We start from the raw sequence: 72,089 nt of genomic DNA, 5'->3' as shown, positions 1-72,089 counted from the left end.
TGCTTTCAGATATTCTGCATCATGTTAATATGTCTAAAGTGTAGCTTCAAAAAGTACCTACACAGGTATTTTTATTAATCTAATGCTACAACGTTAACAAAGTCTAATCTGTAGCCTCTTAAAGCAGAGACAGATTTGAAAATGTTTGCAGCTGTAGCTCGAACTCGCTAATTTTTTACTTAATAACTAAAAAAGTCTTTAAGTTTGACATTTCACAGTTGGACCAAAGTGACTCATGTTTACATTGCTATATTTTATATTACAATGTGTTAATATACTTTCAAAGACAATCTAAAAAAGTGGCTAAAAATAAACCAGAACTGTCTGCACCAATTTTATGCTTCTCTGTGTCTTCTCAGTGTTCTTTATTACTGTCATTAGTGTGTGCCAATCAACCAGTTCTTCTATTGTGTTGTTCATTTTTTGTATTTGGTATTTGTAATTTTTGTCATTATAATGTTATTTCTTCTGACCTGCCGGGGACTGCAGATGGAAAGTACAGCCTTGGCTAATTCTGCCATATTTACATGTTAATTAACATGGACTCTCCCTTTAAATAAATAAATACAATTTTGTATGCATTTCTAGAAATTCAAATTGTTGCATTGTCTGATGTGGAGGTTTACCTGTTGTTTTTATTCAGCTAGCAAGATTTTTAGGGCTGGAAACCACCTGTGATTAGGTAGCATACAGCCTTTGAACATTAATGCTAGTGACTCACAACTTACTTTGTTTCGGTAGTGTATTTGACACAAAATGACACTCTCTCTTCTGGCTCCTCAAACACAGATCAAGTAAAAAATAATATTAATAAACTGTCATACTGTATAATATGCTGCCAGTTATGCACAACATTCACTTCTGCAAGTCTAATACATTTAATATGAATATAATCCAGCTATTTTCAATATTTTGAGGGTTTAGATTACTCATCTGTTTGTGTCACTGCAGGTGTGTGTCCCATGAAATAAACAAGTGTAACAGGAATACAGTTTCACATAATAAAAGCTCTATTAAGCAATGATTTGTTTTTCAGCCTACCGAAAAACTACAGGGCTTTTATTTTGAAAAAGGAAATGAAGCTTTGCTTTTGGTAAGAGGTGCATCATAGTACTTTTAAAAATGCAAACAGGAATGGATCATAAGGACGTTTCTTTCTATGTAGTACCATTGCAACTTATTAAACAGGGGAAATTAGAAGCAAAGGCCTTTTCTCTAAGGCAAATAAAGGCCTGGTACTGGGCTGTTAAATAGACTGATTTCAAACACATTTTGGCAGTTCATACAAAGAAAATGGTTGTAATGGGATAAAAACCTAAAACAACACAAATAATCACAACACAAAAAGTCTAACTGTTTATCGTTACCTCATAATCTTTTCATTTTGATATACATCTTAAGTATTAAAAGATGAGTGTCTTTGTTTAATCACTAATGATGTTTTTCATCCATATCCCTAAAAAATTATATTCATGTATAATCAATGGATTATTTATTAGTATAGATAGACAGACAGACAGACAGACAGACAGACAGACAGATAGATAGATAGATAGATAGATAGATAGATAGATAGATAGATAGATAGATAGATAGATAGATAGATAGATAGATAGATAGATAGATAGATAAGTCTGGACAATTAAACAGAAAGGTGCAAAAATAAACTGTAAAGTAAGAGTGACAATTCTTTCCAGGGTAAGTTTTAGCCACTGACACCACTATTTTAGGGTTAGAGAAGGATGACCGGGACTGATTTTGTACAGAAAAGGTCTGCAAAGATATGAAAAAAAAAAAATTACTTACTATATTAAACTAAACACACTCTTTTCCTAACTCAAACTAAATCCCTTTTATCACCTAAACCTAAAATATTTGGTAGTTGGGGTTTTGTAATGTTTATCAAGCCCCTGCCTACCTAGGAAAGCCAAAAAGCAATGCTGTTATGATACTTTTATATTTATCTAGAATTATGTTATGCATGTTTTGACAATTATATTTAGTTTACAAACAAACAATAACTACATTTTTCTGACAAACAGGTTGATTCTTAGAAATGAAAATCTTCTAATGGGATAAAAACATTGAATATGTCATTGTCACCTCATAACCTCTTAATATTAAAATACATCCTACATATTAAAAGATCTGTGTCTTTGTTTGCTATATTGAAGCTTTTTTTTTTTTTTTTTTTAACTATACTGTTATTGTAATTCAGTTTATTATGATAGTGAGTGTTAAAATAGTGCAATGGGATAAACATGAATCTGGATAGAAATGGGGGCAGGTTTTGAACAGTAAACATATAGCAATATTAACTGAAATATTCTGCAAATAAAGGTTTTAGAAGCATTATATGATTTAAAATATGTCATACTGTTGAGTAATTGCAGGATGCTAAGATAGTGTGTAACACTGATGTGTGTCTAATAGGTTTTGGACACCAGTAGAGCTCTGTGGCACAGATAAAGACAGTTAGTAGATAGCAGAACATTTTATTATCCATTCGGATTTTTATGTGTTTTGTGGAACAGTGTATCATCAGCCTTGTCCTCTAAAGTTCGAAAGTTTGCAATAATTCAAGTGTTTGAGCTGTGTCCTTGCAGTCACTAGGAATGCAGACAATGAAAAAAAAAAAAGTAAAAATCTGACTTTACGTGAATCAGGACTAAAGCGTGACTGTTGAATAATATGCATGATAATACAATATTTTGATGCTGTTTATCTAAAGTGCATGCAATAATATTTTTTAACCTTTGCTGCTCTAGTATAAACTGAAACAGCTGAACAAAGGCTGCCTGGGGTTCATCAGTGTATGGAGATGTAAATATAAAAGCTGAATCACCAAAAACACCAGCTGCGAATGATTGTGAATTGTATTTATATGGATATGTGATTAAAAGTGAGTGGAAGGAGATCTGCACAGAGGGAATGGCAGCAGAGGCATCAGAGAAATGTGAGGGAACAAGGTTATCCCCCTCTGGATGTGTGTCAGTTGGCGAGGGGTGAGGAATGGCGGGGCTGTCATGCTGTTATCAGCGTCTAGGTCTCAGTGTGTCAGGGTCAAGGGGAACGAGATGAGAGGGAGAGGAGAGGGAGAGGGGAGGGAGGGGGGTCGGAAGGAGCGGGGGTGGACGGCGGGAGGAGGACCACACCTGGTGAAGGCACGCTTCAGGAGCGTGGAGGAGCGCACGCTTTCCAAACGCCAGCCAAGACCAGCCAGAATGGGAGAGTTTAGGCAGAGCTGCACAACCAGTTCTAGCCTTGACATGTGTTCTGAATGACGTAAATACAGTAGGCCTAAATGGTGTGACGGGACGGGAGGGGGCCTCAGGACACTCTCCCCTGAATGCTTCATCTAAACGTCTGCAAACCAGAATTATTGTGACATTAAGTTTGAAGGCATATTAATATTTAGCAAATATATATATGCTGCGAACTACATAGCCTGGCTAAAAAACATTCTGCACCTGAATGTAACTGTGCAAATATGTGAAAACTTATTTATTACATAATTACTGCAGCTGTAACAATTTCTTTAACCTTATCTGATGCACTGAGTAGCTGCTCATTTCTTAAATAATCATCTAAGAGGAAAAAGAAAAGATGTTGCACTCCTCCAGACGGGTCGAATTATTGCATCAAGCAAAGAAAGCAGCTAAGGAGATGTTGAAACTACAAAGTTTGGGTTAAAAACAGACCAGTGGTGGCTGCTGGTCTTTAAAACAGGGGAAGCTCATCTTACGGCTCCATCATAAAACTTGTCGTATTATAGCAAAGCAATTAAAAATAAAAAGAATGTGTAATTGTGGCTGTTCTGCTTCACCTATACTATAAACCCACAGCAACACACACTTGCAGGTGTATGACTTGACCCTTTTTCTCTTCAGCTGATGTAGTCACTGTAAACCACCTTCCACTGATATCCCATGGGGCTCAGCTCCAACTTGCTCCGATGCTTGTATGTTTCAAAATTACTGTCAGCCCAAACAGGTTCAGCCGTTCAGACCAATACCTACTCTTTCGAACAGTTCATCCAATCCAACGTCCAAAGTCCAGCATCCTGGCCCTGTCTACTGACCAATTCACCCCCAGAAACGCTGAATGTCCATGGGAGGGTTTTGGGTGGGATGATTTGATGCCAATGACCACCAGGCGACCCTGCAGTGATAAAAGCAGCTGGGTGCTGCCTCACAGACAACTGTAAATGTTATGTTTGGAGATTCAAAGATTTAAAGATTCAAAAATTTGATTTGCCATTTGTGCATACATATACACATAGGAAGTTTTGTGCAGTCATTCAGAGAACAGATAAAAGATACTACAAAAACACATAATTCTGTAAAAAAAAAAAAAAAAAAAGTACAACACACACACATGTGTGCGTGTGTGTGTGTGTGTGTGTGTGTGTGTGTGTGTGTGCGTGTGTGTGTGTGTGTGTGTGTGTGAACTTCAACCCAGGAGACAATAAAATGAAATAAATAAATAAATACACCACTGAAATGTTTGTTGAAATTGGATCATACAAAAAACTGTTTCAACAAACACAATGTGAAGACAATTCAAGGAACTGGGACTAAACAGGTGCAGTTTCAGTTTGATAGAAAACATAAAGATTGGCCTGTGTTTTAATGGAAAAATGGTCATGTGGCCTGATGAGTCCAGATCAACCCTTCTCCAGAGTGATGATGCATCAGGGTGAGAAGTGAGGCAGATGAAGGGATTACCCATCATGCCTAGTGCCTACAGTACATCTGCAGGTTGATTCAGTTGGTCAAGTCAAGGTTGAGCAACATTATATGCAAAAAATGACAGAAATAAATGCTGTTACATTGCAAAAACTGCTCACAAATGCATGCTGTACTCAAAACTAAAAGTGGTCCAACAAATTATTGTATGTGGGACTTTTTTTTTTATCCCAGCTGTGTATATGTGATGTTGACTTTGTATTACAGACAACTGAAAATGATCAACAATTTGTTTATTCAAGAGCAGTGGTGGAAAAAGTACTCCAATTATTTACTGAAGTAAAAGCCTTACTGTGAAAATACTCCACTGCAAACTAAAGTTCAACATTTGCTTATCAAACAATGCATGCACTATCAACATCAATGCAAATATTGCTTCACTGAATGTCTTCCATAATCATAGAAAATAGAGAACATAAGCTTTTGCTCAGTATGTGCGCAGCTGAAGACCATAGAAAAAGGAATATGATCAAGACATACACAGATATAGATTCTTCAACAAAACTGAACTGTTAGCATTTTTTTTACAGAAATTGTAAAGAAAAAAAAGAGCACACAGAGTAATGTGAAAGACTGGAGAAGAGCAAGTGATGATGCAAAATGTGTGAAAACATTTTTTTCTTTATCTCCTTTCTTTTTGTTATGTTCTGTAAATAAATGCTATAAACTTTAATTGGGAATTGGATTGTTGTGTCTGTGGCCTCTCACATTTTTCAAGACATATAAATACACTACATAAAAAGTGTGATATTCATGTTATATTCATTTTCATATTTTTGCTAGATTCAGAGACAGTTTCTTCCCAAGAGTCAAAAGTCACTACGCTTCCCTCAATGTATCCTCATGCAATCACTCCCAGTAATGTGCACAACCCTACATAATGTGAATTATGTGCTTTAAGTCGTGCAATAATCCTCTGAAGTTTATGCAAGATTCTCTGTTCTTGTAATAACAACGTAATATTTATTCAATATTTATCAAACCTAAATGCACTCTTTTTATGGACCCGATTCACAGATGTACATACTGTTAATATTCTTGATATTGTGTCTATTCATATTTTGTCTATTTTAGTTCTACTCTTATTTTGGTCTTTGTAAAAATAAATGAACAACTAAATACACTCTATTTTATTGTTTTAATTTTTAGTTTTTGTAATTTTATCTTTGCTCTATTTTTATTTTCTAACGTATTGTTTGTTTGTTTTTTTCGTATTGTTGCACTGCACTATTCTATTCTATTCTATTCTATTCTATTCTATATGATCTATATTTATAGCTTAAGTCCCACCCATGGAGTCCTTCAACATCACATATCAGTCAAGCCAAAGTAAACATGATGATGGTGCATTTTTGAGCTGTACATTCTGTCGTAGTTTCATCACTTGGTACAAAATCTTCTTCAAACAGCTCTTGGAAGTGGAGCACTGAAAGAATAAACAAATGCCCTTATAATCAAGCTCTTCTGTTTTTGGTCAGTACAAGGGCTTGATGTCACTAATGTTCCACCACCAAGACAAGTGACGCGATACATCCGCTGAAACTGCACAAGGTCATCTGCTGAAATAATAAGCAGAGTACTGACACAGCTCATGTTTAGTGTGAACAGCAGACAACAAAAATGGAAACTACACTATGAGCTTCAATGCCCTTATGAGCACTGAACCGCCGTAATGGAAGACGATGGGTACAATTTACTATCACAGTTTATTTTTACTTTTTCTACCCAATATATTTCATACTATTTAGCAAAATTAATGACTGAATTTGTTTGATAATGCATACAAAGATTTTCTAGGAGCTAAAACTCCCTTTCTATAGGTGTTGTAGTTCATACTTTCTATTTCTTTCTAAATAAAATTAGTATCACAGTAAACCTGTTTTGAAAGTCATCTCAGGAGGTATGAATCAACTTCATTGCTGTAGAAGATGAATAGTGCTTAACTGTGGCTTGCTATGATGAATAAAACAGATTCTTTTCGAATAGGTGGGTGTTTCAGCCTGCAAACCGTCAGGTCAACCGAGAAAACCATGGTGTTATTGAAAGCATCACTAATGACTATTTTTGTGCCTGAGCACACTCTGTTAGCTCCATATGTCCGATAACCTTGAACACACAATCAGTTTTCAGAAGAATTTTTGTCACAGCTGCATTACTGCACAACAATGTGTCTCAACAACAATACTGACTCTGATTGATCTGAATGTGAGTTACGCAGATGAAAAGTCGATATCAAAGTGCAGATGAAGAGCTCCATACATTTATATATTAACAAGAGCGATCCACACCAGATGATGATGATATAACTTGAGGTCAAATATAAATGTAAATTCACTACATCCATATATAAAAGCTGATACTATGTAAATCCTGATGCATTTCTTGATGTTGCATTCTTTTTTTTCTTTCCCTTCTCTATGGGGTAGGGAATGACGCTGTAAACACAATATTAGGTGGGTTTCCATCCAAAATGTATGTATGCAAATTTTAACCCAATTTCCAAAACAACAGTTGGAAGATCTGTTACAGTATAATTTGTCTGTTAGTGATACAAGCATCATTTTTATTTTTGCAATATTCAGATTGTTTCCCATGTTACTCCCATATATTTCTGCTTTCAAATATTTAAAAATAACCTAAAATTATCATCTGAGTGTTTAGAATAAAGAGCTCTGAAATTCTATCAAAGATGACGATGTATTGTAGAGAGATGAAGTAAAATTATTTTTAGTAATGGTCTGGGTAGTTATGTGACCACTAGAAGGAGCAGTGAGTCACTCTGTCGGTCCCTCATGGTAAGGAAAACTGACACCATGGGTTCTTTGACCAAAGTGTTAGAAAGTGACCAGATGGGATGAGAACCACTAAGAAACAACTTTTAGAGTCAACAAAAGGGACAGAGGGATAAAATTGAAATTCAATCTAAATGAAAATAATGAAGTTTGATGCTGAAATAGCAGCGTTTCTTCTACATGGGTGAGTTTGATTATGAGGCTAATGAAGGTATAAAGTTATTTTGTGACAGTGGCGGATCCAGAAAAAATGGAAGGGGGGGTAAATCTGGACTTTTAAAATGATCATACACTAACAAAATAAATACAGTTTAAGCTCACTAATGTGATCACTTTTGGAACCAAAGCAAAGAGTTCACTTTAATAAGGTTGTCCTCAGTTATGGCATTGAATTCCATTCCATTACAAATTATTTAAAATTAGAAACAACAGGATGCAGTAGAGGTATAGGTCTATGTTTGACAACTTTGTGTGATTCACTCAATCACTGACTGTGTTCCACAGCCACTCTGATATATTTCATATTCAGTCCATGCAGTTCTATAGTTCCAGCTGTGTAATACCATCCATACTTTCTGTAGCTGCCTGTTTTTCAAGCAGACCCAAATGCTGCTTGAAGAGACAGTTGTCTCTTGATGATTAGACTTTAGTCTAGTTTAGATTTAACTCCCTTTACCATAATAGATTCTCATTATAAATGGTGCATGCTCAGTAGACCCCCCCACCTCCAATACAAGAGATAGGAGAGCCTTGGGGTGCGTACATTTTCAAAGTACATGTGGCAAATAGTTCAGTAAGTGACTCTGTTGCCCATATTATGTGGGAGACCAAGTTTTGAATCCTGGCAAGAATGGTTGCAAAATTAATTTCAACATTTTCAAAGGGGGGGGGCACGGCACCAAGGGGGCCAGTGGATAAAGCCGCCATTGTGTGATGTTATTATCTTTGCTAAGTTGCTATTTGTTGATCCACAATTCAGACTAAACTATGACAGTTCTGACCTTGTTTGTTCAATTTCAGACAGATCTTTAGTTCAGCTATTTGTAACACAATCCACACGGAAAACGGAGGTGATTTGTGCTTTTACTGTGGCTGTTTTCTGTCTAAAAACAGAGCTAAGCTAACAGAGCTTCAACGTAAACTATCAGCTGACGCAACATGTGACGATTATGAAACACTGTTATCTGTAGTGACAATCAAAATAAGTGGCAATGAGTTTTAGTTTGAAGAAGAAAACCTGATGGTACCATGGTGGTTTGGGTCTTACATGTGTTCTGGTACATGATTTCCCCGTAATGATGAGTTTCGAATATTAATACTACATAGAACAACTTTGACCTGTAAGTTGTCTTCTAATTTTAATTGCTAGCTTTCTATGAACCAAGCAAATACTGATATTTTCCCATTTTTACTGTATTTTTAGATTGATTTGTGAACCCAAGTGAGTCCTTAAAACCATGACAAAGGACATTTTTGTGGATTAAAAGTTAAAAGTTCTACTGTTTCCTGTCAGATATTCTAATGGCAATAAAGAAGAGCAGCTGATGTTTGGTCAGATCATTGATGGTCCGGTGCATCAAAGCAATGATCCAACAGTGAGTCTGAGGTCCAGCTCGTGTCTTATCATTTTGTGTGAAACATCTATGTGTTTAATCAAAGAGAAAAGGGATGTTGGACTTTTGGTACAGATAACACAATCGCTGTGGTTGGCAGTTGTGAAGGGCAGCGTCTGATGCTCAGCGCCAAGGTGAGACCAAACACCAACACAGCAGGCAAATAAACACCCTTCACACTGGTAATAACATGTCCGTCCTGCTGCTTGATGGCTATCTCTTGGCAGATAGTGAGGCTCGGGTCCTGCTCTCTTACATAATCATGAACCAAATCCATCCACCACGAACAACCCCCCCAGCCTGTCACTGGTGTTGTTGTGCCCAGGGGGATCCGTAGCCTTGACTAGCTGTGATCTGATTAGAGGCTTGTTGGGGGGTTTTAGGGAGGCGGGGGATGGGGGTGGTGGTGGTTAGCCACTCTGTCAGCCTTGAGGAGATAAAGTAATACCTCCTGGACCTCCAACCTGCTCCACAGTCGTGATGCAATCAACAGCCTGACAACTATCACTCACTGCCAACATGACCAGTGTTTGTGTTTATGGGGAGGGGTTGACCAGGGTTATACTGTAATTAGAATAAAAATACACCACAGTTTGAGGAAATACCAGTTTTTTCTGCCAAAGCTAAAATGAAACAATTAAAATTTCCCTCTCAAATGGATTTGTTTTAGGATGAATTGATGATACCTGTTAAGAAAATAAGGAGTAAGAAAGCTTGAAAAAATATAGTTCACATAAATACAATACCAGAAATACCAAAGGATGATTTATTTCTACCAAAGGATTATTATTTCTGTGCACGTGGTCATTTTTGTTGATCACAACAGATATGAAGACATTTTTCCTGCATCCACTTAATACTTCAGACACACAAATGATCATCACAGATATGATATCAAATATGCTTTTATCAGGTGCTTCATGTTTCCTTTACCAAAACCAGTACTATGTAGTAATAAAGTACACAATAAATAAAGTACAAAATATGAAGTACACTTCATATTTTTATTCTGTTTACTTTCAATTTTACTTCACTACATTTCCTAACTCAGTTGCATACTTCTAAATTTTTAATGCACAGTACAGTTACTTGTCACAAAAAATAAATTCAAGGAAATTTGGTGTTTCATCGCTGAGTTTACTGCAACAAAGTCAGGAAGCTGATTTCTCATTCGGCCTAACTGCATAATGCACAAGTGCAAAACACGGTCCACACTCAACCTGCCCATAATCTGTTGATGTGAGGGAGGGTGAATGAAGCTATGAAGCTTTGGATTTCTTGTTTACAAAGTGTCATGTTAGACAATGTCCATGTTTTGAGGTGTCACATAATAAGCTTCATAGTTTTCCTTTCTTTCTTTTTTTTTTTTTTTTTTTGTCAAAATCCTGGCATTTATAATAACAGCAGCGGCCTACTCCTGTTTAGGGTTTGGAAACCTTGTTTTGAAGTGTGTGATGTATAGACATCATTTTCATTATTTGACAGCTTGTCTTTTACTTTACCATGTTTTAGATCCTGGAGAACCTTTATAATATTCAACATTCTGACTGCCTTTGGTTGTTATTAACATTAACATGTACTTTTGCTTTCATTAATTGAGTACATTTACTTGTAGATTACTTGATAAATTTAAGTACAGTAATTACTAGATACTTAAAGGCCCAATCCCAGTTCATCCCTTGGCCCTCCCCCTTCCCCCTACCTCTATTGGGATTACTGTAACAGTCAACCATGTGTTAATTTTATTTATCTGGTTGACATCATCTTTGTCAAATAAAAGTGAATTGATGTATGATTATTAGTTTGCATGCTGACTTACAGTCTTACAGTTAGACAGTCAGTAATTGTTCCAAATTCCATTCCATATACATGATATAAGATATAAGATTGTGATCAACTTGAGATGAGGTGCTGCATACTAGTATTTGCATTTCTGCAGTTGAGAAGATCTATTACTATTACATGCTGAATTTACAATCTAGCTGCACTCAATTTACCCCCCTGTGCTAATACCCCATAACAATAACACTGTTACATATATCTAGAAAAAAACAACATTTTTTATACATCTGCATAAAAAAAAACATACCCCTTCAAGCTGTACTGAAGTTTTTCTTGACAGTCCTGTCGTTTATTTATCATTTACTATAATAAATTTCACTTTATTTGGATATTCAAAACTACATCGTTAATGCAGGGAAAAAATAATGGGGGGGAGCTCATCCCCTACACTTTTCAAATGCTTGATATACCCCTGTACTCAAGAATGACTTAACAGTACTTTATACAACACTGACCAAAACTGTAGTGTATAGGAACAATCTACCAGAATATTTAACTGAAATTATCAGCGAGAGTAGCTACAAAAAGAAATTAAGAACATTAGAAAGAAATCAGTTCAGGTACATATGAGTGATTTTTATCAAGTAAACACTGTAAACTAGAATCACTTTCCAAACATCAGTGACTTATTTTAACATTGCTGTTGTTATGCTTGTTTTAATGTGATACTATACTATGTATGAACAAATAATCCACTCTTATTTTTTTTTTTATTTATTTACTGGTTATTGTCAATAATGAAATGTTAAACCATTTTGTTTTGTTGATTTTCGTGATATTAACTGGTATATGATCTAAATATTACAATTATGTTTTTGTTTTATTGGTGGTTGTGATTAATCACATGTGAATGGTGTGTAAGTCTTTTTGTTTATAAAGTACCATAGTAAATGCAATAAAAATACATAATGAATTTTCAGACATTTGTTTTCACTTCATGGAGGAGGTTGCAGAACCAGGGCTGTGGCGAGGGGGCGTGTGGACAGGAACCCCCCGGCCATCCAGGCAGACAGGTCACATTGACACGCCGCTTGTGGGTGCAGAGACCACTGGTCTGAGGCTCCATCTGCAGCCACTGAAAAATGTAAAACACAGAGCATAGTATGTCAATAAATGATGATAAATCAGTAAGAAGACGTTAAATATATAGAAAAATTCATCTGAAAGTGGACAGAAAAGTAGTTCTAGGTCTTTAAGGATAAATTTGTCTTCATAACAGAGAAATCATGGCTATAATAAATAGCTTCCAGAGTCAGCTGGATAAATAACTTGTAAGCAAAGATAGAGATATTAATCAAATTTGATTTATTACCTCCGCCAAGGAGGTTATGTTTTTGCCAGGGTTTGTTTGTCTGTCTGTTTGTTTGTCTGTCCGTTAGTGTGCAACATAACTCAAAAAGTTATGGACAGATTTTGATGAAATTTTCAGGGTTTGTTGGAAATGGGATAAGGAAGAAATGATTAAATTTTGGTGGGGTGAGGGGGCCCACGGGGGGGGCCACTGATCAGCCTTGGCGGAGGTCTGCGCTCTCCGAGTGCTTCTAGTTTATCAAGTGTTAGTGTCCGCCAAGGAAATATATGACAGCCTTGATCCTGAACTGTAAGTGAAAACTATCTGATTCACCGCCTCACTAGTCGACTTTAGAGAATAACCAGCCAGTATTTTTTTTTTAATGTCTGTAAATATTCATGGTGTTTCTACAGCCATTTATAAGTTGTAGATATGATGTTAACTGTTACAGACAATGATATACTAGATCCTATCAATTTTTCCTCTTCCCTCATCTGATGTACCATCATACAGAAGGAAAAACATACATTCTGAGATCATTTAGCATGACGTGTGTCATACCGTGTGTATTCAATTGTGTACTCTTTATGTCAGATTCAACCAGTCTCACTGACTGATGAACATCTCTATTTGGTGGTGATGTAATTTCTTACTTAATGGAGAAGGAGGATGGAGAGATGGACGAGATGATATAATTCACAGATGTTCATTTGTGCAGGACAGAAAAAGAACAAATCAATACAGCCACAGAAACATAAAAACAAAGTTCTAGGTCATACACAAAGGATTAAACAGAAATAAGTTGTTGATCCATTATTTCCAGCAGATATGGCAGCTGTTTAGTGTTTAGTCATGGTAATAAAATTCTGCAGATGGGCTACATATTCACCAACTGGGCATAAGATTATGACCACTGACAGATGAGATGGAATTAATGTTCAGTATTTTTTTGCAATGGCAGCTTTCACTGGGTTGGATATACACTCCTGACCAGTTGAAAAATTGCATGAATGTACATTTTGCACTGTTGGATCTTAAGAAGGTTCTAAGTAGAGTTTCAAAATACAACCAGGAGAAATGGGAGTGAGCCAAAAAAAATTGTGTAAGCAATTTATTGAAAACGAGAGTTAAACTGAAATAGGCTGTTCATCAGCCAGTCAAAAGTTTAAGACCACAGCCTTTAAAAGACAAAATCTGTGCAAAAATGTGGATTCAATGTCGTTGCCTGTCTGGCATTCACACTGTCATGACCTACAGATGGCAAAGGCAAAAAAGCTTTGTCTCTTTGAACGTGGTTAGATTGTTGAGCTGCATAAGCAAGGCCTCTGGCAACGTGTCATCGCTGCTGAGGTTGGACACAGTAAGACAGTCATTTTGAATTCACTGTCTGGAACTGATGTCCATTTTTGTTAACTTGTCTTGCCATCCATCCCCAAACGTTCTCAATTAGATTTAGATCAGGGGAACATGCAGGATGGTCCAACAGAGTGATGTATTCCTCTCTTCTCAGTCCTTTGTCAGGTGGGCATTGTGAACTGCAGTGTTGTCCTGTTTTTAAACCCAGTTATTACCACACAGACCAGGGCCCTCAGTCATGACGCATGCCCCCTATAACGTCTGTACATAGCCAGCTGCCCTGCACAACCTGAAGCTCCACTGTTCCACTGAAGGAAAAAGCACCTCAGATCATGATGGCCATGCCCCCTCCACTGGGCTGTGTAGAAACATCACCAGTGGGCTCTCCTTGTCATGCCAGTAATGTTGGAAGCCATCAGGACCGTTAAGGTTAAATTTGTTCTCATCAGAGAATAAAACTTCTTTCCACCTTTCAGTGTCTCATGTTTGGTGTCTCTGTCAAAGTCCAAACGGGCAATTTAGTGGCGTTGAAGGAGACGAGGCCTTTGAAGACGTTTTTTGTTCTTAAAGTCCTTCTCTGGCAGATGAAGGATACTGGGCTGCAGTCGGCAGCAGTAACCGCCTTAACTTGGGTCCAGGATCATCCTGTGTCTTGACGGACAGCTAATTGATTCCTCTGGCTCAGCACTGATGAAATTTGTGTGGGTCTACCACTGGACTTTTTTGTTCCAAAACACTCAGAATCTTTTAAGGAATTCCAAATAACTCTTACTGCGTCCAGCCTCAGCAGCGATAGCGTGTTCTGAGAGGCCTTGCTTATGTATGTATGTATGTATGTATGTATGTATGTATGTATGTATGTGTTTGCTCCTGGAGGATTCTGTTGGGTTTCTGTAAATTGGCTTAGAGTCTGGTTTTGACCAACTCTATATGTAAAGTGTCATGAGATAACTTTTGTTATGATTTGGCGCTATATAAATAAAATTTGATTTGATTTATGTAGCTCAACAATCTGACCATGGTCAAAGAGAGAAAGCTTTTTAGCCTTTGCCATCAGGAGGTCATGACAGTGTGAATACCAGACTGAAAATAACATTGAATCCACATTTTGGCTTTTAAAGGCTATGGTCTTAAACTTTTGATGAATGGCCGATTTCAGTTTAATTATTGTTTTCAATAAATTGCTTACTTAATTTTTTTTGGTCTCACTTCCATTTCTCCTTTTTGAATTTCAAAATCTACTTAGAACTTTCTTAAGATCCAACAGCACAAAATGTAAATCTATGCAATTTTTCAACTGGTCTCAAAATTTTGATCAAGAGTGTATTAAGTGGCAAGTGAACAATTAGTTGCTGAAAACAGAAAAATGGGCAAAGATAATCTGAGTGACGTTAATAAGGGTCAAAGTGTCCAATATCTGGGTCAGCATATCTCCAAAACTGTAGGTCTTGTTGAAGGTTTCCGATCTACAGTGGTTAACACCATAACACAAGGGGTCTAATGAAGAACAACCAGACCTTGGTTCCAACTGGCTACCTGTGGGATGTACTGGACAAACCAATCCAATCCATGGATGCCCTACAGTGCAAATTACTGGGTTTAAATGATCTGCTGGTGAAACCTTGATACCAGGTCATGTGGAGTTCAGGCCTCCTGTTTTTTGCAGCAAAAGCAAAGCTGACACAATATTAGGCAGATGGTGATACTATATATTTGTATACATTTCTTTTTTTTTCTCTATATTTTATGTTTCACTCGTGTAAATGTTCTTCTATATTTCTGGCACTTTATTTTTGTATTTGCTGCTGTCAACTGTGGATGTCCCAATGGTGGAATCAGTGAAATCTGATCTGATCTGTTACCACAGATGCTTGGCTGGGTCGAGATCTGGTTCTCTTTCCTTAAGGTACTGCCCACTGCAGACCAGGAACACCAAAGAAATCTGTAGTCTTCGAGATGCTCCGACCCAGTCGTCACCGTTACAGTTCAGCTCCTGTCAAGATCCTTCACTGTTCATTTTGCTTATTCTAATATTGGAACTCTGAGGACGAAATGTTCACTTCCTACTTAATACACTGAACAAAAATATAAATGCAACACTTTTGTTTTTGCTCCCATTTTTCATGAGCTGAACTTAAAGATCTAAAACTTTTTCTGTGTACACACAAGGTTTATTTCTCTCAAATATTGTTCACAAATCTGTCAAATTTGTGTTAGTGAACACTTGTCCTTTGCTGAGACAATCCATCCACCTCACAGGTGTGGCAGATCAAGATGCTGTGCCTAGGCTGGTCACAATAAAAGGCCACTCTAAAATGTGCAGTTTTATCACACAGCACAATACCACAGATGTCACAAGTTTTGAGGGAATATGCAATTGGCATGCTGACTTCAGGAATGTCCACCAGAGATTTTGCCTGTGAATTGAATGTACATTTCTCTACCATAAGCCATCTCCAAAGGTGTTTCAGAGAATTCATGAAGAAGACTGTGCGAGGAAAATGGTGGTCACACCAAATACTGACTGGTTTTCTGACCCCCTGGACCACCCAATACAGTAAAAGTGCACATTTTCGAGTGGCCTTTTATTGTGGCCAGCCTAAGGCACACCTGTGCAATAATCCTGCTGTCTAATCAGCATCTTGATCTGCCACACCTGTGAGGTGGATGGATTATCTCAGCAAAGGACAAAGGAGAAGTGCTCACTAACACAGATTTAGATATATTTATGAACAATATTTGAGAGAAATAGACCTTTTGTGTACATAGAAAAGTTTTGGATTGTTGAGTTCAGCTCATGAAAAATGGGAGCAAAAACAAAAGTGTTGCATTTATATTTTTGTTCAGTGTGTATATTGTATCCCACCCAGTTAAACAAGATAATAAACATTACCATTTCAACTATTGGTGGTCATAACTTTATGACTGACTGTGTGTGTAGCCTACCTGTTTTACTCATCAGTTGCTTCCTCTAGTAGAAGAAAATTACATATGAGATGCTGTGTATTTAACGATAATTATTGCAATTGCATAGGGATATATCAAACAAAATATAGAAGCACTGATGTTTGAGTGATGTGTGTAGTGATTTATGGATGGATGTTGTTGGTCATTGTTCCAGGTGTTTTAGAATATTTCATTCCTCCTGGTAGTGAGAACAAATGTGTTTCACATAGTTATACTTGTAAATGAAGTTAAAAACAAACCCTGCTCTAAATATTTTATGTTTCTCTGCTTGGTGTTTTAGGTTATTTCGTGGGAAATAATGGAATGCAATCATTTAGACCCAAACCCATTTTCACTTGATGATGCCCCTTTGAAACAAGTGCTTCCTGTCTTTTTTTAAACGAAGACTAAATATGACAAATGTAAAACTCAAATAAAATCTATGTCAAAAGATCTAACATTTGGATAACAGATAAAAGTCTAATGGCTAAGTTGCATAAAGATGAATGCTTTCTCCTCTGCTGCCTTAATGAACTCATATTTAAAACAGATCGCCGCCCGACAGGCTGAAGCACACTTTTTATGTCTCTTTCAATGATCGTATCTTACTGCAAAAACACATTGAAGAGTGCTGAGCAACAGGTCAGGGACAAACACGTCCCAATTCTGTGCCTTACAGCTTTCAGCTCTTTACCCTCTGCCTCATCAAACCTCAATGAGCTCCATAACACCCACTGAATAGAATATCAGCTCATCCATTTCTATTATCCCCTCTCCCTGTGTAACTTCAACTCAAACTTGGACATAAAATACAAAACTGAGCACAATATGTGTACACTTGCATAACGTTCACATTTATTTGGTTTCAAGTCCTAACACATTCTAAACATGCTTTTAACACGTAATGGATCACATTCTTCACAGGTAGTTAAAGTAACAAGAGCAGACAAGAGATTTCTGAAAAGAAAAACAAAAAAGGCGTTTCAGGTGTCTGTTCAAAGATGTGTGTAAATCTATTTTTCCCTGAGATATATCATGGTTTTTTCTATTCTTTTACTCTCCCCCAACCCCCATGCGCATCTTGTGCTCCTGTACAACAGGGTTCCAACAGTACGACAGCACAAAGGTTGGACAGATACGAGTCTGAAACTGCAACAACCTAGGTCTTACTTTTATTTTGCAGTTCATCCACAAAAGTCGATGATGAGTTTCAACGTAAAGTAACAGTATGCAAAACAAAACAAAAAAAAAAAAACAAGACCCAGGGCGTGAATTTACGTTGTTTCTGGGTTTTGTCGTCATCTGGTGTCATGATGTTCTGCATCAGTAAATAAGGCTTTAAGAGCAGCTTTAATCTCATATGAGTCCAACCCCAGTGATAACACAGCAATCCTGTCTGTAGTCGCGTGCCACGCATCAGGGTCACGCGAGCGAGTAAAAGCATGTAAACACAAGGAGATGTCATTCTGACCACAGCTCCGTTTTCTGATTGATAAATGATCATAAGCAGCATCAGCAGATATGATACCAGTGGCTTTGTTAGCGCTCCAGGTTACCTTGAACCAGATCACCAAACGAACAAGAACTGTGGCGCACAATGGAAAAATAAACCATTCATATCCTGATGTTTTGTGCAGTGAACACAGCAAACAGTCATTCACAAGATCACAAGACATATTCAGAAACATCAAAACGGCAGCAAGAATGCATCACATGAACGCTTAATCAGGATACCAACATTGTCATTGACATTCCTCCATCTTTGGTAATTAATTCATGATAACAGGGCAGAAGCAAAATAAAATGGATGATACTACTTTAATAGAAATTATGCAAAAAAAAAAAGGGAGGAAGAGGATCCCTGAAATGAGAGATTTAGGAATCTAAAATACTTAAATGTGGAGAGATGAATTAGTCTGAGGTAGAATATGAGGCAAAAATAGAAGAAAACATGAATCAGATTACAGACAAAATAACAGAACATTGGTGCAATGAAACCAATAAATAAGACAAAAAAAAAATCACCTATTTGAAAGTAAGCAACATGATGACAAATAAAGAGGTAGTTTCAGTACAGAAATTGCAAATGACATATCCCTTGTCTGCAAAAAAGTACAAATACAGAAAACAAAAAAAAGAACACTTTCTTCAGCACATGTGTATCAAAACGTGACAGGAAGTCATAACAGTGGCAGTAAGGTAGCGGTGGTTAAGTTTTTTAGTTTGCAGAGAGCCTGACTGATATTATTTGCTACCAAGGGTCCCTACTTTAAAGGAAAAATCCCCCTTCAGATCCTCTTCCACTGTCAGATCTCAGCAGTCTGTGATGTTCAGTGCATTCCAGGAGCTACTTTGATTCTTTGTTGGTGGCCGCCCTGAACCATCTACAGTTAGCGGTATCCTATGCTCACTTTGGCTTTTACAGAAAGGTGGGGGGATGGTTAACCATCAGTGCAAACAAAAAGCGCTCACCTTCAAAATCTGACACAGAAACCTGACAGCCGTTTTACATACATTCAATAGTTCTGCTATGAAACACCAGTATGTTTCTTAGAGATGGTGAAGAGTTTAAGGGGGATTTTTTTCTCTAAAAAAAATACATCACATCACTTAGACTTTTGTTACGTAAAATTACCTATCCCCAAGATTAAGTAGTTTAAAGGGTCACTTCAGCCAAATTATTTTTTGCCATTAAAATGTTTAATTCTTTGAAAACTTACCAACTTATCTTTCCAATTTGTATGTAGCACGTGGTAACAACAAGGTTGATGTAAAATGACATAAACCTCTTTCTGGAAAGACAAACTAATGTTAAATTCCTTCAACAGTTTTTTTTAATCATACAAACACCACAAACTTGTACTCAGTCTAGAGAAATTCTAAGCATAAAAAATGTCTGTGGTGGGATGTAAGAAAATACATTTAGTAAAATGACTCTTTAGCCTAGTGATCAATGATATACCTTTTGCACAATATTCTCTGAGTGAAATTGTCAGCGGAGTGTTATTTCACCCAGGTTTGGAACCAACACATAAAATGCAAAAAAATCTAAATGATTCCAGTGATACAATAAAGGCTTCAAGATGCCAGTATTGTCCTTATAAAATGTGTCTGGCATTGCATGAATAAAACGTTCTTCGTAAACCACTGTGAACAAGAGAATGAGTTTTTAAAAATAATGTTAAAAAAAATAGAATTAGAAAATGATAAGGGATACCTTCACTCCCCCCCCCTCCCCAAAAAAAAAGACAATGAATATGTGAAAAACAACAAAAACCCCAAAACATTCACAATAACTACAAAGGTACATGAAAATGTATAAAAATTAAAGATGAAAAGAGGCTAACAGAAACATTGTAAAGTGGAACACTGCTTTTAACTGGTGGTGTTTGTTAAGGCTGCAGACAGAGAGCGAGAGTTGATGCCATCTCGCTTCATCCATTCTGATTAACAGTGAAAAATCAGTCCTGCATGTCTCACCTTCAAACTATATCCACTTTCACTGAATGAGGGGGGGGGGGGGGGTAGGGAAAATAAAGTGAAAAACAAAACACTTGTCTACAAAGGACCTACAATGTCCTGGAACCTACATCTACTAATACTACAAGTACATCAGCGTGGTCGCCGAGGAACTCCTGAATGCAATACATAACACTCACTTTACCCTGTTTAGATCCAGGTCGGCAGGGACCTGAGAGAGAGGAACACACTGGGTGGGCAGTGGCCAAGGTCAAGGGTCAAGGTCTCTGAACCTCACCGTCGTGTGCAAAAAAGAGAGTCATTGCGAGGACTGCATTTTGTCTGCATTTCAAATTGTTCGCCTAACGTTATGAAATGGCTTTGGGAATCAAGAGGACACTTCGAGTGGTCTGAAATGATCAACTCATACTTAAAAATAAAGCCCATTTACTATGGCTTTTAAAACTATGTGCATATCTGTCACAGAGGGTAAGCAAGCCGGGGGTAAGTCTTCTAAATTCTGTAAACCAAGACTGGTTTCCTGAATCTATTCTGGTACAAAACTGGTTAAAGAGATAATCCAGACGACTTTGGTTTGAAAACACAAAGATGTAGCAGGTTGGTAAATAAAACAGCAGGTTTCCTTTAGCTGACAGAGGTCCTTAACCCACTCAGAACCTGACATCCTGGCCTGAACAGAGTCACTTTCTAGCATCTCTTTGGTTTAGGTCTGATTTCAACAGCAACAAACTTTGGATCTGTGCAAAAGCTAGACTAAACCTGACAAGACCTGAGAAATGGCATGCTGCCACATTGATCAGCCAATCAGAAAACAACAAACGAGAGCTGCGTCGGATGAGAAACATCACATTCCACCAAATCTAGTATGAACTGCCCTGGTGAACTTTGTTGCTTGGTTTTAGTTTTTTGTGTGAATGCCAACAGTGAACAGCAAAGAATGCTGAAGTGTTAACCATGTATTCTTACTTATGGTTTTGCTTTTGAAGACCCATCCAGAATCAGGAAGACGGTGGGTCAGGGTTATGTTTTGTCAACTTTTTTATGACCACTAGACATTTCCTAGAAATGTCATGGATTATCACTTTAACCAGGTAGAGCCAGCAACGTGGATCTTAGTTGACCTTATACAAGAACCAGTACAATACCTGGGTTCCTGGCACTAAAGGCAGCAGCAGCAGAGTGAAAAACAAAGGAGTCATGTCTGCTCTCTCTCTCTACATATATATATATGAGTGTGTGTGTGTGTATGTGTGTGTGCACGAGTGTGTGCATGTTTAGCAGCATTTAGAATGAAATCCGGCAACATACTCATCTGTCCAGCAGAGGGTGTCCCCTCTGATTAATTTCTTATTCTGATCCTTCATTGATAAGAAATCTTTTTTGTTGAGCTATCAGCTCCCAACCCATCAATGGGTGTTGGAGAAGCATTGCATAACACTTTGGTCAAAAAAAACAAACAAAAAACCCCCAATAAAACTAACAGAAAAACCTAGCTATCCTCCCTTCCCCTGCAATAAAGCCTTAGATCCCCAGTCTATGATTGTAAAAAATACCCGTATGCTCCTTTTTCAATGAAGATCCCACAGATCCAGCTGTCACCTTAACTCATGGAATGTTAAATTGACAAGACCGCCTCTCATTGGCAGGATGCCTGAGAGCCCATGCAAATAAAGCAGCAAAATTTTGCTAAATTAATTTGCAATTTCATTGTAACAAAACACTGTTCTCAAATCTTTGATTTACGCAGCTCCTTTCAACATTCAGTCATTCAGTGATTGAGGTACCAAAGCATCCACAGGGATTTGGTTTTAGACTGGGCAACTCTTCATTTAACGGCAAGAAAAGGTACCTGAAAATAGCAACAACATCTTCCTGAGGTAGTCTCAAAACACTCGTCACATGTGTCTGTCCGCCTCCCGTCTGAATAAAATAAACTCTTTTAAAGTCTAGCTCTAACAATGGCAACACTGACACATTGAGCAAACTGGATACACACTTGTAAACTCCAAAGACCAATGCATCTATGCGCATTTGTTTTGTACAGAAGCATGTGCACAGTGTAAATCAGCATACATTCAGCTCTGTCGTGTAATAAATATATAAAGAAAAAAGTTACAAAAAACAAACTAGCTGCTTGTCACATTCACAAGAGGGGAGACCATTCCCTCGACTCGCGAGGTCGGGGGAGTCTAGTTTGCGGAGGCGGTGGTCACACAGGGCGACGGGCCGATCCTGTAGCTGGTCAGGCTGGATTTGCAGGAGTGCAAGACTGCTTTGAACATTAGGGGGAGCTGCTCCAGAGGGATATTCACCAGCTTTCCTGCAATTGAATGCAACACAGCATTAGCATAGTGTAGTTTAGTACATACGGACACAAATCACAATTTATTTTAAATGACATTCTTGACTGGAGCGTGTCAAGGCATAGTTTCTCAAAATAAAATTCCTGCTGGAAAGCCTTTTACCAGCTTGGGCTTGGAAATATTTTCTTTCACTCTGGTAAAAAAAAAAAAAGCTGCATTTGAAGGCCACGTGTTGACAACTGCAGAGATTTGATTTGCTGAAGAGGCTGTTAGAAGAATCTCATCCATTGTTAAATGTTTCGTATTTGTCCTGTGTTGTGTTTAGGATGATATGTGAATTCTTGGGCTTGTTTATTGAAGTCTTCTGTATTTGAGTCCATGTAAGTTTGTAGAGTCACGTCAGGCATCTTGGGTGGGTTTGGTTAAAACCTCCAACAGTGAAGCAGAATATCTGCTGTTTATCTACCTTCACAACGTGCAACACTGAAGCATATTTGTCTTACAGAGGTTCTTGTGAGATAAATGCGTTTATCATAGAAGAGTAAAGATCTATCATCATGTTCTAAATGCAGCTACTGAGCCATACCTGACCTCCAGCTGCATTAATAAACCTCCATCAGTGGTGGATCCAGAAAAAAATGGAGGGGGGGCCAGGAGAATGGCAGGGTCCAGGGTTGGAGCCCCGGTGGAGGTTCAAGGAGGCAAAGCGAAGGAAAATTAACAGTATAAATGCTTCAAATCACATAAAACTGTGCTTTGTTTTTTTATCATCATACACTAATACAATGAATACAATTTAAGCTCACTAATGTGACCACTTTTGGAACAAGAGCAAAGAGTTCACTTTAATAAGATTGTCCTCAGTTATGGCACTGAATTCCATTGTATTCATAATAATTTAAAATTAGAAACAACAGGATACAGTAGAGCAGTGGTTTCCAACCTTTTTTGGCTCGTGACCCCATTTTAACGTCACAAATTTCTGGCGACCCCAGACATTAAAAATGGAGACATTTTTTCCTAAAATTAATTTGCCTTTGATCATGTAATAGTTTTCTATACTATGTTGCAAGTAAGCGATAATTTTATAAAACATTTAGTCTATATAATGTATATTATTATGGACGGAGGCAGAAAAGCCAGGTGTAGATTACTGCACAAAGTGAGAATTTTATTTTCCTTGGTCAGGATATGTGCAGTCAGTCCAGCTTGGATTTACAAAGCTGACAATTAATGCTGAACAAACAATAACTCAAACTATGAATTATGAAAGAGCTGCAGCATCTGAAACCGATCACAATGAACATTTGAAAGATAAACAGTACCACAGTGCTCCAGTTTCGGCTTCAGAGTTTGTCATGTCTTTTATGTATTATGATTGTCTCTCTCAACTCACTATATATTTTTTATAAGTAAGATTTTATTTTCATCAATAACTAGAAATTTCAGATGACTCCATTTGAATTCCAGGCAACCCCACGTGGGGTCCCGACCTCAAGGTCGAAAAACACTGCAGTAGAGGCATAGGCCTATTTTTGACAATTTTGTGTGATTCAGTCAATCACTGGCTGTGTTCCACAGCAACTCAGATATTCAGTTCCTGCAGTTCTATAGTTCCTACTGTATAATACATTCCACACCTTCTGTGGCTGCCCGTTTTTCATGCAGATCCAAATGCTGCTTGAATAGACAGTTGTCTCTTCAAGATTTGACTTTAGTCTAATTTAGATTTAACTCCCTTTACCATATAGACTTGTCATAAATGGCGTGTGTGCGCTGGAGACCCCCCCCACACCCAATATAAGCGATAGTAGAGTGCATTGGGGCTCATAAATTAAAGTGCCCAGGACTCTGGTAGGTAAAGCTGCCATTGTCCATCTATACAGAGATAATGATGTACATAGAACCTCACTACCACAACTCTACAAGCTTTTCTCAGTCATAGTTATGTTTGTTCTCTTTCATCATCCTTAATAAGTTTTATTGAAAGCCAGGGTTTCCAAACCCCCTCCAGCTGGTGGTGAACATTATCTTATGTCATATTCTGACTGATCAGTTTGTAGACAAGACTTGTAGCAACTGTTGAATTAAAGATTGTCTGGTTTTCACTGCAGGTTGTCTTCTGTTGTAACACATCTAAATCAGTTGTCACTGGACATGAGTGAGATGCAAAACATCACTACATCTCTAGGTTTACTGCATCTTACATCACACACAGCACAAAACCTGTGTTTCCACAAAACATCAAAGGATTTAAAGCAAACATGAAACTGGAAAAGTTTTGAAAAGAAAAATATAGATTATACAGTCGTGGAAAAAATTATTAGATCATCCAAAGTCATCAAAAACAATGGTAATGCAATAAAGTACTAACGGCTGTGTGTATCATGTGACTGAAAAAAGCAAAAAAGAAAAGATGGAATGCCTAGAAGCACTGTTCTTGGCAGTACAATGCCATAGCTGTTGATGTAAGAACTTAAGTGATTTTGGTTATTATCAAGAAAACCATGGAAAATGGCTAGATATCAGCTCTGAAATTAAACTCTTATGAGCTACTCTTGTTGTTATCATTATATTTGTCCAAACAAATGCATCTTTAGTTGTACCAGGTATTAAAATAAACAAGAAACTGAAGAAAACAAGGGTGGTCTAATGCATTTTTCTGCACCTGTATGCATTTCCCTTAACATATTTTGGAACAAGTAGGCCACGCAGTGTTGTCAGCAGGTGGTGCTGTAGGCTACGTTACACATGACACGAAAGAGAAGAAGCAGAGGATTCTGTTTTTGTTTTCCATCTAAAATGGCTATAATGTGATGGTTTCATACTTCCAGACATGTTTACATACATTAGGACTATCAGGAAAAATGCAGTCAGCTGATCAAATGCGTTTCTGCTTCATCTTATTATTCTGTGACATATGGAAAAACCACCACAAGTAAAACGTTACCCATTTTTTCTCACGAATTTTACTGTTTCAATAAAGAATTTCTAGCATGAAATATCCAAATATGCATTATATACATTTGTGCACCTAGTGTAAAGTCCAATCCAATATAATCAGATATAAAGATCCATTTAGGCCTGAAAGACAAAATCAATTCTGTTTGGAGCCACAAAAAATTAATAACCTCCTCTGTGTTTACCAAGAGGTGGCTCCTCTCTGGCAGCATATTGATGATTATTTGGTACTTAAAGTTTGTAACTAACAACAATGCGATATTTCGTATATTAATTAATTAATAACAATGAAAACAGTTGAGATTTTTGACACTCACTGATGTAAATAGGGTTACTAAGAAACAAAGTATTAAAAAATGCAAATTGAGTTTGATAAAATAGGCGCCAGGCCTTAATGTAGCATATGCATCATGATGAAATATTTCAGAAATGTATTCTGTGCACCTGTTGCACTTTTTTTTTTTACTTTTTACAACTGAACACAGGCCTGCAACAATGGCAAAAAAATTAATGCTACTTATTTGTATATGCATGTCTGTGTGGGTTCTCTCCAGGTACTCTTGTTTCCTCCCACGGACCAAAGACATGCATTAAGGTTATCTGGTCAGTCTAAATTGCCCGTAGGTGGGAATGATGAGTGTGGATGGTTGTTTGTCTGTGCACATCAGCCCTGTGATGAAAAGGTAACATGTCCAGGGTGTACCCTGCCTTCACCCGAGGGTACCTGGAATAGCCTTCGACACCCCTGCAGCCCTAACAAGGACTAAGCAGTTCATGGATGGATAGATGTTCATAGGTAGCTTATGTCATTTGATAATGCCACTGGGAGGCTTGTCTGGCTCAGGAGCTGTGGGTAGCAGATCCCTGGTGTCCAATCTGAAAAACTACTACTGCTGGACAGGAGCAGAGTCCTCTCTAAGGCGGGGTACACGCCTAAGGATTTTCTCAATCTGAAGAGATTTTTTATCTGGTACAGACCCCACATATGAAGCCAAAAAAATCAGGCATTGAACAGTTTTGATCATACTGTGTGGTGTGTTCTGATTATCTCAACACAGCACACCACACACAACAATTTTGTCCCACCACCTATCTAGAATCTAGTCCACCAAGCCAGAAATTTCATATGATCAAATGTGATCTAACAAAAACGAAGAAAAAGAAACATAGCATGACTTGGGAGCAGAGTCCTGAATCAGGTCAGGTAACCCGTGGCTGATCCACATTTGGTTTTACTCTGAAATGAGCTTCGCGTCTGTTTTCATCCACAGATGTCACTGAGCAGCACATATTAGAGATTTAATGATGACGTGTGTTTTAGGCAAAAATGAAGCCCTTAAACGTGAGTTATGTGTAGACAATGTGTTTAATAACGGGTCGGATCAGGTTGCGGGTCTAATGTACACGGGTACGGGTGGGTGTGGGTTTGGAAAAGCAGAGTTGTCTGCTTTCACCACACACGTGAAGATTTGTTGTTGTAAATTTTGAACAAGTTTAATATTTACGATTGTTGGCCCAGACCCGTTTCAGAGTCGATTATTGGGACAAATTCACTCTTAACACACCTCAGACCACAGGATAATCTTATAGGACAATCTTATTAGACATAAGATAATCTGGCGTTTGCCATCCTTTGTCGGGAAGGGGGAAAATTGGGACAAGAACAGCTGATTATCTTTAAGTGTGTACCCCGCCCAACTCACACACTTACACATTTCTGTTCATCAACACCATATGTTGTTGTGTTTCACCATAAAACACAGATACACTATATGGACAAAAGTATTGGGACCCATTGAATTCAGGTGTGTCTTTTCTAACAGGGGTCTGGGATACAAAACAATAATGACAGATGTCATAATATAGTTTTATATTGGGATAAAAATCATTGCATTGGTTAGTTTAGTTTCAATTGTTATCTTTGCTTCCAAAATGCCTCAGATGTTTTTTACTTTCTCTCAACATGACCACCTCCACCAAGGAGGTTATGTTTTTGCCAGCGTTGGTTTGTCTGTCTGTCTGTCCATGTGCAAGATAACTCAAAAAGTTATGGATGGATTTGGATGAAAATTTCAGGAACTGTTGATACTGGCACAAGGAACAAATGATGAAATTTTGGTGGTGATGGGGGGGGCACTGTTCTGCCTTGGCGGAGGTCTGCGCTCTCCGAGTGCTTTTCTAGTTACCTCCGCCAAGGAGGTTATGTTTTTGTCGACGTTGGTTTGTCTGTCTGTCTGTTTGTGTGCAAGATAACTCAAAAATTTATGGACAGATTTGGATGAAAATTTCAGGAAATGTTGATACAGCCACAAGGAACAAATGATTAAATTTTGGTGGTGATCGGGGGTGGGGGCACTGATCTGCCTTGGCGGAGGTCTGCGCTCTATGAGTGCTTTTCTAGAAAAGACAGTGCAGAACTCCGCCAAGGCAGATCAGTGCCCCCACCCCCGATCACCACCAAAATTTAATCATTTGTTCCTTGTGCCAGTATCAACATCTCCTGAAATTTTCATCCAAATCCAGGGCACTGATATGCCTTGGTGGAGGTCGCGCTCTCCAAGTGCTTCTAGTTTAAATGTGCTACCTCTAAATTTCAAAAATATGTTCATGCTCTGACTGTAAATAATGCATTTCTACCACATCTACTTTCTTCACATCTCACTGAGGAAGAAAAATCTCCCATTAAACTTTAAGGAAGTATTTATGTTTATATCTCAAATCAGCATGAACAGGACATCTTACAGCTGTAGCCATGATGTGTCCCAATATTTTGGAATCACAGATAATAATTTAAACAAAATTAACCACTGCAATGCAATAATATTCATCACAATACAAAACTATATCATGACATTTGTCAATATGGAGCCCAGTTAGAAAAGAAACACCTGAATTCAACGTGTCCAAACACTTTCGTCCATATAGTGTATGTGTTATGGATCTAATTCACGATGGGGTTGTATGGGGTGTTTTCTTACCTGCGATGCAGCGGATCTCTGGCAGACACATCATGATCTCGGGGAAGCGTTTGGGCTGGTGTGGATACTTGTACTCAGTGTAGTCCTGGCACACATACCAGTAACGCTTGTTCAGCTGCTCAAGCTGGGAGATGTTGGACAATCCTCTGATATCTGCAAAGGGACATGAAGCAGCAAAGATTAATGTGAAAAACAAAAACAAGTGCATGATTTCAGAATGTGTTGAGTTTTCATCCTACCTTGATTGAGGAAGTTGATGGCTTTCATGCAGGCGTACTCCTCATTACTGATCTTCAACTGGTGGAATTTGCGGAACAGATATATCAGCCTCTCCATTACATCCATACTGTCCTCGCTGAAGCTTAAAAAGTACATAAATGAATGGTTAGTGACTGTTTAGACCAGGGGTCTCAAACTCATTTTCTTTCAGGGGCCACATTCAGCCTGATTGGTTCTCCAGTGGGCCGCATCAGTAAAATAATAACATAATAACCTATAAATAATGGCAACTCCAAATTTTTGTCTTTGTTTTAGTGCAAAAAAACCCCATTGAATTATGAAAATACTTACTTTTATGAACTGTCCAAACAAAAAAATATGAATAACCTGAAAAAGCTGAAATTTCTTGAGAAAAATAAGTACAATTTTAACAATATTATGCCTCAATTTATCATTTCTACATGTGCAGTATGGATTGGATCTACAAAGACACTAAACACTGAGTAACAGGCAGAAAATTGTTAAAATTGTGCTTAATTTTCTTTAGACATTTCAGGTTGTTCATATTTGTTCAGGTTATTCACATTTTATTGTTACAGGATAGTTTGTAAATGTTAATATTTTCCTAATTTAATGTTATTTTTTGCACTAAAACAAAGACAAAAATTTGAAGTCATTATTTATAGGTGTAGTGTAATATTTTTTTCACACCAAACCAAGAAGACGAAAATATGGAGTCATTATTTTTTGTAGGTTATGTTATTATTTGACTGTAGATCCTATTGGTCTGTATGTGGAACCTGAACTAAAATGAGTTCCATGTTTAATGAGCCTTGACTGTGGAATTTTTACGCTTTGCAAATCCATCCCAGGGGCCGCATTGGAACCTTTGGCGGGCCGCATTTGGCCCCCGGGCCGCATGTTTGAGACCCCTGGTTTAGACTGTTTGTTAGCATGTATGAAGAGGCTTCAAAAAGTTTGTGAAAAAGAACATAGCTTTGACATGGTTTATATCACATGGCCCTCAGCTTTACACAGATGGACTTAAAGGCTGGTATCAATGCTTGCAGAGGTGTATTGACCAAGATGGAGCATATGTTGAAAAATAAACATCATAACTCTTTTTTCCAACTGTCCCTTTTCCACAAACTTTTTGAAGCTCCCTTGTATGTCACATCATAAAAATCTTAGTGCTTTACTACCCAAACAGTTGAGCTTTAGTTGGTGTAGCCTGCACAACTTCATGAGAATCCACAAGATAAAACAAAGTGTCAAAAAGAGTTAAATCCCCAAACGAAGCTATTATCTTAAGTTTCTGCGCTTCGATGAACAGGCAGAAATGAGGGAGGGAATATGTCAAAACCACTGATTGTGCTTAGGAAACATCTTGCTGATCACACAGCTTTAGAAAGGAGTTAGAAACTTTAATTCCCCTCATCAGCCATCCATTTCCCTCACAGCTCTAATCTTTCTCACAGACGCTGCCACTGTAAATCAGGTTGTCACTGCTAAAATCCCCAAATTGACCGACGCAACACAACAGCGCCGTATATTATCAGAACATGTGTCATAAGGTCAGATAATTCCAGTCTGATTTACACAGAAACAAAGCCCTACATGGTCTCCTCTCCTTTGGCATGGGACATACGTGTGTTTTACATGCCAGACGGTGCTAGCCACAGCTCTGTCCTGAGGAGTCCTCCTGTTCACGGACCACTTCACTGGCCCACATCCAGTCATAATACTTTCCCTGCTGCGTAGTAAAAAGCATCAAACGTTTTTATTGGAGATACTGAGCTCACCGAGTGGAACGTCTAGCCTTTGTAGATGACTGTTGTGGCAGTGGAGAGCATTTATCCACATCTTTTTTCTTTGTGAATTATTGAGTTGGCGAGACTCCAGTGGCTAAATCTAAGGTTTAATATCTTACAAATGTTAATGGTGCAATCACCCCCAAGAAAAGGCAAGTAGGAGGTAATAAGAGTGAGCTATTACAGAACAAGCATCACCTATAAATGAGGGTCATTTCATCAGAAAGTTCCTCTGATAAGTAAATGCAGAAGTCAGCTGTGCTACCACTTAACTCCATTACTGTGAAAACACAACTGCGTAAAAAAAGTGACTTCATATGCTTGAAAATAGCAGAATGATGCTATTTACCATCATAAAGCTTAAAGGGGCTCTATGTAGTATTGATAACAAACATTCACCAACAGGGGGAAGTCACGTACCAGAACATACTAAGGACCAAAACCACCAATGAACCATTGCTATGTATCCACAGACTGTATCACTCAGCGAATAAAGTATAAAACTCATTTATAAACATCTGTATTACGGCATCATCACGTTTTCCTCTTCAAACTAAATGTCATAGCTGCTTATTTGACAGTTGGTCAAAATAACACTGCGTCTTACAATCTTCATGTGCTGTGTCAGCTGATAGTTTACATTTAAGCTCTGTTAGCTTAGCTCTGTTTTTACAGAGAAAACAGCCACAGTTAAACCACAAATCACCTCCCTTTTCTGTACAGTTTGTATTGCCATTGGGTGAACTGAAGATCTGTTTGGAATCAAACAAACAAGGTCAAAACTGTCAGTTTAGTCCGAATCGTGGATCAACAAATGCAACAGCAACATAAGAACATCACGTAACAGTTTTCCTCACCATGGGAAACCAGCAGAGTAACTCACTAACTTCTCTAGTGGTCACATGAATCCGCAACCCATCAGTGGAAATAAATTCAATCCAATACATTGGCATCTTTGGCAGAACTTCAGGGATCTTTATTCTAAACACTAATGATAATTTTATGTCCATCTATCCATCCATCCATCCTTGTCTGCTTATCCAGGTCTGGGTCACAGGGGCATCAGCCTGAGCAGAGAAGCCCAGACCTCCCCCTCCCCGGCCACCTCTTCTAGTTCCTCCAGGGGAATTCCAAGGCATTCCCAGGCCAGGCGAGAGATGTAATCCAATCCCTTCAGCGTGTCCTGGGTCTACCTCGGGGTCTCCTCCCGGTTGGACATGCACGGGACACCTCACCAGGGAGGCATCCTAACCAGATGCCTGAACCACCTCAGCAGGCTTCTCTCGATGTGGAGGAGCAGCCGCCCTACTCTGAGCCCCTCCCGGATTGCCAAACTCCGCACTCACCCTATCTCTAATGGAGAAGCCAGCCACCCTGCGAAGGAAACTCATTTCCACCACTTGGATCTGCAGTCTTGTGCTTTAAGTCACTACCCACAGCTCCTGACCATATTTTATGTCATATGTAATATTTTACAGCATAAATATTACAGGTAACCCCTTAAAGGTATAATAAACAGACAGATAACCAGGTGATTTCAGCTCTATACAACCATGCAGACACCCAGATCACTCACTTCTGCAGCTCTTCATCAGAAGGTGTGTACTTGGCAGTGACATCGGCCAGGTCTCCAAAGATCTGGGCGCTGTAGATGGTGAGGCAAGACAGCAGGATGAGCTCCTGCCAGGTGGAGCTGAGCAGGCAGGTGTAGTCCTCTATGGAGAGCTCGCAGAAGAACGGCAGCTTCTTGATCCACGAGATCTGACGGAAGAGCAGCTCGTCCGCGAGGCGACACAGCAGAGCAAACAGCTCCACCTGTGTCACTTTATACCTGAACACATAAAAATAGATGAGGATGAGAGGGACAGACTGCTTATAATAAATAAATAAATAAATAAATAAATAAATAAATAAATAAATAAACATACATACAGTACAGGCCAAAAGTTTGGACACACCTTCTCATTCTTCGCATTTTCTTTATTTTCATGACTATTTACATTGTAGATTCTCACTGAAGGCATCAAAACTATGAATGAACACATGTGGAATTATGTACTTAACAAAAAAGTGTGAAATAACTGAAAACATCTCTTATATTCTAGTTTCTTCAAAGTAGCCACCCTTAGCTCTGATGACTGCCTTGCACACCCTTGGCATTCTCTTGATGAGCATCAAGAGGTAGTCACCTGAAATGGTTTTCACTTCATAGCTGTGCCTTGTCAGGGTTACTTAGTGGAATTTCTTGCCTTATTGATGGGGTTGGGACCATCAGTTGTGTTGTCCAGAAGTCAGGTTGATGCACAGCTGACAGCCCTATTGGACAACTGTTAGAATACATATTATGGCGAGAACCAATCAGCTAAGTAAAGACAAACGAGTGGCCATCATTACTTTAAGAAATGAAGGTCAGTCAGTCTAGAAAATTTCAAAAACTTTGAATGTGTCCCCAAGTGCAGTCGCAAAAACCATCAAGCGCTCCAACGAAACTGGCTCACATGAGGACAGCCCCAGGAAAGGAAGACCAAGAGTCACCTCTGATGCTGAAGATAAGTTCATCTGAGTCACCAGCCTCAGAAATCGCAAATTAACAGCAGCTCAGATTAGAGACCAGATGAATACCACACAGAGCTCTAGCAGCAGACACATCTCTACAACAACTGTTAAGAGGAGACTGCGTGAATCAGGCCTTCATGGTCAAATAGCTGCTAGGAAACCACTGCTCAGGAGAGGCAACAAACACAAGAGATTTATTTGGGCCAAGAAACCCAAGGAATGGACATTAGACCAGTGGAAATCTGTGCTTTGGTCTGATGAGTCCAAATTTGAGATCTTTGGATCCAACCGCCGTGTCTTTGTGCGATGCAGAAAAGGTGAACGGATGGATGCTACATGCCTGGTTCCCACCGTGAAGCATGGAGGGGGAGGTGTGATGGTGTGGGGGTGCTTTGCTGGTGACGCTGTTGGGGATTTATTCAAGATTGAAGGCAACCTGAATCAGCATGGCTACCACAGCATCCTGAAGTGACATGCCATTCCATCCGGTTTGCGTTTAGTTGGACCATCATTTATGTTTCAACAGGACAATGACCCCAAACACACCTCCAGGCTGTGTGAGGGATATTTGACCAAGAAGGAGAGTGATGGAGTGCTGCGCCAGATGACTTGGCCTCCACAGTCACCGGACCTGAACCCAATCGAGATGGTTTGGGGTGAGCTGGACCGCAGAGTGAAGGCAAAAGGGCCAACAAGTGCTAAGCATCTCTGGGAACTTCTTCAAGACTGTTAGGAAACCATTTCAGGTGACTACCTCTTGATGCTCATCAAGAGAATGCCAAGGGTGTGCAAAACAGTCATCAGAGCTAAGGGTGGTTACTTTGAAGAAACTACAATATAAGAGATGTTTTCAGTTATTTCACACTTTTTTGTTAAGTACATAATTCCACATGTGTTCATTCATAGTTTTGATGCCTTCAGTGAGAATCTACAATGTAAATAGTCATGAAAATAAAGAAAATGCAAAGAATGAGAAGGTGTGTCCAAACTTTTGGCCTGTACTGTATATATATATATATATATATATATACACACATATATACATATACACACATACACACACACACACACACGCACACAAACAAAGTACACATGGCCATACAGTGAAAGTGCGAATGGCTCATTCGTTATGTCTCTTTCTCTCTCTCTGCTGGGAGGAGGTGAACCACCATCTTGTGAGCCACATGAGGTCTGACACGTATCGCTACCTGATCAATAGCTATGACTTTCTCAACTCTTCTTTTGCCATTAACTCAAAGCACCATCCTGGAAGTGCAGTGTTGGAGTAGGTGGCTCTAGACAAGGTGGACTGGCTCATTAAATCAGTTTCTCTCCCTCTTCATATATTTATTAATTAATTAATTAATTTATTTATTTTCTCTTCTTTTTAATGAGGATAACACAAGGGACAATATTTAGACAAGGGGTACTAAACATATGGCCCGCAGAGCAAAACGAACCCTCAAAGGTTCCAATCCAGACCGCAGGATGAATTTGAAAATTACACTGAAGACGTTAACGGTGAAGGGTGTCAAACTCATTTTAGTTCCAAAACGCCAGAGTTTTAACCATATTATTCAATTTGCACTTATTTATCTTGAGAAACTTAATTTTTTTATGATATTCACAATTTTTGTGGAAGGATAGTTTGTTAATGTAAACATTTTCATAATCATATTTTATCGCATCATATATATCATATTATAAACAAAGACAAAATTGGAATTGTCATTTATATGTGACTGCACTAATATTTTACTTGTCCAGTCCACTTGTGATCAGACTGGGCTGCATGTGACCCCTGAACTAAAGTGAGTTTGACACCTCTGATTTAAACTGTTAAGCAAACAGTTAAATGTGATAAAGCTTAAAATAATGTTAGGTAATGACTCAAAGGCTTTAAACCACAAAACCAGCTGTCAGCACAAGACAATTCCATCTTGATTTTAACTTACAATGAGAGTTTTCAGTCTTATGTTACATTAATGGAATTTTCTCTCTTCTTTTAGCAGAAATTTGTAAAATTAAATACTCAGAAATTAGAAGGAAGCTACATATTTGAGAAGGTTCAGTATTTATGTTGGGTTTCTTTAAGATGCATCTTAACATACCCATCTTCAATGAGCATTGGGGTGGCCAGAGGTGCAAGGTCTTCAGCGGCCACCAGCTGCAGCACCAGTGGGTGGGACTGTGGGTAGATGCTGCGGGGCTGGGGGGCCAGCAGGCCAGACTGGGCGGCATAGCTGAACAGGTGAGGCAGGAGCTGGTAGTGTGTGGACATGGAGGTGTTGATGTACTGGTCCCTGAGAGCAGCTGTGTAGCCGTTCATTTCCACAGAGCGACTGGAAGCACACAGAGAGATGCAGGGTTACAGTAAATGGACAACACACAGTATTTTTTGTGTATTAAAACAACAAACATGCATGTTTTCAGTCATGTTTGATACAAGTATAGGCAAGTATTTAAACCTGTTACATTACGTTATACAACACAGTCCTGTGTGAAAGATTCTTGCATTTGTTACTTTATCGTTTCTGCAAGGATGAAAAGAGCATCCACATTTATCTAGTAGTAGTAGTAGTTTATTTGGTCGTTAATTACTTTAAACAACAAACAAAAACAACATATCCATTGTTCCATATACAATGCGACCAAAAGGGTTTAGGCTGAAGTAAAGACTTATTTTGCCTAACCCTATTTACAATTAACACAATGTTTCCACAAGAAAACAAACAAACACACAAACTACAAATTTCAATGTAATCTTTGCTGAATATACAACAGAAGAGAATACATATTTAATCTTAAATCAGGTAAATCATCAATCTTATCTCAACTACCAATATTGATCCTAGGCTTTTAAACAAGTAATTTCTTTAGTCAATCCTGAGCTCTATTTTTTTGAATAACAGTTCATTTGTACATCTTTTTAAAAGATTTCATTGTTTTAGACTGTTTTAATCGATCTTCTGGCCCATTCCAAAGATTAACCCCACTAATGGAAATACATCTACTTTTTTAATTTGTTCTTGCCTTAGCTTTTTTTTTTTTTTTTAAATGCCGGTTCCTCTTCTTTCTAGTCTCTTTTCTTCTGATACAACATGAGAAAACAGGAAATATATGTTCAGTGTTACAAACATGCACACACAAAAAATAAAAAACCTGAACTAAAGGCTTACGTCAGAGTTTAGTGTGACCTCTGTTCCCATAAGAAAGAAGTTGCCAGAAAAAAAACAGGAAAATAAATCTGGTAAACCTCATATTGTTTGAACAAAAGACATGTTAAATGCAATGTGATATCACACTAAATATTTGTCACTTTGGTCTGTAAAGGTCATTTTATCCTGAAACATTTTTTAATGCTGTTCCCATATATCCTGGATGTATCATAGGCCTGTTACCGTGAATGGCAATTGCAGAATGTGCGTTCACTAAAAGTTTGCTAAAACAATAAAACTAATGGAGGCCTGAGACTTTTTAACAGCGCTGTATGCCAGTATAGGTATATGTACAGTATGTGTATATATAGATTATATATTTTCACATTAGTACCACAGCCTCATTACAAGCATTTCAAAGCATTTTCAGTGAATTTCAACTTAAACTGAACTATTAACCTTTTTGTTTCAAAGAGTAATGGAGTTTTGTTCTCTTTTAATATTAAAAATCTATGTAACTTTGTGAAGTTTTCTTTTTTCAAAGCTTGTAGACAAAACTGTAGTTCATTTTGTACCTGATGTTGCATACCAGTGCCTCTGTTATTGTTGTTCATTTCTGTTGAGATTTAATATGATAAAACAACTATTTCTCTGAATAGCTATAGAGCTGTGTGGCTGCTGAGATAAACCCTGTGTTTACACAAAGTGAGACTAAAATAAATGCCGTCATGCGAGTACCTAGACAATATTTGTCCTTCATGAGTGCAGATAGACAATGAGCTTGTCTCCATAGCAAGAACAGCAGATAATGCAGCAAGATCTTTGTATTTGCTATCATCACCGAGCCTGAAGAGCAGCATATTCAAGCATTCATGAATGCCTGATGAATACCTTAACTAAAGTCTGGGTTAGATGGGAACGAGGACTTAGACTGTCAGGGCCGGCTCATTATCTCAATGATGGGGTGAGTGCAGGCACTGTGTTGCTGAGCGGATGAGATGAACAACTCACTTGGATGACAGAGTGGAGGCGGGTGATGGCTGGTTGCCCTCTGAAGCTCCATTGCTTGGAGAGCTGTGGTCACTGTCGCCGTTGTTGCCCCAGGTATGGTCCGGGGCATCCTCCTTGAACTCCTGCCCTGACATGATTCGCTCAATCTCTTCCTCTGTGATCTAAAAGGCACACAGAGGATTACAGGTCTGCCTTTTTTCAGAGTTTACAGGCCCCCCCCCCCCCGACCAACCGCTGCGCTTCCATTCAGTTGATTAGCAAAGGCTAACACAGTGATGCTTTTACAATAAATGGTGAGGAGCAAGGACATTCATACAATGAAACAGTCATAGATAAAGAAAGAAAGCAAGCAAACCGGTATGTGTGTGTATTTAATTGGCTGATACACACAGTAAAAGAAAATTTTAAAATCCTTGCAGGTCCGAGCAGGGAGAAAACACAGACAAAGGCATTTTGAAAGGCATTAGGCATGCCAGAAATGTGGTGTCTTGCATCTGTGACTGAGGTCAATTTATTTTCATTTCTATCAATTCATCACATATACTGAAACACCAATCCATTCCATATTAATGATGGAAAGGTCCTTCTTTTATTAGAGTTTAGAAATAGAATGGCCTATAATTGAAGCAGGGCATTTGTGTTTTTTGACTTGCTGAATTGAGCTGGAATGAATTGACCACATCCCTCCCCTGAATGGCAGCCCAGTGGTACTTAGCCTCATGTCACATATTTTCCTGACCATTTGTTCTACAGGCAGTGTTAAAAAATGAAGCCGGTGCTGAATAGGGAATAATGAGTGGCTACATGATTATACTGGTGATATAACAAGGTCAGGGCTCGCTCTCATTACATGTTTCACGTGTATCTCTACACAGAAATCATTAGCATTACAGCTCTCAGCTCCCTGTTATAAGTCAATGGCTTGTGCTCTGAATACATTCACTGCAAGTAAGCCAACTCTGGGCTGAAACTGAGCCAAAACACTGAGCAGAGAATGACTCTGTGCTGGGAGAGGGTCAACGAATGTCATAAAAACAACATTTCTGGTGGTTACTGAATAGAAATTCAGTGCTTTACCTGAACAGGCCCGATGCTTTTGTTCCTACCTCCCGGCATGCCATCTTCCCTGATTGCTGAATGACAAAAGCAGAGCAATTTTAGAAAAGAAGAGTTCTACCTTTTCAATTAAGCATGTAAGACAATAACAAAACATGATCTATGAACCCTTGTTACATCAGTATCATAGCACTACCTAGTGGCTGAAAAAGTGGGAACATTTCTAATCATGGGGAGATTTCTTCATCTCGAGCTTTTCCTGTTACTGTTGGCTGTCAGATGTACATATTTTTGTCAGTGGTCTGAAGTGAAGTTCTGGAGAATGACTTATTAAATTTTGGGAGTTAAGTAAATCTATTTCCCATGTCACGACAGGCTTGTTGTATTTGGAGAATAAATCACATAAAATGAGACAATCAGAGTGGAAGGAATGCTGAAGGATCACTTTTAGTGTTCATCCACTAGGGGGCAGTGAACACCTTTGGAACAACAATGAATTTCTGGTGATGAAGAGGACAAACTGCAGCCCTAGTCTGCTTAACTTACTGTATGACACTTAACACTTCACAGATGCTGACAGTACAACTTTGTATTAGTACACAGACTGATGATACTAAATTATTTTAGTTTTCTTCAGGATTAAAGGTGCAGACGAAGGCAGCTACAAGCGACTACCTTTGCGGTTCATCCCCATTTGTAGACACTTGAGTAGGCGGCAGTACTGGCAGCGGTTGCGCTGCTTGCGAGACATCTCACAGTTCTTGTCCCGGCTGCAGCGATACACCCGCTTGTTGCAAATGCTGCGCTTGAAGAAGCCTTTGCAGCCCTCGCAGGAGATGATGCCATAGTGCAGGCCTGTGGCGCGATCTCCACAGATAAGGCAAGTACGTTGGTCAGCTGGATCATCTGCACAGGAAAAAACAGAAAGCAAAGAAAGGAGACAGGGATTTAGAATGATTTCCACCCACTTCTTCATCCACACTGTGACAAAAAAATGTATAAATAGTGGGTGCAAAAACCTTGCTGAAGGCACAAGTTTTTAATTGAGATCATGGGGGCGGTTAGGGCTTAAGCACTAGCCAGGCTCTGGCTAATCCAAGGGATTCTTAAGCTCCAACTCTCATTTTGTGAAAGTGGAGGTGTAACAGGCAGTAGGATGGAGAGAGGAGACGTCTTGTGTATGTTTTATTCAGCAGCACTGATGGGAGGAGGCAGCGAGCTGAAATGATTTGTTTACAGTCTCACCTTTCAGTTGTATCACATGAAGAGACCAGAAACAAAATGACCCATTACCCAGCTCAGTTTGTCAAAACTTTGCCATCAAACATCATGTCATTAAAGCTTCCAAATGCATTCTATAAACAGACTTCAATATGATGGATCTGACTTTATCTATTGCTCTGAATTTGAGGCTCGGTCTCTAAATGATTCAGCTCTTTGGGTCATTAACCTTCACCTCATTTCCAAAAAAAGGCAAACTCTTTGTGCTGATCACTCCAAATTGTGAAACACTGTTAAGACTGGAATAAGTGGGAATGGTAATTTGGAACACATGTGAGAGGGGTATTTCGGGGCTCAGGGTAAGAAGGAGGGGGTCTCACAGCAAGGAAGCAGCGCAGAACAGGATGCTGTGAACATTAAAAATAGTGGTTGAAATTACAGTGATGTGGGTTTATAAGGAAGGCTGCACTGGCAGTGCTCTGACCATGAAAGAATGAGACATTAAAACTGTGAAAAACGGACCCGAGCGTTGGACTGGAAATGACAGATGGGTGTATCATAGAGCATATGAGACAGAGCTGGGAGAGGATCAAAGACAGACGAATCCTACTGGGGACCTTACTTGTGAAGCTACTTTACTTATCATGAAGGTGCTCTCAAACTGTTAAGACAGCAATCTGAGAAAGCTGTTGAAAATCTTCTCTTAATCCCCCATCTACCTCCAGGCCACATAATGCACATAATCAAACTGAGCAAGGAAGCTGAGAATTAATTCGGAGCACATATTCTTTGCTGTCCACACTGTTAAGCTTTAGTACACACATACACTCACACTCTTTAAGAATCCCCTCCCCACCCCTCGCCCCACTGCTACCCCTACCCCTGCTCCCACAGCCAGATGGGCTGGACTCCATGCAAAGACTGGCTCCAGCAGGAATGTGGCCTGTTGCTGATCTGTATCAAGGTTTGACTGGGATCAAACGTATCAGGACCACAGTGGGGTTACACTGATACAACCTGCTGATGTGTCCAGAATGACAGATGCCTCCTTCGACCAGTGGAGATCGCAGCAAAGGTGCAGAGAAGGAAAAAACGATTACTTTTAAGCCACTTTTAATCCTTTTACCTATGTCAATTAAAATACAGGTGGAATAATATCAAATATGTGAAATAAGAGCTTGAAAATGGTGGCCAAGGCACTAAGTAGATAGTGATAAGAATATATGTTTAGTAACATGTAACCAGTACTGAAAAACTAATGCACTCCAAGCTAAATTCAACACATACACTGATGTAAACTAAGTTACTAAATGGTCCCAAGACATCAGTTTAAGCATTTGATTAAATAGATAAAATACCACAAATAGAGAGGCATGGTCAGAGGAAATAAAAGCACAAGTTAAGAAGTCTTCAGCCATTTAGAATATTCAAGTCTCCAGACATTGTATTGTAACTGCTGCCTTAACCTCTTATCAATAACCATGAGCTTTGCGACATTGCAAGATAAATTATTTGATCTGCCAAGTGGAGAGCAGAAAAGTCAAACTTATTTTACAAAAATGTCTTTTGGTGCCTTTCATTTTTATTTGGTATAATTTCTTTTTTTTTTTTTACCTTGTCTGGGCTTTACTATTGCGGAAATAAATCAATAAGCCAGCAGTTGTAATGCAGTGACTCCTTTTGAAGGGTCAGATGTTACCTTTCACCTATCCATGACTCATCGTCATAAAATCTCTTTTCAAGCAAACACTTCCAGTGATGCGGCTTTTGAAATGTGAGGATTTCAAAAGCTAATATCTTGAGATGTCAGAATTAATTGTATCTTTACTAACAGTGAGGACATTGTGCATAAAAGCACTCCTTATCCCGCTTGCCGACCATCTTCTCCACTTTTCAACATTATCCTCTTTGTTGCTTCAGATGAGCTAGCCAATGCTCACTACAGAGCTTAAATGATCAAACTTCCTGTTGCATAGCAACAAGCATTACGTAAGCCTCCTTGTGCAGTTTCAGCCCTTCATTCTTGTGTTGCTGAGTACACTCAGGATGGATCTTCATGTTTCCCTAAGCAGGCAGGAGATAAAAGCCTCCTGCAGGTGTCTGAAAGATCATGCTGGACCACCAGCTGATGTAAAGACCTGAAATGCTCTATTAAAGTGAGCTGTGCCAATGTATGCATCTGCTTTAACAAACAGCACATGTAGACACAGAGTATGAAACTAACATTGAGAGTCTGAATGTCCAGCAGGTTAATGCTGTCTGCAGAGCCAGGAGATTAACCTGAACATCTAATTAATGCAAGAGTCTTGTATAATGCAACAAATAACTCTACACACATGCAGGACCTTTGGCCTCCCGTGGGATTCTGTGGTGGGGAAGCCAATAACAGAAACAGACAAGTGGGTTTCCTGTACACCAACTCTATCTGGGGTTTACTCCTGTGTCAGTGTGTTTTGTTTTGTTTTTAAACTTGTTCTATAATAGGCTTTAAAGTCATGCCATATTGACTGGAATTAGGAATGCCCTGGTCACATTGTGGAACATTAATACCACCCTCACATACTTGCTGTTGTGTTCTTTTGTACATACACAACTTTATATGACATTTATAGCTCCATTGACAAAGAAATGCAACCACTAATCAGCATTAATTTATTTTACTGAGCTATCACACATAATCCATTCAGGATAAGAGTATAAACTGTATAAAGTCAATGATCTTTGTACTAAATAGAGACTGAACCGACTCAGGCAGAATCAAAAATGGCTACCTACATTCTTAGGTAAGCTACCATCAAGAAAATTAAAAAAGACCCTGAAAAAGCAAAGGCCACAAAAATCTAAACCAACACCGTACAACTAGACTTCCATACATTTCCTGAAGGAAATGTAACTCATGTGCTTGCCTCTTGCTGGATCGGTGGACTTGTGCGATGTAAAAGCAAGAAATATCTGCCAATCTCTTCATCTATGAATCTGTGTGTCAGTGTTTGTGGACTGACGTCACCACAGACTTTCTGTAGACCTGTATTCAGATGAGAAGCCCCTCCCACAGTCTGTGTCAGTCCTGTTAAAGCAGTGTTTAAATAGGCTCCTTTAAATGAATAGTTCCATGTGTCTGTGTATGTGATCCCAGGTGCGCTCATTCACTTCATATAGAGAATTTATGGGAAGTTTTTCAGCTTAATTATATTTATATTTTTATATTATTCTTATTGCATTCATTATTTATTATTTAGATTTATTTTTAATTGTACTGTATCTGTATTAGAGTATCTTTTTTTGTGGAGCCCTAATTATCTTAATTATTTTCAACTGTGCCTAACAGACCACATGTGCCGTTACCATGACAACGAGCAGTGCAGGCACTGAGGAGACAGACACAAGCACTGAAACAGTGTGAAAAAGCTCCCGAACAGCTGCTAGTTACAGGAAAACTGTAAATGATAGGTGAAAACTAACATGATCACAAGCATCAGACAGACCTGGGGAACATACAGATGCATTTTTTTTGTCCGTACTGTGAGAAATGACTGAGTTATGGCAGTATAAAAGCAGTCAACTCACCAGGAGCACAGCAATCCATTTAGTAGTTATTTGTATTGATTTGAACAGGAGCCGAGGAGGGATTTGCCCCTAAACTACTGCCTGCCATTTAACTTTAGAAAGAGCTAGGTCTTCAAACATGGGTTCATATGAAGCCCAGGAACTGTGGCTACATTTCTGGAAAAAAATCATTTGCCTCCTATGTATCGTTTGGCTGGGAGGGAGAGTTGTTCAGAAAATTTTCAGGTGAATTTTCGCTGCTCCTCCACTCTAGGTGATGACATCACCCACTCTAGCAGATCAGATTTTCACTCAACCCAGAGGTTTTTGAAGACTCACCTATTGAAAACCGTGAACCCCATCCTCATACCACAGACATTTTTGGAGAGATAACAAAAATGCCTGTGTTTTAAAGTTTAAATTAAGTCTGTGGGTCAAAGTATGACAAAGCAGTGGTGGTCAGAAAAAAAAGCCACTTTTTTGTCATTCCCATTGAAAATGAATGGTTTTCTTTTTTCACATTCTTGTGCGAAAAGTGTAAGTGATATCATTACCACATGACCACACAGATAATCTTTGGCCCAAGCCGAGCATTTCTGCATTGACAGAATAATTTCAGGATGAATTGTTTGGGAATGGTAGCCACTTGAAAATGGCCCAATTCATTTCGGATGGAGAAATTTGACCGTTTTTTTCACAATTTTAATGAAATCTGTGCATTGGAATGTCAACCCATATACATAGCACATCGTTTCAGACCAGGCTGCACATTTTTATAATAACATGTTTTGATCTATTTCCAGTGGTCTGGGCCGCATTTTTTGTCAAAGTTTTTTGTATAAGTCATAATAAATATGATGAACAACAGTCCCCTGTGCCTTGCATTGCAAGCACACGGGGAATAACTTAGCCTGAACAACAGACATGCATCTCCCATTTACTGTATGATACACTTAAAAATATCAGATTGTATTAGTATTGAACAAGACTGTTTTTTTAAAGACCAGCAGGAAGTGACGTATCACATTTGAGCAGCTTTCAGGTTGGAACTGTTTATTAAAGTTAAAACTCAAAAGCCATCTGCCAACTAACACATCAGACTTCCTTACACAACCAGCTACAACTGCCACTCGCTCATTTGGAAGCTTTGCCTTCTTGACCCAAAAGTTGATTATCTGCATGGCTACAATAATCAGATGGTCCAGATTCCTGTCTGTTCTCCAAGCAGAATCCACCTCTTTTTACAGAGGGGGGTCATTTCTCTGATTGTAAATGTTGAACCTGTTGAAGCAGCTGAATGATTCCATTCGCCTCGTGGGACACGGCTGCAGGAAACCTGAGATTGCGACTGTTGTCAGTGGTTGACCTAGTCAACCATTGCTGATTAAAAGGCGTGATGTTTTGACAATAAACAGACCATAGTAACATAATCTTTAATATTCAAATAAGCGGGATTAGGCTTTTGTATGTGTATATAGTTTAAAGGGCCAGCTCATCAGAGGCATGTGAGTGAGCTGAGAGCTAAGCCTCCCATAGAGAGGGGGGTTTTCATAGCAGGCTGCAGGGTTCATGTACTAAAGGTAATTAGAAGAGAGGGGGGTGCACATGGCATAAAGCCTCTCCCAGATAATGAATGGTGAATAGAGGACTCCTAAAGCCCAAAGACAGATTACCATTTAAATGGTGTGAGGTTTAAGTTTGCTGCAGGGGCAGCCATACTGTACAGAGACAATGGGCCGTCACACAGTGAGCCCAGCTCGGGATTAGAATTTAACTATTTTGGTGATTAACTCTGTATGGCACAGAGGTTAAGTCGACTTCGCCAACCAAGGAAATATCCGTGCTCCCGCTGACTCTTTTCAAAGATCTGGTCAAACCGTTTTCATAAGCGTGCAGATTGTAGATACACCAGTAAAATTCTACAAAATGTCAGAAATATCATTCACAGTTTTACAGAGCAATCACTACGAAATCTTAAATGTTCACTTTATGACTACGTTTGATAAACAAATTTGAAAAAAAAAAAAAAACTGAGAAGCTGAACTAGACCATATTTTGTATTTTTCTTATTGAAAATTGTGGTGTTTGTAGAACACACCTCTATACGACAGAGAACATTTTCAACTCCATTAACAATAAGTCAGTTATGATACAATACAACATATTTTGTTGTGTAGTTGGGGACATTTGTATGCTGCAACCAATGCACAACTTAAGTCACAGCATACATAATACATGCAGACCTTAAGCAGTGCCCAATAGACAGAGAACAAGTGTATTATTTGTTTTTATTTATTTAACCTTTATTTAATCAGGAAGTCCCTCGAGATAAAATCTGTTTGTTTGTTTGTTTTTTTCCAAAGGAGACCTCACCAAGAGGCACATCAGCACAATACAAGGGTTAGGGTTAAGGTTGTATAGTAGTTGTATATCTCCATACACTTGGACCATAGGTGTATGGAGATATATTGCACAAGCTACATATTAACTTAATGTAGGGAAATAAATTCACATAGAGGTTTGGAATTAAAGTAATTTCATTATGGGTAATACCACAAAATTTTGTCAGAAATGTTATTTAGTATAATATGTACTGTCGAGATTTTCTGAATAGAGTGTATTCTCTATATCTACATTTCTGCACATTCTAGCTCTTACTGAACTTAAACTGGGTGACATGGAACACTCAGTTGTGAGTGGAGGGGCAGTTCAGCACAGACTGAGCTCAAGTCTGAATAAAGAGCTTTTCGGCTGCTAAGCTCTGGTATAAAGCAGAACGATGCCTCCATGAAGCCTAAGCAGAAAAACCCAACAAACCCTGCACCCCCCACAGAAAAGTACAATCTCAGGTTAAAACTGTGCTGCTCATAGTAGCTGACGAAGTGATGAGACTGCAAGCAGAGCTTAACACAGGGAACCCTGGCAGCATAAACCACATGGAGGATCAAATAAATGACAGTATGGATCCTCACCTTCACAGCGGGCCATTTGTCAGCCCATGTGCCCTTTCAGAAACAACATTAAAACCATATATTTCTCTGGCCACCCTATGTGAAATGCCTGACTTCCTTCAGTGAGGAAAAAACACAATAGCTATTAGTTGCCCTCACTGAGGTTGATTTGCCAAATCTATCACCCTGTCTTTCAAGTGCATGGGCACCATATAAACAGGCCGATTCACACCTTCACACACTTGATCTCAGCATGTCAAGGCCTATCACTCCTCCTCTTCCCTGTAGACGACAGTTAAATATTCATGACATTTACCACAGGATTTTACTTCGCAAAGGTGCAATTTAACATGTCTGCATCACGTCTGACCCTCCGTCTGTGTGGGCCCTGGGAACATTTCTAACATGGAATGGAATTTCCCTGACAAGTGTGTGACATATAGGAAATAAATCCAAAGAGACACTGCTTCCTTTCAATGATTTCTACAGTCAGGACAGATATTACAAACTCAATGAAGTCAAGGAGAAACAAGAGTTGGCATTTATTTATGGTCTCTTTCATAGAAACAAATGCTGGTAAACTGAAAACAGCAGCATGCTGCATGTATGATAGCGTTTACCGCATTTGCTAATTGCAATGCCCATCCCCTACCCTGATTTTTTATAAGACTAATAAATTTATAGAGGGAATTAAGAGGAAAAAACTGCAAAATATCATAAAACAAGTGTGGCCAGGCACAACAAATCCCGCCCCTTGCACGTATTGTAGCTTATTTTAGCATCAATCCAGCTGATGTCATCACGTCTATGCATGTGTCGATGTCAGCATATTAATTGTGTCTATATATTTTTATAGACATTTGAAATTTCACCCATTATAAATAAAAATAGAAAAAAACAGATTTCAAAAATTTATACAAAATTTAAACTTTGACCTACTTTGCTCAAAATGTAACTACATCTATTCTGGGTCACTGGCAATCTATAAACCCAATTTGGTATGAATTCAACCAATAGTTTTGCTGCTACAGACTAGTGCTGCAACAATAAATTGATTCTTAAGAGTTGGCAACGAATTTGGCAGTCGATTTGTTGGATCTTGAGCATGTTAGTATAGTGGCATGCCCACACGCTGTGTAGTGCAACAGAGGAAAACACAGAGCAGCATGGTTGAGGCTTCGGATGCCAGGCCAGATTTGTAAAGCTTGTTTTATATTATGGTCCAAGCGGCCAGATCAGACCCGTTTGGCCAAAACATAGTGTGCCGTTTATGTAACAAAACTTGAATATGGAGAAAAAAATGGCTAAAATCCTATGGCACACTACGTTTCAGGCAAACAGGGCTGTCATGGCCACCAGGAACATAAGCCTAGCTTAAGATAGCCTACGTGCTGCGATTACTTTAGCCTGCTAGATAGTATAGATACTATCGTCATAATTATAACGTTTTCATCCATCTCCATTTATCAGGCCACCAGACTAACATACCTACCGGAGCTGGTTGAGGACTACATCTTGCTAGTCTCTAGCCATAACAAGTCTAGGTAGCGGGCCAGTGCTCACTAACTGTACTCGAAGCCATTGCAGGATGTAATCAATAGTGATCTGTCTGCAGCCTACATTGTTTTGGGTTAAATACTATATTTTGAGAACCGAGTCTTGTGTTTATCCAATGAATCGATTAGTTATTAAAATAATCTACAGATTAATTGATTATTAAAATTATTGCTAGTTGCAGCCCTACAACAGACATTTGACATTTTGCCCATTACAAGAGAGAAGGGGAGGAGAAAAAGGAGAAAAAAAAAGATTAAAAAATGCATACAAAATTTGAACTTTGTCCTACTGTTCCCAAAATGTGATCAGATCTATTCTGGGTCACTGGCAATCTATAAACACAATTTTGGTATTAATTCAACCAATAGTTTTGCTGCTAGAGTGTTAAACAAAGAAACAAATAAGTGAACCAAAAACAATACCCCTTGCCTCCCCTTTGGGCGGCGGGGTAATTAAATAAATCTAAGTACAACAGAACACAAAAACACTCATGTTTATGTGCAGTATGTATAAAAACTAGACATATGGACAATTAGTTGCTAAGTTATTCAGTATTTGTTGGCAGCAAATTACAAGAATTCTCATTTATTTTGGAACATACTGCCAATATATACAATTATAGAAGTATGCATATTGTTGGAGCTGTATCAATAACAGTCTTGTCATTTTTATATAGGTTTTCCATTACAGAAGGGAAACACCAATTACTTTTCCTTATCCAAAGATATATCTGGAATGAGGGTTCAAAAAGCATCAATAAACTCCGCTTTGCCAAATATTTATTTTCTTTATGATACCAGGATGTATAGAGTAGAAAATTAAATACAGAGCTAAAAAGATACAGAAATTTGCCAGTCGAGGAGATGTACTGTTGCATTATGGGAAGTGTAGGTGCCATTTTAGAACTTGTCTCTTAACAGTGCTTTATAAGAGAAGCCCATTAATCTCGTTTCATTATTGCCTCCACTAATGAGGTTATGCTTTCACCTCTTTCTCTTTGTTTGCTTGAACTGTGCAGTGCTAAAAGTACTAAAAGTGCTAAATTTAGATGCTAGATACCAGCAAGGTGGGATTTGCACATAAGTGCTCCTAAAATGTCCTGCAAATTTGAGAATAAAAGGACAAATGTGAAGGTCTTGCAATAGATGGCGCTTCAGAATGAATGTCATATGACCATAGCGCCTCCCCCGCTCAAAGGTGATGAAGAGTTGTTAAAGCACTTCTTCATCTTGAACTCCACCCTCCCTTTCTCTGACTTGGTTTGCTGGAACCCCCGACGTCGAGTGTGTCACCCTGCACACACTGATCCCCACCCCCAAGGCCCATTAAAGGCTGCATTGTTTCCCAGGGGTCAGCCTGGGTTTCATTCCAAACTTTTAACACAAACCAGGAAATGCAAGTTGAGCATTTTAAGCCCCAGTCAATGGCAAAGACGAACAACGGTCTGGTTTCCCACTGTTCCCAATATGCCTCACAAATGTTCAGTGTAACTCAGCTGACTGAGGAAGATGCGCTTCGATTATTGCGCGAAACAGCAGGAAAAGAGACAAATTAGTTTGTATGAGCAGCATGATGTTTAAAAGCTGAAAGCAGGGAAAAGTGTGCTCTACAGAAACTCCATAAATGCTGCGGCTTAATATTTTCTTATAAGCCAGCATGTGTTTAAAGACTGCCCAGGTTTCATTATCTCTTTGACCCTCTCTGAGCTGCATCATGCTGAGAACAGAGATGTATCGTGGCCAAATCTCCCTATTGTCTATACCCCAGGCACACAAAGGCTGATGTATAGTGTAAAGCAGCCTTTTGAGAGGCTGACAGAGCAACAAGGCCTGCTGTTGAAGGGTTTTCTCTTCAGGTTTTGTCTTGGGCTTTCCATCACAGCCGAGCCCAGCCAGCAGAGTCAGTGAGCGGGGGTTGTGGAGCAATCTGCTGTACTTTTCCGCTGCTCGCAACCTCTGTCCCTCCTTCTTCCTCTCTCTTTCTTCTTCCCTTTCCCTCTGTCCTATCACTGCTTTTCTGAATCTTATCTCTTCTACCTGGGGCTGAACAGCGGGGGCATTTTAAACCCCAACTATGACTGGTATGTACATTAAGGCACACTTTATAGGCACGAAGACCCTTGGGATCTCTAATCCAGCGCTCACAGCAGCCCACACTGTGATGCTAATCTGGAGAGTTGCCTGCATGCAGCTGCAGATTGGGTTTGTGCCTAAGACAATGGTGACCTGTTGATATTGTTGTCTTGATAATATACACCCAGGCTAAATCATTAGCATTGAGTAAAACCACACCAAGGATAGGCTACATATTAATGTTATGCTAATGTGAGCCACATGCGATGCTACATTGTTAAATAATGAAGAAAAAGACCTTTGTCTGCCACACCGTCTTTGCATTTGAAAAAGCTAATTGTTATATTTTTTTTTTATCAATTTTAATGTCAAATTGTAATGTCTATCACATTTATGGATATAAGTATGTTCCTTGGACTAATAATAGGAATGCTTTAACAATCCTACCTAAACCATCTTTCAGTCATTTTATAGGTAATCTTAAAAAAAAAAAAAAACATTCTCAATATTAAAGAAATATTACAATGAAGAGGATTTGGCATTGTATTGTTTTAAGCGGATGCTCATTTTAACTTTTTTTTAATCACAAAATATTACTTAATTGTAAGACTTATTTTATGCTTTCTTCATCAAAAATAGGCTGTTATACAGCTCAAATGATGGCAGATTGATTAATATCTAATTAATAATGAAAATAGTCGTTAAATATACTGATAACCAGTTTCTTCTTTCATCTATATAGTCACAAAATACATTGAAATGTAGATGTGTATCTTGATTCAATAATTTTAGCTCATCAAAATATTAAAAATGTTTAAAAAGTTAAAATCTAACATCATGGTTGATTCATTTAGTTTCAATCAACAAATCAATTATTTTACTTAATCTCTAGTGTAATTTCTATAAACATTACATTTGCCTGAACCAGATAAATGATCACAAAAGCTTTTGATAATATTGTGTTACGCTTGTTTCACATCTGTAGGTTTGTACAAAGTTCCTGTTATTTTGTGTCTGTAGTGTGACATTAGTTGTGACAAAAAGGAGATAACGGAAGAAACTATGTGGAAATGATATATGTTAGGACATCCCTGTTAAAGCCTGTATTCTGTCCCTCCTTTCATTTCATTTACAGAACATGAAACCCCTGCTTAAAAAGCCAGCTGAAGCTACTTTTGGCCCTAAGCCTCTTTTTTTTATGTTGGAGCTAAACAGGCAGCTGATGTGAGCCATGTGGTGAGTATTACAGCCTGGTCTTTGTGATATACACTCATTTAAAAAGTGCTGTTAATGAACGTTAAGTTTCCTCTGTATTAACAGTAGGGGGAACTTCCCAGAGGCTGCAAAGCCAAAAGGAAAAACTCCCACTGATATTTCCCATGTGTGAACACGCCCTTGAAAATACAGTACAACATCACCCACTGAAAAATGCAGAATCTCTTGTTTAACCAACTAAAAAGACACAAAAAATATTTACAATGCATCAGATAAGTTCATCCTCTGTGTGTGTGTGTGTGTGTGTGTGTGTGTGTGTGTGTGTGTGCTGGGGGAGGGGTGCTGGCCAGTTGAAATAACACACCCCTGAAAGGCAAATATTTGCAACGTGATGGACTAGATCGTTCGGTTTGACAAGGTAGAGGCTGAAGAGATGGATATGTTTCAGTGAAATTAGGAAAAGTGAGCATGTGTGGTTGGAATGATCCTCTCCTGTCATTGGTTATTTATACCCGAGCATTACAGAGTCATTGGAGTCCCTGACCTCCCCCCACTGTTACTATTGATCTTCACACAGCCTCTGCTCCCTGCATCTACGTCCACATAAACAACCTCTGACGCTCCTTCTCCCTCTGCATTTGCCTCTTTTTGCACCAAAAGACCACATGCATCATTGCTCAAATTTCAGAAATTTTGCCAAACAGAAAGGCTTCCTGCAGATTTAAGGTGATGTGGTTGAAGTTACAGCAGCAGAAGTGAAGAGTTAACCCTCTCTCAGCTGGAGCACAACCAACATGGCTGCTGAGGGATTAACATGAGGGGGGATGGGATGCATACAGTAACACGGTTCCTCCACTTGCCACACTTTAAGTCCTTGAAGGAAATATCAAATGAAGGACAGACTTGCAAAAAAAGGATTGTTGCATTGTCTCTAAAGTCCCCCTGTGACAATTTTGTGCTGGGGATTAGCAAATTATTCTAGGCAATCAATAAACACCCAGATAAACATTCATCAGAGACATACAGCAATGATGAGCAGGCCAGGACACATTCACATTACCCGCTGCTTTTGCCCTCTGGACAATATCTTAGTAGTAGAAAAGGAACACATTCCAAATTCTTGCAATACAAGGAGAGGGAGGAGATTGGGGTGGCTGGGTGGGGGCTCTGGGTGGGATGTAGTGTGAAAACTGCCAGAAGATGGTAATGTTATTCTAGCACTTCAGATAATTCACATCAACATCCAAATGAAGCTACAAAAATGAAAAGGAATTTGGAGGAGTATCTTCAAAGAAAGATAGTTTATCTTCATGTGAAATTACAGTGTGAATTAACAAACATGGGTTAGGGTTGGGGAAAAAATGTCACAATATGTGGAAGATTTTAGCTGCACCAATCCCCAGGAGCCATCCTCGTCCTCCATCATACCAACACCGCTGACTGTGTATAAACCAACACACCAAAGATCAATACATATGGAGGCGCACTGTGCAATTCACCACTGCACCGAGATACGTCATAACACACACATAAACAAGGTACTTGAGGGCATCGATCACAGGGAATGCTGTGAAAAAAAGCTGGAATATCTTTGTGCTCATTAGCTCGAACAGCAAAGATCATTAACAACATACAGGGCTAATCCCATCAAATGTGGAAAAAAAGCAACAAGACATCTGTATTCGCCCAAACTGCAATGATGATTCTTTGGAGTAGGAAGGAGCTAATAGAGCTTCTTTTGAGCATTTCTTTCTGTGGTAGCAATTTCAAGGCAATATGTGTTACTAGCAAATTAGCAACCAACAACAGGGGAGAAAAACATGCAATCAGAATATAAAGCAATCAGACTGCAAGAGAATCACAATCCCTGTCCCCGTTCTTTCCCAGATAATACATATAGGCCATTAAAAGGAAGCAAACACCATCCTGCCTGCCTCCCTTACCTTCCCATGTATCCATTTCATGCTTATCCCAGTCTGCCCGGCCCCCATTCATGCATGGACTCTGTTAAAGAAAAGCCAGCGGGCCTGGTCGCCTCATGGTTCTCTTTTCTTTTTCTGCCTCTGTAGTGTTCTCTCTCCCACTCTCTCTCCCCCGACAACCTCTTTCTTCGACACCCTGCCCCTCTCTGACCGCAGCCTGAGCCAAGCAACGCCACTGGTCACTTTACTGCCTGGTCACATGACTGCAGAGTTCAAGCCCTGGGGTCACGGCTTGGCTTGAGCTCCAATGACAGCTAGGGGTTATCTGAGTGGAACTGATAGTCCTATTTTCACTGGTGTTCAACAATACCGACCCCACCCCACAGTCCCACACCACTGGGCTCTGTCCAAATTAGCCTCTCCCCCTTTCTCGGTACTATGCCTCTGGCATTTCTGAGGAGGACCAAAGTGCATGTCCAAGCATAAACACAGGTTCAGGCTGACAAAACACATAGACATTAACTAATTGAACCACTTAGTGCAACAGGGATGAAGGTTAGGTTTCACAGCTTGCTTGGTTACAAACTGAAGACAGTAAACCTAACAAATCTGGGGGTCATTAAGTTAAGAAAGAAGAGATGAGTTAGATTGTACTGAATTGGGAAACACTCTCCGTTCCATCATCATGATATCTGACTACACCCAGAGTCACAAAGTCTACAGTGAAGACATCCACCATGCACAAGCTTGTCCAAGACTTCCTGAATAGTTGCCAACTACCAACTAAGAGTTAAATTCCACTGTTTAGGTTGCTTGTTAGTTTGAGGATCAATAATCATGAGTAACCAGGTGTATCCAACAGGGACACTGATTATGTGCCCCCCTTTTATCACTGCTTCTATTATAAAACTGTCAAATAAAAAGTCAAATTTACCAAACCAAACACGTCATCAGATTGAATAATTTGGGATTTTGTCTTCTTTGTCAAACCTGAAGGCAAACGCCCATTTTCCATCAGAAAAATGGAAATGAAGAGGATCCATTCACTTACTCTAGATTGTTTTTTTTCTCTTTAATTCAGATTAATTGATCTCTTTTTTTGTGCATCAATTAAATGTGAACAAGTATTAATTTCATGCACTGCAAACTAATGTGGAAGTTTTGGTCACATTAATTTATTCTTGTTCTTATCAATTAATTTTCTGAAATCAACTGCAAACTGTTCTAATTTAACCATTTCAGTAGTTTTGTGAGAGTCTACATTAAATATATTTAGATAGATTTTTGAGCTTTTTGGACTAAAAGGGTTATTTGATCACTTTCAGTTAAGGTAACTTACCAGAATGACAAAACATTTTTTTCCACTTTAAATTTAAGCAAATTCTTCAACCGTGAACCATTAATAAAATGAACAGAAGGCTACTGACAATACAAGTAATTGTTAGTGCCAGGCCCTGGATTAAAATGTAGGGTTTTTTGGGGGGGGTTTACCAGAATTTTGCATTTGGGGGGGAGGCAACCAGGAAGTTCTAGTTGCAGTTTTTTTGTTTGTACATGTAGCTGTAGTTTTTCAACTGTTTTACATTAATTAGATATAAATGGGTGTAACCCCTTAATCATTTGAATTATAAGGGTTTATTTAGTGAATGCAGAAAAAGTGAAACATGGTGAAACAAACACTAAAATGTCAAAACCATGTTGTCATAATTGTAGAGAAAAGCACTTCCTCTTATTTCCTGCTTCCACCTTTCATTTAGATTCCCACTTTAATGCAAATAACCTTACACTTCCAGGTCATGATTAAGCCCGTATGAATGAAGCGAAACATCTAAACCTGTGGGAACTGTAGAGATAATCTTACCATCCAGTTGGTTTGCTTCCTTCATCCCCTCCAGCAGCCTGGCAAGGGGGCCAGGGAAGCATCCGGTGTCGCACCAAGCTGCCACACTCCAAACTATCCACCACCCAGCCCAATGCCCTCTTCCCTGCCTGAAGTTCACACTGTAAAAAACAATCCACGTCCTGGCCTTCCTGCAGACCCTCTCCATAGCTCCACCCAGTTAATACCACTTGGTCACTCTTACATGCAACACACGACCCCACCCCACCTCCTGAAGACCCAACCCCCACACCAACCAACCAACCAACCAACCAACACCCCCCCCCCGCCCACACCACTACCACCACCATACACACACACCTTGTGAATGCTAATGGCCAGGGTCACTCTTAAGTCACATGTAAGAGGCTTTTCATATTCAAACGCAACACACACACAGATATACATGTGAATGCATGAGGCATAAAAAGTGAGACGTGACACACCGGCTTGGGAGGATTCTGAAAAACACGAGTTAAGCTGTCAGGCCGAGCGGGTTGGGAAGCAGGTAGGAATATGAGGGCATGTGTAACCTGTTGGTGTGATCAAAGCCAGTCTCGCCGTCTCCCAGTTTACTTTACACTAATACCATAAGAGTCTGCTACCATATGTCACTGTGTCAAAGGCACGGCTTAAGAAGCAGCTCGCCAAGGTGTTGTAACTGGATACGCCTTTACATGTAGATTTGAGTATTAATATTATTTTACAGTCCACTAAGAGTTAACAGGAGAGCAGCAGAGTAAGCCAAATGCACAATCAGTTAGTACAGTTCTGAAACTTTCTATTTTAATTTCATTGTTTATTTTCCATCTCTATTTCACAGGTCACTTCAGACTTTATTTTGTGTATAGAACAACTGACGAGTTGAAAATTGGCCTCATATTTTCAAGCATTGGTATTTCAGGTGTTCCTGTTGATTGATTTATAGATTTATTGATTTGTAGAAGCTGAAACTATGACTTACAAAACCAGGCCTCAGGTCATTTTACTCATACCATGAACATTAACATTTCACAGTATGACATGTAAAGTGCAATGCTAGGCTAAAACAAAGCAGATATTACCTGCAATTATATTCATTTTAATTCCCATTTCATTGTTCTTTGCAGTTAATGAAGGTATTTTTGCTCTTATGTTTACAAGTAGTCTTATGTTTTTTATATCCACAACCTTGATTTTTGAAGACTTATGTAATGTTTGACATAAATCCAGCTTTTGCATTCCTGGTAAACACAGACATTTTACAAAGGTTATATTAGACAGGAAACCCAGCAGGAACACAAGATCTCTGACATTTATTTGAATGCAAACAAATTAAAAAAAAAAAAAAAAAAAGACTTCCTTTTTTTCAAATAAATTACCTCATTGTCTCCATACCAGCAGAGTCTAAAGCTTTGTTGACATGTTTTCAGTCTGAATGGCATAACCTTGCTTGTCAATACTAATAGCAAATCAAACCTGAGCCACTCAGGGGGAAGGAGGCGGGGGGCACCATATGTCACCCTTGACCTTAGCACCTTTCCTCCCTTGTGGCGAAGATGAACGGCATAATCGGCCATGTTGCCTTTAACCTTGAAGTCACTGGGAGCCAGGATGGCGTGGAGGATGAACGGCGAGAGGTCCCTGGCATCCAGTCGCCACCACGGCAATGGGACGTGTTGTAATAATACCCATAATACTCCCTCCAAGTACATATCTGACATGCTCACATTAAATCCCATTTGATAAAGAACATATTTACTGAACAGAGGCTTATTAAACGAGTCAATATATTTCATCACTAATTCCGTTAAATGTGAAAAAAAAAACAAGCGCAAACTGGTAAAAATCTGATTTTTTTTTTTTTTAATTTCAATCCAACTCCATAATTAGTACCACACATTTCAAACCACAATAGAGCCTACTATAAAAATCTCACAGAATATACTGAAGAAACTTCATTGGTTATTAAAATCCAACCTAAGCAGTACCCTTTGTGGCTTCTAACCTTTTAAGATACAAACACAAAGTAGTTAGGTTTAGGAAATAATGTAAAAAGATACGAAACAATCTGCAATAGTATATTCATTTTTTTTTTTTACCTTTATTTTGGCGTGGTATGATTGAAAATGTGGTCATGTTCAGATCTTTTTTAAAGTAAACAAAATTCACCTTACATCAGATATTTAATATGACGTATTTAGTAGTATTTTTTTTTTAAACCTACATCAATATCCTTATCTGTTTGGTCAGTCATACTCTGCTTTCCTTTCCTTTATAACAGCTGAAACACTGTACATGTTTTGCTGCAAATACTGATTATTATCGAGTATTGATTAATGTGCTAATTATTTAAATAACCGATATATTATTAAAATAATATCAAAATATAGGTGCTTACTTTCTTACAGTTGTAATTCTGTGGTTACATATGACCTATAGCTGTGATTCTGGACCAAAGACCACATCCAAAAGGACCAAACTTCCGCAGACATTTTGTTGTTTCCACCAAACCTTAAAATACAACCAAAGTGAATATGTCATGTTAAAGCAGCCCCAGGCATCACACATTCCTTAAAGACATTGCCACACTCCTCACTTTCTTTATGTTCAGGAAAGGCCTTTTAAAGCAGGAGAAGTTGTCAGCTAAAATGCTAATTTGATTAAATGTCAGCTCCAATGAGCTATTGTGTGGCATGTTTTCTACATTTCCTTATAAACATTTGTGTAACAAAGGGCAATTCTTTTGTTGCAGCTCCCCTCCCCCCTCGGCACACTGTCAAGTATGGCCGAACCTCTCCACTTCACAAACAAAGAGCTTCAAGAAAAACAGGAATGGGACACACAAGCCTTGTTCTCCTTCAAATGCACATATATCATACATACATTGTGATTTCCCAAAGCAAAACCGCAGCATGGATCTATTTCCTGAGTATCAAAGAGTAACAATCAATGTTTCTTGTTAAAAAGTGGAATCATGAGTCTTTTCCAAAGCAGTTCCAGACCTTCACCCAACCCTCATCAGAGAAGAGATTCTATACATCCTGCAGCCTCTGCTCTGTTTATGTAAACACAACTATTACTGTCTGAATGTAACTGTTGGTGGGAGTTAATGACATCCACCTCAGATGCAAATGGGGTTCCTCTCCTCTCCTCGTGTCGGCCTCTAAATTCCAACCTGAATTCACTGAATGGCTGCAAGAATATCTTTATTGGTTTCATTAAGAAACAGATAATAACACAGTGAAATGTGACAGTAATGATGCTGTAAGGGCATACAGCTGTTGATTTTTGAGTTACGGCGCGTCTGGATGTTCACCGTTAATGGTTTCACTGTAAAGTTCTTTTTTGTTACTTAATAATAAACATTACATTTTACCATACAAAAGAATGATCGAAAACTGTAAAAAGCAATAAATATAAACTGCAACCTGAATTGTAACCATGTATACAGTTAAAGACTCATGGTATATCACTAAAATATACTTAATACGTAATATTTAAATATTCTTACTTATGTTTAAACAGAGCGTAAACCAGAACTAAAATGTGACCACTTTCTCAAAAAATTATAGTAACACGATAATATTTATTAAAAGTTCTAAAACAAGTATAAAATGTAACCATTTTTTTTAAAAGATCCATGAATATGACCTCATAATCTCGTATTACAACCAATTTAAGAATATTTCTATTTTAATCTTAAATGCAAATAATGAAAACCAGCTTAAACAGCGACTTAAAAAACAATCAAATAAGTTTATATACATTGCCAACATCCACATTATTACATTACTAGCTTTTTGTGGTACTGAAATTGATTAAAATATAAATAAGTGAATTAAATACTTTTAATAACTGGTAAAACTATTTTTCATTTTGCTTTTATTAGTTTATTTATTTTACAAAACGTAAACTGACACCAATTTTTACAGCTGTATGTAATTTCTGCCACTAGGGGGCCCACTCAATTAAAGCAATGAAAAAAAAAAAAAAACAATGTGCCCGCACTTGAAAATCCTTGGACTTCAGTCCAAAGTTTTTGGACATACAGACGGACAGACAAACGATGAACTGATGGACAATACGCTGTGGCGAGGGAGGAGGGTAAAAAAGAACATAACGCGCTGTGCACTTTTAATACCCCTCAGCCAAGTACAGCAATTATGTCGTTGAGAAGACATGTTCCCATTTGACCTTGAAAAAGTGGGTCAAGGTGACCTATACGCTTCTGCTCCATGCCAAGATGGATCCACAGTATGAATTTGGTGCAGATATCGCAATGCATTCTTCAGATAATGTGACCACATCATTGAATAAACAGACAGATGACAAAATGATTACAATACCCTTCTGGCCAGAGGTGGCCAAGGGGTAACAGACTAGTAGACGACATTGTGATGTAAGCACAGGATTATGGGAGTTATTTTTAAAATGGGTAAAAATCTAAATCTATCCAAACTGACTCAAGTTGATATCATGTTCACTGATGAGTTATATTAATATATCATTTACTTACCTTCAATAATAAACATTATATTTTCCTGAAAAAGCTGCCGGTGAGATTAATTTTTAAAAAATGGGAACGATAACATTCATTATCGGTGAAATGAAACATACACTGAATAACTGAGGATTTCTTTAAAAATAGGACCAATGGCCTTGTAGCTTACCAGCCAAATTCTAAGCTTTGGTAAATGTATCCAGATGCCATTTATTATCACCCAGTTATGTGTATTTAATATATTACAGAAATAGTCCATGTTTTGGTCATATTCCAATCAGATCTGTAAAAAATTCAAGTTCCCACTTAATATCATTGATACTTACTGATTAATTGGATCAATCCACTTCCTATCTCTTATAATGGTACAATTTTTCAAAGTCGCACCAAATCCAGAATCAGATCCGGATCGAAATAATTTCAATACCTTGTGTTGACATCATCATAAAGAAGCTGTATACCAAGTTTGAAGTCAATCAGAACTGTACTTTCGGAGAAGAAGACGATTGAAATTTTTTCCCCATACGAGCCCATGTTAAATTTTCTGTAAGTTCCCGGATCCAGAGGAAGATCCTGATCAGAATGTGGCCATTATGTTTTGGTCATTTCCCCATCAGGGCTGGACTGTAGAAATTTCAACTTGATATCATTTATACGAGGGCTGTTCAATAAGTTCATGGCCTCACCCAGAACAGAACAACACAGACTGATAATTTATATTTTATTTTTCAACATAATCTCCATTTACAGCAATGCACTTGGTCCATCGATGTTCAAGCATCACTATCCCATCACGAAAGAATGTAACATCCTGTATTATAACAACCAGTATTTCTGGGTGAGGCCATGAACTTATTGAACAGCCCTCGTATTTACTGAGTTATTGCATTGATCCACTTCCTATCTCTTATAATGGGGAAATGTTTCAAAGTGGCACCAAATCAAGAATCAGATCCGGATCCAAATAATTTCACTAACTGTTGTTGACATTATCATAAAGAAGCTGTATACCAAGTTTGAAGTCAATCGGAATTGTAGTTTTGGAGAAGGAGACGATTGAAAGTTTTGTAACGGACGACAGACGATGACAGACGCCACCGCCAATAGTTTACGGCCTGTCGGCCGGTAAGCTAAAAATGAAACCTGTGGGCAATTTAGAACTTCACAATTAACAAAACATATGTCTAATTATTGTTACATACTTTATACCAAAAGTGTTGTGTTGTCTAAAAACCCTCCAGAATTTCTAACAAACCCGTCCACAACCTGGGGGTCAGAGGTCAGTTCAGTTTGGAGCTACAGTATTGGTCTGAGTCCCCATTCTGTACATTGTTTCAACACATGACTTTTGTTCAGTCTCACTGTCTTTCTTTTTGACGAGTCACCTCAACAGGCTGTACAAGGGCTGACCTCAGCGTTTGGCCTCAGTTCCACTCCTGCAGATTAGATTTACAATGATCCGTGTTATATTCCCAGATGCATTTGCTTTTTGGAGCCCTGATGGCCAGCAGATCAATGCAACTGTTCTCTCTCCGAACTTCCAAAGGGCATATATAACTGAGGTGACCTGGCCACCATCTCTGAGTTAATGATCAGTAAAACAGCCACTCACACCAGCCACACTCAATAACCATTCATCATCCTTTTAATTGTTCTGTATATTTTCTTGTTTTCCAAAACAAGTCAATTTTGTTTAGAAGGTGCATCTCTATTATGAAGAAAAACATTATTTATTTTCTTTCCACTTCCTGTATGTATAGTAAACACATTCGGCATGTCTTTACTAACCTGTTTGTCTGCCTCATGGTGAAACTTGAAGCCCCTCATTGAATAATCACCCACTTCCACCTCAAACTGAGCCACATATATGCAACCTGTCACCTCCAATTTTCCATTTAATGTACACTTAACTCCACAAACTGTTTATACATATGGCAGATTTATATGATAACCTAAGATATTGCACTGCATGAAAAAATTAGTTTTACTAAAATTTTTAAAAAAAAAAGTAATATAGCAAGTATATGTATAAGTCTATATGGGTGAAAGAAACACGTTATAAAAGTTTTTCAGATGTTTCTGTTGGGTTCTGTAAATTGGCTTGAGAGTCTGGTTTTGACCAGCTCTATATGTATGTGTTTTGAAAGGGTTAGAATTCTAATCTACATTTCTGAAATCTTTTCCCCATTGATGACAAAATATAAAAATAATTACTTGTTTCTAGGGATCCACTGATACCAATTTTTTCAGATCAAGTACAAGTACTTCGATCTGATTACTTGCTGATACTGAGTACCGATATGAGTACGTAATAATACCATTATAGTTCTAAGTTACTTTTGACAATGTGCTTCATTGTCGTAATTAGTTTGACTGGAACAAAGTGCTGCTATTGATATTTAATGCATTGGAATGAGCATTTCTCAATCAATCCACCAGATGGCATTGCTCTTAATTAACCATACTTGCCAAATACCGCAAAGAAGAGTACAGTTTTTTGAGACGAAGAAGAAAGTAAATAATACAAACATTGTGACGACAGAGGAGGTAATACTAATGTGGATGCTATTGTTGATATTGATGAGGGTAGTTGTCATAAATATGTCGGCAGTTTTTCTCGAACTCACATAATCGCTCTTTGAAAAGATCCACTACCTCCTCGGTTCCCAGTGGTACTGCTCTGAATTCTCCATCTGGGTACACATCCGAGAGCACCCGGAAAAAAGACAGAATTGTGTACAGAATGTAGGCAGAGGATGGGAAGAGCGCTTCATCTGTACCCGTCTGTGTATTAAATGTAACTGAGTCACCGTTACTTTTTCACCGTTGTTTATTCTGAAAAATCTCCACACTGCTGACATTACTCCTCCACCACGTACCTGCTGCACTTAACTGTGAACATCACACTGCTGTAAAGTGGTATCGGTGTGTTTGTATCGAAGCACTTATACAAGTACGAGTAGAAGTAAACACGCTCGATACTAGACCAATACCAGCATCGGGTATCAGTATCGGTACATCCCTACTTGTTTTCCTATTTGCCTGAATAATGAGCAGTACATGGTATTGGTTAGCTCTTCCGCCTCATAGCTAGAAGGTTTCAGGTCAATTCCTGGTTTCCATTGCCAGCTGGACCTTGTGCAGGTGAGTTGAGCTGATATCAGCAATGGAAAAGCAGTAAAAGAAGCTGCATGATTGGTGTTTGACTTAAAGGCCTAAAACTCATGTCCCCACAGAGGACAAAAAGTCATGACTAGACATTAGGAGGATAATGTAGGAATGTGATAAATGTACACAGGACACTAACTGAAATAACAGTCATAATTTTTTAAAACTACTTACATAATTCATTGTACACTTTCACTGGGCTAATTCTGTCATCTTAATACTGAAATCTTGAATCTGTTGATACCTGATATTCATATTGTGAGCAGTTTTCATGGATCTGAACTTTTATTTACCAGTGTTATCAAAGTACACTCAAGGAAAAAAGAAACGCACCACTTTCATTTTCTCGATTTTTTCAGAAATATGACAGTTATTGCAAAATTGCAAACTACAATGAGTTCAGTACTATTCTGAGTCAAAATGAAATGATTGTTTTCCTGGTTCCGGTTGATTGATTTTGATTAGCAGTAAGAACTGTATTTTTGTATTCCTCACCCATGTCTGCTCATGAGTGAAACTCAGACGAATTGGACCTCTGCTCAATTGTGCACAACCATTCCCTATAAAAAGACACCAAAACGGAGCAAAAACACATTTGTCCACAATGCCACGACTACTGCAACCGGACAGAGATCGGGCCATTGGCATCCTTCAAGCTGGATGGAGCAGACGGGCCGTAGCCAGGGTGTTTGGAGTCCACCACTCTACCGTTGTACACCTTGCTGAGCGTTACCACACCACTGGCTCCTCCAACGACCATCCCAGATCTGGTCGACCGTGTGTTACAACCGCTGCACAGGACTGTGCCAATCGGCTGTCATATCTCTGTGACAGGTTTCGGCCGGCAATGGCCCAATCTCTCCCCAGTTGCAGTAGTCGTGGCGTTGTGGACAAATGTGTTTTTGCTCCATTTTAGTGTCTTTTTATAGGGAATGGTTGTGCACAATTGAGCAGAGGTCCAATTCATCTGTGAGTTTCGCTCATGAGCAGACATGGGTGAGGAATACAAAAATACAGTTCTTACTGCTAATCAAAATCAATCAACCGGAACCAGGAAAACAATCATTTCATTTTGACTCAGAATAGTACTGAACTCATTGTAGTTTGCAATTTTGCAATAACTGTCATATTTCTGAAAAAAAAAAAAAAAATCGAGAAAATGAAAGTGGTGCATTTCTTTTTTCCTTGAGTGTAAATTCTAGTTTCCATAGACTAATCTCACATAAGAAAAACATCCACCACAATTGAAAATGACTTCATCTGACAGTGTGTGCATAGTACAGCTTCTCTTCATGCCAAAAAAACCCCCCCATTTTAAACACATTTTTAACATGGCACCAAGGAAGAGCAAATATTTGGATGGACAAAATGTGTCACCAATTACAATTTTTTTTTTTTTTTTTTTATTGATCAGCCCATGTAGATGGCTGATGCAGATTATTTAGAGAGCAACACAAGAGATGGATGATCATGCAGATATGACAGAGCAATTGAATTGATCAGAGAACAGAGCTTAAGGTAACATTTATTTAACTATCGTCTCCGTTTGCTTCAGTAAGTCTATTCGGCACAAAATCTTGTCTGCATTATCTTCAACATATAAACATGTAATCAAATACAGGTAATCAAAATACTATAGCATTTATCAGCAGAGAGCTGTGTTACTGAAAAAAACAACTAAATTTACAGATATAACTCATGACAACTATGCAAATTGTCTCAAAGTGGTATTTAACTTTGCCCATCACCATTGTTATGGGAATTTCTACAGCGCAAGTCACATTACCGGGCCTGTGTCTTAAGTACCATTTGGTGTCAGTAGCGTAGAACATGGTGCATTATATTATAGGATCAATGTGCACAGGTTTTTTTGTTCTACTGTGGACTTTACGAAGTGCGTACATAAATAGAGAATCATTTTAGAACTGACCTAGTTCCACTGAGGCCATGACTTTGATGGAAAAATGACATTAGCTCTAATTTGGTGCTTATTCCAACTTGAGGCTGGCATAAAACTGAAAACCCATGTAATGAAGTGCATTACAGAGGTGTTTAGAAAACACTTAGCTGGAGTAAAGTCACAGAGGCCCTGTTTGGACACGTGACTTTAATATTAGACAAAATTACTTCACAGATGTAAAAGGAGAAGACTCAACATCATCCTCCTCTCATTCAGTCTGTAAGTGTCTTTGCTCTGGGGATGAAACCTTGTCATGTAGTTTTTCAAACTCACTCTGCCCCATAGCCTTCTGTGACTGATCTCCCAGAATTCCTCTCACCCCTTAGTGAAGATCCAGCTGTACTGATTCTCTTGCTATTTTATTTCTCTTTGGTGTGACTACGACCATGACACGGTGACTGATATCTCCATCAGCCCCTTGGACCTTACAACCTTTGGGCTCCTCTGTTTGTTCTTGACATGTTGTCAGTCACAAAAGACATTCACACTGGATAAGTTGTATCTTCAAGCTAATCCACAATTATGCAACCGAGCAGAAAAGGTGTTTGTTAAATATTTATACTGGTTTATGCTGGACATTATCTATGAATGTGGCTTTCAGCCGCTAATTTTATGTTATAAAAACTAACAAATGATCAGTTCTTTATAAAGTTTGTTTATTTAGACACTTTTTATGAGAACACACATCCCTATATTGGTAAGATTTTATTTTGTGTTATGTACAGAGACACAAAGTAAGGATTTAACTTATGTAACAAAAATAAAGAAAAAAGGACAGACTTAAGTGTTTGAAGAGTTTGACGCATTTATCAAATGTGACTTTAGTGTTTGTTAAGTGTTGTTTAGTGTTTTAGTAGAGAATTAGACAAGCAACATCTTGTCTGAAGATGTATTTAAAGGTCAAAAATACTGTCAAGCTCTAAAATCACAATTTTGATAAAGTATGAAACTGACAAATGAGGATTAAGAGTAATGTCCAAAAGAAATACTGCACAAAAGCTCTTCTATAGATATTTATTTCATCCTTATTTAACCATATAAGACTAAATGAGCTTTAAATTCTGCTTTATAAGAATGTCCAGCACAGTTTATGAGGTTTCATACTTAGTTGTAACTAGGGATTCAACGATATATCAGCAGAGCATTGGTATTGGCTGGTACTTGCTGATATCAGCCAATATTGGTATTGCTATACAAGATACACAATATTTTCACTGACAGCAGAGGCTGATATCTATCTGTCACGTTAAAGGATTTTTTTCATACATTTTTTTCGTACATTTGCATGTTTGTATTTGCTTCAATCAGTGATTAGTGCAATGAAGGGCTGGAGGATGTTAAAATCATAACTATTTTTCTACACATAATGAAGATTTCTTTGTCAAGGATGGAATAAATAACAAAAAAACCCACAAAGTTGTATTGGGAATTAGCCAAAATTTTATTTTAAATACTGATATTGGCCAAAAACTTTCCAATCAGTGTATGTCTGCTTACAACTAAACATACATACTGTATACACAAACATCTCATGAAACAAATGACAAACATCAAAATGTAAAGGAGTTGTTAAAATATGCAAATAAATCTGGCAAAAACACCAACAAATAGAACACTGAGAGCACTGCGTTGCATGTTAAGTAACAGCTTAAAACAATGGAAACAAATAAGATGACTGACACTTCTAGTCATTTGAGTGTTTCTATTAAAACTGCTTTTTAGACTCAGTTCCTATATTTGACAGTGGCAACTACTGTTTTTGGATTGGTCTTATTGGCTATAAAGCCTGCTTGGATTCGGATGTTTCCAGATGTTTGGAATCATCCTAATGGTGTCACTTTGAGCTTGAGGATATTGTGCTTAACTCTAAGTCAGTCCTGAATACTTCACAAAGCACCACACATCAAATAAAATCCACTTTTCACATGAGTAAAGGTACAAGGCTTCACCACCAGAGGGCAGTACCACACAAACATGGAGCCCCTGTGATCCTCCATCCGCAGACAAAGAGTCAGAACTCAGTAGCATGTGTCAACTTGTTTGCTCACAAATACCAACAGGCTGATCAAAGCGTTGCAGTGTGTGACCTGAGAGGCAGCGGTGGAGCCGTTATAATCTATAGATGTGGGCCAGCAGCTTTAATGATGGAGCGCCGCTGAGGGGGCTCGGACTTTTAATCGTCTTATCTGGAGCCAAACAACCAGCAGCACCTTTGATATTATTTGGATTGTGTTGACAGAAGTGGTTTCTCCTTCAGTGATGACTGACTAGTGTAGATCAAAGTACAGATTTTGATCCAGCTCTCAAAAACAGATGGGATTTGTTACACATTGTGCATTTGTCAACAAAAAACCCCCCACTAAAACGTCTATTTAATAAAAGAGGTTAATTCCCTGGTAAATATTAAAAAAGAAGCTGTACAAGTACTAGACTCAAAAAAGATGCTAACATTCTCTTATAGATCAAACAAATGCAAGCGAGGCCAAACAATATCTCTAAAAAATCAAAGTTAGGCTTACTTCTATTGCACATTTACATATCAGGTTTTAGAGGCAAGTTCACAGCAGAGACCCCACCCCAAATCGTCATGTAGCAAAATGACATGAGGTCTTGACACCAGTCTGAGGCAGGGTTTCCCATCTCTCTTATTACAAGTTATAGTTATCAGATATTAACCAGTTATACCGACAACCCACTAGCCAGTGAGACCCCCGGTGAAAACCCCATCCATCGCATTGCACGATTAATATACCTCACAGGAGATACTTGCAGCTAAAAACACTGGACCATCTGCAATATGCATTATTGCACTACTTAGAGAAAACTATTAGTGGAAAGTGCTGTACTTATGCAGAATTTAGAGGTACTTTACCTGAACTGCACTGCATTTATCTGAAAGCTTCAGTCACTGGTTAACTTTGAGCATAACTAATCACTTAGATGATGGATAAAAATACATTACAGGGAAAATCTGGTTATTTGAAAATGATTCACTGCTGCTCTTAGTCATATGTGACAGTAAACCTGATCTCTTACAGTGTTTACGTGTTGCTCAAAACAGATGACACATCTGATGAGGACATCAGGAAATTCAATTATTGTCTGATATTTACAAATACAATATGGAGGAAATAATTAGTAATTATAAAGACTTAGCTGTCGCTGCTTTGTGGAATTGCACAATTTGCATTTACGGATGATGAATGTGAACCAAACTATGTGTTATCTCTGTCTAAATTAGTTACAAGAAGCTAATGCTAAAACAGCATCACTTTGTGAAGATAATCTATTACAGTAACACATAAAAATGACAGTAAAACTTCCAAAGCACACTATTTTTGGTTTAGTGCATATACTTTCATAATGTAGCATTAGTATTTTTATGTAACTAATGGATCTGAGAATAATTTTATAGAATAATTTAGCCAAAGTAAATTGCACCATTTCTCAGTGAAGTGGAGAATATAGGACAGAGTATGAGGTAATTTCTACTGCGTTGGTGTTGTGTTAGGTGCACTGTGTGTAAGAACCCTTCCATCAAGTACACAATACATGTGTAAAATAGCCAACAGATCTGGGGACATTTTCCTCCATAAATGGATCTGCATCTCCCTCTGTGTGGTAATGCAGGATGAGGCATCAAGATGTAGCATCTCTGTGTCTTTCTGTCTTGTCGGTAATGACAGGTTAGGCTGGCAGCAGGGTGTCTGCAGAGCCTTCTTCAAAAGACGCTGCTGAAGCCTGAGTGGGACTGGAGCCTGTCAAATTACAGTGGGATCCCACCTCACTTCCACTCCCTCTTCCCTCCATCCGTCTGCCATCATGCCTTCAATGCCGCTCCTCCTTTTTACTATCTTTGTGTGACAGTGGTAGGGGAACTTCACTTCCTTCATTTTACTGAGAGGAGCAGAATGGGGGAATATGGCGGGTCATGTCACCTGAGTCTTGGACACGCATTGGTCAAAAATCCATCTGTGATGCTTGGAGAGCATTTTTGGAATTCCCTCAAAGGCAGACTTTCAAAATGGCAGCCGTGCGAACACACAGGGGAGTCTGGATGTGCTGTGCTCTGATAAGTATTTGATGAAATATCTAAGACTAAGAGATGGTCGGTCTTCACCTCCCAATTTGAGGTTCACACTTCATCTGCGTCTTTCAAGAAAATGTTTGAATTCTTCGACTTTTAATATGTCACAGTGATAAAATGCGATGGCTCTCAGAGGCCATTTTCTGTAGCGGGTAACAATAGAGGTCCCTACAGTATCGCCTCTTTAGCCCTTCCCCTCCCTGTATCCTTCATCCCTGCTTTGTCCATATCTAGCTCATCCCCTATTTCTCTCTCATCCAACACCCCCCCCCATATACTCCCATCTCCACCCCCTTTCCATCCCACTCTATCTCTTAACACCCCCCGCTCTCTTCGCTCTCTCCTCCTTTTCTGTCCAGCCCTCCTCTTCTTGCTCCAGAACTGTCAGATGGCATTAGCTCCTTTCACGCTCATGGCCTGTAGGAATAACAGCCGTGAACCTCGCCGAACAGCGCCATTCTCCTGCTCCAGTTAGCTCTCCACTCAGCACAGGCTGTTGCGCAAATACCAATGTTATTCACGTTGTGCCCCTTTACTTACACAACATGCCCCACTAAAGGGCAAAGTTAGGCAGACGCAAATCTCAGCAGAGAAGGTCATGGCGCTGACTAAAGATGCGCATGTATTGTATAACGCGGTCACACTCGCTCATAATTATCAGCTTGTCCCCCTGACTCAAGGATCGACCCACAGCTTTGCTAAGATCTGGCTCACGTGGATCAAAAACGGATCCACTTCTTATCTACTTATAGAGCCACAGGCCTGAAAATTTGTTAAATATATCGTGCTCAGCTTATTTCCCATGAAGTTTCAGCTGCAGGGCAAGTTGTGGTTGGTATTAAAAGCCCACTGTGACCAATAAGCTGGAAAATGTGCAGAAGTTTTTATTGTGTGGAGAAACAGGGTAAAATGATTCCGATATGGCGTGCATACATGTAACAGATGCTCCGTACAGGCTGCTGATTTTCATGCCAGAGCTTGTCCGGTTTTTAATGTATTCAGCTCTAGAAAAGACTTCACTATTATTTAACAGGCTTGCATTTTCAATCAACATATGTAATGTGATCGTAAACAGCGGTATTTAACATTTAATGGTGTGCAAGGTTGCGGACATTCAGTAGGTAGTCAAAGCGTCAAACAGGCCGGCTGGGCTAGCATCCCTCAGGGTACACTAGTGAAAAACAGAACACCTGAAAGTAATACAACCCAGTATGAGGACAGATTTCTATTTGTAGCTGTTGACACTTTGTCCACTCTGATTAAATGTACATTTTTTTCAAACAGTTTTGGGAAAATGCACAAGTGCTTTAACCTTGTGTGAGGGTTAGATTTTTTTTGCAGTAGCGGATGACGGAGTTAGCTAGTGCTTAAAGAACATGAGGTGTTTGAAATGAGGTTGGAGAAAAAATGATTTCATTAGTAACACTCTTAAAAACTGATTGAGCAGAAACATGTTTGCATGTGTGAGGCTGGAGTAACAGCGATGATACATTTCTGAAGGGGCGATATGAACTATGGACGACGCAATTATCAGTTTGACAAGTAAGCACTGATAGATTAATACAAATATGAGGAGTGTAATTTCTCCTCACTCCGTACTTGACAAGCCCAGCATGGAAGGAAGGCTTAGAGGCTAATAATCAAAGCAGATTAGTCCGAGCTCTGATAGATGCTAGGCAAGCCCGCTAATCATCCGAGTGATAACCATGCATCATCCAATCACAGTCAGAAATGAACAGTGTGTTTCAAATTACGATTTTGATGGAATGATCTCAGTATCAGTTCCTCTCTTTGACTTCCATTTGCCTCCTTCAGCCCGTGTCACAGTTATTCCTCCATGTTAATACAGTATGTGTAAGTCGATGCATATTAAGTGCAGCGTGGAGGAGTGGGTGGAAACACTGGAGCTTCAGAGCACCGGTGTGACTGTGATCTCCGGCCTGCCTGCCCTGTGATTTAGCCTTGAAATGACAGACTTGCCCCTCATTGGGCTACGGGTGGAGAGCTAATGACATGCTGCGTGGGCTAACGTGACTATTAGCCCACTCTGAGCAGCAGGAACTGACAGGAACACAATTCTGTCATTACGCCCAGAGGAGACCTCTAATCAGGGAGGCAGGGATACTAGGAGAGGCCGGTCACACTGGTTTCGGTGTGTGGAGTGGAGGTAACGGATTGGCTCTGTCAGAGCCTGCGGGCTGATGTGGAAGTTTCGGGCAAACAGAAACAACACAAGTAGTGACATAACAGGAAAATATGTTGGTATTGGCCCTTGACTATTAGACCTTAAATGCAAACTGATAATACTTGACCTGCCTTATATGCAAAGCCAGGTTTATGCCTTTCTGACGTAGATATCTCCCTGTTACTTGTGAATTGAATGTGATGAGAAAAATGAACACTTTCTGAACAGGTGATTTATGCAGTTTACTGAACATTTGAACCATTTTCACTGAGAAGGTGCAACATTAAACTATATAAAGTGATCACACATTACAGTGTTTGATTATTGGAATATGGTTTATATTCAAAAGCTCAATAAAATAAATCATTCTGCTATTGTATTTGCATTAAATAATAAACACGCCACTGTCACTTTTGCAGAACCTGGTATTACAGGGGTTACAATTCAACATATTTCAATCTATACAGTAAACAAAGGATATATTACAATTTTAGGAAAACTTTATGAAAGCTCTCGTAGTATAAAAAATATATATACTATGGCACGAAATGTGCCTAAAATGGGAGTACAAGAGCAGTGGGTTATGCAGCTGCAATTTTTGCAATCTAAAGAAAAGGCTTAGCATCTGCTTATATCAGTAAAACCTGTAATGATGATCTTTGCAAGAGAACTATGAATTAAAAAATCATTACAGTCTTGTTTGAGAATCATGTCATAATACTGAAACGTATCAATATTTTTACACGTAGTATTCCCTGGTTAAATGGTGCTCCTTGCATACTCATCACATCCTCCTCCTATGTAGGTCAGTTATTGCTGCCAAGTACACAACAGCCTTCCCCTTACATCAGAATAAAAGCTTCTAAATCCTACACATCCTTTAGCCTGTTGTTGTCACTCCAGTCTAGTGCAGCACGTAATTGGAATTTGTTCAAAACCACTCAAATCGGATAGATTTATCTCAGTGCTTTTAAAAAGGTGCTACTTGTGGGTATCCTTTTTGCTTCTGTTTGATTTACATTCGTCTCTTTCATCTATTGTTTTTTCCTCTTTACTTTCCTTCCTCCTACAGGTGATTTCATTTGTCAGCTTGTCATTGTAAATTAGAAATTGCTGTTAATGTCTTGTCTGGCAGAATAAAGGTTGACAAGAAAAAAAAAGGTCCCTGAGATTTTTTTTGTATTTAGTAATTGGTACTTGCATGAAGCTGAATTTGCCAAGAACACTGATTCAACCACCCCCCTCATTTCATGCAGATGTTGATTCTGCAGGACTTGTCCCCTCTGTTAGCTACTTGCACAAAAGATCCTCAATTATTCACCTTCTTCAACATAGAGATGTGATGCAAAAGTCCTGTTCTCCCAGCTCTGCCACCCCATATGTTATAATACAGGATTTACAGAGGACGCTCTTTGGTCATTCTTAGGTCTGCCAACATTTCTGGCTTTACTGCCTCCAACATCCTATACACTTAATTACTGCTAGGATTGCTTGGATCATATTTATGGTAATTCCCATGATGTGGACGTGGTATTAAATTCGCAAATGTAAAAGCCTTCGCAAGCATGTTACACACTTTACAGCTCAGCGTTTGTAGCAGTAGCACAGTGAGAGTTGAAAAATAACATTTTTCTCACAATAATGGAGCACATTCTTTCATCACAACATATATGCATAGATTATGTTTTCCCATTTCATATGAACATCAATATCATGTCACCA

General features: G+C 38.8%; 1 protein-coding gene across 1 annotated transcript; it reads right to left on the bottom strand.

Annotated features, from left to right (window-relative positions):
* Positions 1-19,878: 19,878 nt before the first annotated feature.
* nr6a1a (nuclear receptor subfamily 6, group A, member 1a) lies at positions 19,879-52,719 on the bottom strand. Its single transcript, XM_030143790.1, has 9 exons — positions 52,627-52,719; positions 38,797-39,027; positions 38,143-38,198; positions 37,066-37,226; positions 35,008-35,238; positions 31,917-32,171; positions 28,550-28,671; positions 28,311-28,463; positions 19,879-22,388 (listed from the first exon to the last, which is right to left on the bottom strand). The coding sequence occupies exons 1-9, from the start codon at positions 52,676-52,678 to the stop codon at positions 22,258-22,260; spliced, it is 1,392 nt and encodes a 463-aa protein (XP_029999650.1). The 5' UTR covers positions 52,679-52,719; the 3' UTR covers positions 19,879-22,257.
* Positions 52,720-72,089: the final 19,370 nt, after the last annotated feature.

This window comes from Sphaeramia orbicularis, chromosome 9 (assembly GCF_902148855.1).
Source record: "Sphaeramia orbicularis chromosome 9, fSphaOr1.1, whole genome shotgun sequence".
NCBI lineage: Eukaryota > Metazoa > Chordata > Actinopteri > Kurtiformes > Apogonidae > Sphaeramia > Sphaeramia orbicularis.
Note: the sequence above shows the minus strand (reverse complement) of the source record. Positions and strands in the feature narration are given on the sequence as shown.

Bases quoted from the DNA above. Each gene is read 5' to 3' on its own strand.
- nr6a1a (XM_030143790.1), bottom strand. From the start codon at position 52,678: ATGAATGGGGGCCGGGCAGACTGGGATAAGCATGAAATGGATACATGG. The intron at 35,239-37,065 runs GTGAGTTGTTCA...GTGTGCTTCCAG, and splicing joins GCCTCCACTCTGTCATCCAA to TCGCTCTGTGGAAATGAACG. The intron at 32,172-35,007 runs GTATGTTAAGAT...TTATGTGTTCAG, and splicing joins CCAATGCTCATTGAAGATGG to GTATAAAGTGACACAGGTGG.